This window comes from Ambystoma mexicanum, chromosome 5p (assembly GCF_040938575.1).
Source record: "Ambystoma mexicanum isolate Mex_15411 chromosome 5p, UKY_AmexF1_1, whole genome shotgun sequence".
NCBI classification, from domain to species: domain Eukaryota; kingdom Metazoa; phylum Chordata; class Amphibia; order Caudata; family Ambystomatidae; genus Ambystoma; species Ambystoma mexicanum.
Window position 1 is genome coordinate 1,226,178,376 of NC_090930.1, and position 72,089 is coordinate 1,226,250,464.

Consider the following 72,089-nt stretch of genomic DNA (forward strand, 5'->3'; position numbering starts at 1 on the left):
AAAGTGATGGTTGGTCTTGTTCAAGTGCCTCATATTAAAATTGATCAATTCCCAGAAACATTTAGAGCTGAACTGTTTAGCTGCCTGTGCAAGTTCCTTCCATATAGAGCATGTTAATTCCTCTTTACAACTAGCAATAGTTTTTCTGTATACTGCACATGCTTTTACAATCTTTAATTCAACAGATAACAAGTGATTTCAGAAAACGTAAACATTACCTTTTGGATAGTCTACATTTGTGATTAATCCAGCTGAGCTTAGCATTTGAGTTTATATATGTTACAGTTCTAAAAATGCTAGAGGAAACCAAACCATGTAAGCCCTCAAATGTATTGAGGAGTTCATTGGTATTTAAGTTGGGAAACAATAGATAATATATTACAGAGAAATTGTCACCAATTATCCTCTCTAGAATGGCCTGTTTGTTCGATGGTCCCAATTTATTCTTTTCTTGCAGGCCGATAGTGTAGCTGTAGCTTTACCCGGTAGGCAAAAAGATGATGAGATTGTGCCAAACAAGTTTAGCATGATGCAATGTGCAAGGTTGTCACTAAATAGATCTGAGACTACCTTGAAATCCATTATTAGGTTCCATAGGGTAACAATAACACAATAATATTCAATTATTGGCGACTTTTAAAGGCACATGTACCAGGAATATCAGAAGAAAATCAGCGATTTAAATTGGCCAAAACTCATTCTATTAGCCAGAAATATAATTTCAGCCCTGTAGCACATTTCCTAGGATCCAAAATGTCTGAGGAAGGAATGTCACGAGCATAATCCTCCTCCACATCAAGGAGATGTTCTGGGTGGGCCATTTTCAAGTTTAGAGATAACATCTACCCAATATGATCCTGGGTGAGCAAGTATCCTTGGCAAAGATAAGTTCATCAATCTTAATCTTTAGATCCAACTATCAAAAAGTATCCATTCTGCAGACAGATTCTGTGGACAGACATGACAACACACTCATAAATTGTTGAAAATCAATGATCCTGTGTGTTGCTGTTCAGATTCGCTTATCGCTTGATGTGCTTTGCACTCTGAAGTAAACGGCACTGAGAATGGGCAAGAGTTGGTGTGATGCTGCATACTTGGAACTGCTGTGCTCCCTCCCCATCCTGTTGCCTCACCCTGGCATTGTGCAGTTTGTTGTGGTGCATTGCGGTGCATATGTCCCAGAAACCATGCATTCCAGGGTTTCAGGGATAGTCCTTCTATGGCCAGATTGATGTTTCGCCGATTTCCGGCAACCATCTCAGGTGTGAAGGTGCTTGAATTCGGAGAAAGGGGTGGGGTGTCCAAATGTCATGTAGTCAGTAATGTGTGGATGGTCCTAACAGGTAACTATGCAAATGTGGTGCAGTTTGGGAAACAGTGTAGAATTGTCTTATGAACAACACTTCATTCACCAAGCCACAAACCCACAAACAAATTCAGAGTTTTGCTGAAATCTGGGGAAAACGGTTGGGGTGCTCAAATGTCGAGTAGCCAGTAATGTTAAGAGGGTCCTAACATAGACCAACTAGAACAGTCAACTCCTACTGTCTCCAAATCCCCAGATTCCGCCTACAAAAAACAGGTGGAAACAGCTTCCCAGTAAAAGCAGCTCAGCAATGGAATGCTCTCCCAGTTGAGCTAAGAAGAGAGCAATCATACAATAGCTTTAGGCGCAACACCCGCAAACGGCTATGCCACAAAGACCAAGAGCCACATATGTTAGATCTCTATCTTTCTCAACCTAGAATGATGCACTGACATTATTACCTATTTACATGCACATACCTGTAATTATGCATACTGTATTTTATTACTGTAACTACCTTTGTCCATGTACATACTTGCAACTATGTGAATTGTAACTTTATCCGCCCCTCTATATACGCATCTATGAAAATGTAACCAAGCTATAAGTAACCTTCTCATGTTGTGCGCCCAGCTACCTAAGGGTTTAGGACGCCCTATAAATAATAAACACACAAACAAAATAAACTATGCACGATTTGGTGAATATTGGTGAAACGAAGTGGGATTGTCGTAGGAACACTTGACTAAGACACAAACCCACAAACAAATTCAGAGTTTTGCTTAAAATATGGGAAAAGGGGTGGGAGGTCCAAATGTTGTATAGCCAGTAATGTCCGGAGGGTCCTAACAGGTACCTATGCAAAATGTAATGCTGATTGGTGAAACAGAGTTGAATTGTATAAGGAACAACACTTCCCCAAGCCACAAAACAATTAACACATTTTGGCATGGAAAATGAATCCTACACTAGCTGTTTCTTCCAATGGGTGGAGAGATTCAACTAATTGGGCACATTTATATACAACCTTAAATCGTCAAAACAAGTAGCTTAAGGTGGTTTGCATATGAAGCAGTGTAATGCAAGGCTCTTGCTTGCAGTGGGGAGTATCCATGTGCCGTCACAAGGTTTACAAAGCCAAGACTGTGGGATTAGCTGTTTATGGTGGTGGAACTTGGGCGCAGAAGAGATATGCGTAAATTGCTTGTAGTTGAGAATGTATTTCTGCAAATTGTTTTAAAGTTGGCTACTTCTTTATTATCCATAAGGAAGTCCGACAACTATACAGTGAAGACTGTTTGAAAATAAATCTAATCATGCTAAGGTGTGCTATGGTGTTCAACATGGACACATATGGAAATGTGTGTGATCAGTAACATATTGTTTCATGTAATGACAAGCGACATGGCAAGATGTATACCTTGACTGTCCTATGTAAAGAACGAATTAAGCAAAATAGGCTTGGTTGTTCGATTCACACATCTGGAATTCATTTCAAGAAATTTCAAGAAATAATAAAACTCAATTTGAAACACATATTTTATTCTATAACAGTCCCAAACAGAAGAATTGTGTTTGAACAAATGTACACTATGACGATATTTCCCATTAAAGAATGCACTGGGCACTGCGCCATATCTACACGGGATTAGGCGTACTTTTCACGTGCTCTTTTGACTACATTGAATTTCCGCCTAATGCTTTTAAAAAACCTCCAAAAATGTGGAAACACGGCTCGCCTAAAAGATCATTATTTGAATGCACTTTGGCTGTCCATTAGTGTTATTTTGTCCCTAGTATATTGCTGTTACTTTGGTTTCAAAGAAACAGTTTGAAAATGGAATCAGTTTTATTAGGAGCAAAGAAAATGTGTTCTTAATTTGATGGTGTCTTTTACATATATATTATTTGAAGTGTTTTTTTTTTTTTTAATACAGAATACTAACTTTTATGGCAATCATACATTTTCCAAAATAATATTTTAGTTGTTTTGGTTTGTAAATTAAGGCACTGCTCCACTGCGCTCAGACTGAATGTTAGAAACAATCTCCCCTTCATAAAGGTCAGCATAAATGCATTTCCCCATATCTTCAAGAAAATATGATGCAATGAAATCGACAGTAACAGCTAGGCAGATCCCGAGAACCTTTTTTAAAAAATACGACTAATGGATCTAAGATGGCAGATATTTTTTGCGTGAGATGCCCGGTAAAAATGGCACTGCTGCCATGCCCCCACTTCTCACCCGCTACCCTGAAAAATCAGCTCCCGGCCCAGAACAAACCCTCATGCACACACATTCACACAACACATTCACTTGCTTATTCCATTTGCACGCAGCATTCACATACTTAATCTCACGCGCACCCATACATCTGCCCCCAAGAAGGGCTGCATGAGGTGACCCCCCCACACTCCATTTGGGGTGGGGGGGAGAGGGCCACCAAAAAATGTGGGACAGGCCCCCAATGAATGGGCCAATAGGGTGTGGGCACCCTGAGGGGGCAGATTGGCACACCAATGTGCCCATCTGTGCCAAGGGAAGTTTGGTAAACAAAGGAAAAAATTGAAAAGGGAAGGCTGCGCATTAGGGGGGGCTGAGGGGCACCCTAAACTGCCGGGGAATTTTGTAATGTAAAGTGGGCTGCACCTCTCCATCCCCCAAATGGAGGGGCGGGGCATCTCATGTAGCCCTCCATGAGGGCAGATAGGGGGTGCTGACATGCACTCCTCCCTGGGGTCAGGTGTCACCACATCTTCCCATTAGAAAATTCCCAGTCGGTTTGGGGTTCCCCACAGCCCCCGCCCCTAAAATGCTGTCTACCATTTTCACTTTTTTCCTTTGTTTCCCCAACTGCCCTTGGCGCAGATGGGCACAATAGTGTGCCATTCTGCCCCCGGGTGCCCAAAACCTACTGCCCCACCCATTGGTGGACCTGTCTGACATTTTGTGGTGGCCCTCTCCCTCCTCACCCCAAATGGTTGGGGGGAAACCTCATGCAGGCCTCCCTGGGCCTCCTACGAACACCTGTGTGATGTATACCCCCCTCCATTTGGAGTGAGGGGTGGAGAGGGCCACCAATAAATGTGGCACAAGCCTGCGAGCGGGTGGGGCAGTAAGGTTTGGGCACCCTAGGGGCAGAATGGCAAACTATTGTGCCCATCTGCGTTAAGGGGGGTTGGGTAAACAAAGGAAAACATTGAAAATGGCAGGCTGCAATTTAGGGGGGGAGTTGAGGGTCACCCTAAACCGCCAGGGAATTTTGTAATGTAAAGGGGGTGAACCTCTCCACCCCCCCAAATGGAGTGGTGGGCAATCCCATGAAGCCCTCCTTGGGGGCAGATAAGGGGGAGGGCTGTCATGTACTCCTCCCTGCGGTCAGGTGTTCCTTCCTAGGAGCAGATATCTGCCCCCAGGGAGGGTTGCATGACATGGCCTCACTCCATTGTGGGTGGGGGCGAGGGGGCCACCAACCCTTCTCATTAGAAAATTCCCTGGGGGTTTGGAGTGCCCCACTGCCCCCCTAAAATACTGTCTACCATTTTCACATGATTCCTTTGTTTACCCAACTCCCCTTGATGCTGATGGGCACACTAGTGTGTCATTCTGCCCCCAGGGTGCCCAAAACCTACTGCCCCACCCATTGGGGGGCCTGTCCAACATTGTGTGGCCCTCTCCCCCCCACCCCAATGGTTCAGGGGTAAACTCATACAGGTTTCCCTGGGCCTCCTACAAATGGCTGTGTGAGGTATACCCCCCTCCATTTGAGTAGTAGTAGTAGTTTATTGATACACATATAGCAACAAGGCTTTGTATAACATTTAACAAGAACGTCAAATATAAAATGTATACATCATAAAATATCCACACAATGACTCAAAACTTATACAAGACACTTAAAAATGTCAACAATATTCAAATAAAACTGGACAGTAAAATTAATTAAGTTTGGGTCATTTCTTTGCATAAAAGCCAACCATAAGGAAGGTATATCATTTAAAATGACTGAATTATTGTAGGCTTTACAATATTTCATTCAGAGATTTATCAAACATTCACATTCAATAATTATATGAAAAATTGTTTCATGAACTAAAGTGCCACAAAGATGACAATAAGTTTGTTGGTACAACGAATAATTGCTCCAACGCTTGGGAGATAATACAACTGTAACATTAAATTTGATCAGCAGATAATTGTGAAAGATATAAGGACTAGGGTAAGCAGTTAAGTAAGATGGTTGATATACCCTAGATATTCTCTTGTTACAATAGTCCCGAGTTGTGGCCATGCTTCCAATGTGAACCATATTTGCTATAAATGCTACTTCACATAGTTTCTTCTTAAACCAAAGCTTCATATTGCCCAAAACATACGCATGGCAACCCTCATGGAGCCATTTGTTATGGGGTGGGGGGAGAGGGCCACCAAAAAATGTGGGATAGGCACCCCAGTGGGTGGAGCAGTAAGGTTTGGGCACCCTGGGGGCAGATTGCCGCACCAATGTGCCCATCTGCGCCAAGGCAAGTTTGGTAAACAAAGACAAAAATTGAAATTGGAAGGCTGCACTTTAGGGGGGCTGAGGGGCACCCTAAACTGCCAGGGAATTTTGTAATGTAAAGGGGGTGCACCTCTCCACCATCCCCAAATGGAAGTTCGGGCATCTTATGTAGCCCTCCCTGGTGGCAGATAAGGGGGGGCTGTCATGCACTCCTCCCTGGGGTCAGGTGTCCCTTCATTGGAGCAGATATCTGCCCCCAGGGAGGGCCACATGACATGGCCCCCACTCCATTGTGGGTGGCGGCTGAGGAGTCCACCACCTCTTCCCATTAGAAAATTCCCCGGTGTTAGGCAAAATTACATGCATTACCCCTTGAGAACACTACACACAATTAAGACCACAGGTGTAAGCACAATATCACCTTTGGTACAAGCCTGTACTACACAGTTATGTGGTAGCAGTGGCTGAGCAGCCAGACTTATCTCAAGAGGGCTGTGAGCAGTACAAGATGTTACACAAAGGACTTGCAATCACAGTAGTTCAAACAAACACTTACTCAAGGTTTCTTGGTAAAAGAATATACGTTTATTTACACATTTAGTTAGAAAACATTCCAAAAGCAAGAAGCAGCTCAATATCACACTATAATATACTACAGTAAACAACCAATAGGTTTCTGAACAAGTTAGGCTCCCATGAAGTGGGAGAAAAAAGGCACTTCCGTAACTTTCACAAGGGGTAAAAAGACAAAGGTTATAAGAATCACACACAATTGCTTTCAGAATCTGGGGAAATAATTTCATTTCACTACAAGAGGTGATTCAATTCAATAGGCCTAGGCCAAAATCAATGGTTCAGTGTCTTGCACAGGATAGCACAGTTCTGGTAGTAAACGGTTAAGTCTTTGCCAATGTTCTTTGTCAGAAGTAGTTTGTCAGAAAAAGAGTTATATGTCAGATTAGGAGCAAACAAGACTTTGAAGTTGTGAAAGTTTCACAAACTTTCACTGCGGCAGAAAGGATGTCCGCACCGCGTTTGCACAGTACCTTATTGATGAAGAAAAGCTGTAGCTGAGGCAGTTGTTCCTGGCAGTTCCTGCAGATCTCGCTGTTCCTGAGCTTCAGTCGTGGGGACAAGAAGCCCTCCCTGAGGGTGGATAAGAAGGGGGCCATCTCATGCAGCCCTCCCTGCAGTCAGAAGCCCCTTCCTAGTAGCAGATAACTGCCCCCAGGGAGGGCTGCATAACATGGCCTCCTGTCCATTTCGGGTGGGGGGGAGATACACCCCCTTTACATAAAAACAATTCCCTGGTGGTCTAGTGGGGGGGCACTCCCCCCAAAACCATCATTGAATTTATTTTGTTTTTTTTCACTTTGGACCCATTCCCTAGGGGGAAATGGGGCAGATGGGCACCCATCTGCCCCAGGGCGGACCTAACCTGGAGGTTCCATCCTTTGGGGCGCCTGCCCACATATTCCTGGTGCCCCGACTCAAATTGGATGGGGGCCACCTCATGTACTCCTGCCTGGGGGCAGAAATCTGCCCCCAGGGAGGGCTACAAAGGGTGCCCCCCCTTTCCACTTGATGTGGGAGGGAGAGGGCCACCACCCTTTCAAATCCCTGGTGGCTAGTGGCTCCCCACCCCCACCCAGAACCTGTTTCATTGATTACGGTAGTGGCCATGTAGTTATGGTTAAGTTGCTGTTTGCATAGGAAGAGCACTTTTTGGGCGGCTTATAACTTCGCTCTCCCTGGACGGATCCTCACCAAACTTTGCATAAAAAGTAGTTGGGTCACCCTGAATCTTTTTACAAAGTCTGGTGAGGATTCGTCCAGGGGGGGGAAAGTTATAGGGGGGTCCCAAAACTTTTTTTTTTCCCATAGACTGAATGGGGAAAAACTTTGCGCACGGCTACAGCCCGAACCGCTGGACGGATTTACACCAAATTTGTGGCAGGAGCGGCGGCCTGGTCCCAAAAGCGTGCTTTTGTAAATTTGGTGTAAATCTGTCCAGTAGTTTTTTTTAAAAATGACCAAAATGTAAGGCAAAAAAATTAGTGATATCTGTGTTCGCTTCGCGGACGGACTTCCTTGTTCGCTCTGCGGACAGCACCCCGATTGGATATGGCCTTGCGTCATGTCCGCGGACATGCGACGTGTTCGCTGATTGGACGGCGAGGGGCGTGGAGCGCGTCAGATTTTCTGTGGCGCCCGTCATCTTGTATTCACAGTCGACCGCGTACAGCGCAGTGAAACGTGGATAAAAAATTGTATTTAGTGCCGTGTGTTGGTGTGTAAGAGTGTTTGGGGAGGGTGGGGGAGTATGAGATAGGTTCAATGTTTTGTTTTTTTATGTGCTAGACGTTTTTGTTGCGTTCGATTTGTCCGTGGAGAACACGGCTGTTCTGACATTTTGTAAATAAACTAAATGGTGGGGTGTTTAGAGGACGGAGTATGTGTCATTTTTGTTCGCAAGGAAGGTAAAAATGAGCTATGAACACTCGCGGTGTACTTAATTGTTCGTAAATACACAAACTGGGGGTGTCCTCAGGACGCTGTCCGTATTGTAATCTGTCTAGTTGAATGTGTTCTAAGAACACTTGCAGTGTCCCGAAATGGTTGCAATTACACAAAATGGGGGTGTTCTGAGAACGTTGTTTGTATTGTTCGTTGTCAGGGTGAAAGTGTTTTAAGACCACTCCTTTTGTCCGCTAATAGTACAATTTCCTAGGGGCATCAACCGACTTTTTGTCCACTAAAGAAACGATAAATCCGGCTGGTGTGGCCGACATTATGTGATAATCCTATGACTGGCGCTATTGACCTGGCTGACTTGCTTTTGCGACACTAAATCATATCTCCCGCCCCTAAGCCTGATATTATCAAAGCATTCATATTCCCCGCCTCTCTCCGTGATGTTACAGGGTGCGTAATCAAACACGCCCAGTTCTCTGCAGTCCTAAGTGACTTTACACAGAACCCGGAAGACAACACATATTATGTCACAACACAGCGCGCCACAATTCGGAATATGAAACAGTGATTTAAAAGCAAACAGCAAGATTGTAAATGTTGTAAAGTACATTTATTTGACATCAAATGTTTAGAGAATATTCAGCAATTTGCATTTGTCTTTGTTGTCGATCCGCAAAAGTTCATGTTGAGGCACGCGATGTTCCTTTGCGGTACAGAGGGTGTTAGATCAGCTTACAACTCAGTACGCCACAATTCGGAATATGAAACTGTGGTTTAAAAGTAAACAGCAGGATTGTACATTTGGTAAAGTACATTTATTTCACATGAAATGTTTAGTGAATATTCAGCGATTTGCTATTGTCTCTGCTGTCGATCAGCAAAAGTTTATTTGGAGCCACGCGTTGTTCCTTTGCGGTAGATAGGCTGTTGGTTTATGATAAAAGCAGTAAAAGGTCGCTCTGATAATCGGAAGGTTGCTCTAACAACGAGCCATTAGACCACCCTATTGGTTGGTATGTTGTTTGTAGCCGCTAGTACTGCGTAAGGGCATATTGGTCCTTGGCGATTGTCCCATAAAATGGTGAGGGTCATGAAGTTGCATATTTGGGCCTGCACCTGGCAGTTGAAGACCCCATCCGCTGGAGTCTGTAAATCGTGACATAGGCAAAATGGAGCCACATACCTGTTTTAAAAAACATAAATTAGTCTCACCAGCCGATCTTCATTAAAAATCATCATTTTATTTATTAGGGCGTGAAACTATTTGCTATCGAAGATAGTGCAACAGAGTATGTTAATAATAAAATAATAATATTTTCCCATTCATATACCGCTAAGAACCGTGAGGTATCTAAGCGGTGCTTATTATTAACCACAGTGTGTGGTGCTGATTTATCGACCACGGAATGATGAAAGGCTGAGTTTGGCCTTGCCGGGATTCAAACTTGCGTTAGCAAGCTGTGCACAGATGTCAAAGCGAGCGCTGTACTCGCTGTGCCACTTGACAGGCTACAGTGAAGTGGCACAGCGAGTAGAGCGCTTGACCGCCTATAGACCGGTTACATTATTTCTATTAACCCACCCTGTGTCGTCTGCCTTTTTCAGAGCCCTCTAAATGACAGGGGATCAATTCGGCGGTGATAGTGCGCGGTAGAAAACATTATGCCACTTTCAACGAACAAGTTCAACTTGAGCGGTCTTTAATGCTACGCTATTGTAATTATATTTGGTATAAAATAATCTAAAGGGTTACTTACAGTACAATTGCAATTTCCATTGTCTACGAGTGGTGCAGTCCCAAAATACGACTCTGCGTGTGCCAACGATCTTTGGCATAGTGATATAATATATAAAAGTGGTTTTGTTTCAGAAATTTCATCTTTATCTTCTCTTACGTTTTAGCAACACTCCTTCAAGAGAAGTCTTTCATCACAATCTCTGTCTGTCAAGGTCAAAACACAGTACAACCTTATAGTCCCCTTCGTGAGCCTCTCCGGGGCCCGAGAAAAAAATGGAAGCAGCTGACCTTCACTGTGAACGAGCATAAATTCTTACTTTGCAACATTCTGTGTAAAGCCATCTGTAGAAGTTGTGGAAGCAGCTGACCTTCACTGTGAACGAGCATAAATTCTTACTTTGCAACATTCTGTGTAAAGCCATCTGTAGAAGTTGGTTTTTGCACGCCATGTTTGTATATTGTTTGCGTGATATTAAAAAAAGTTTGTTTAAAGGACGTTATGGTTCTTAGTACAGCCGAAAGACCCCTGAAAATCGCAAGTTATGGTAAGCTATGAAAAATACCCTGGCGCCACCACCGTGCACTGCTAAGACTAACACCCAGGACATCAAAGATGACATCGCAAATGTCATTGATGAAATCACTGATGACATCACATGTGTATGTACTTTTCATGTAATTTGTGTACTAGGGATTTTTATTATAATGTTGCGAAAAAAGTGTCAAGGATATTGCAATAAATATAATACCGTTATTAGTGCTTTGAATGATGCATTGATATAAATAGCATTGTATTATGGGATTCTATCTAGTATACTGAGCTACTAATGGAGAAACATAGCATTGTGTGCAGAGTACAAGATGAAAGTATAATATTTGTATTGTTAATATGTTGAATAATGAAATAATAATTGTCCTGAAATGTTCGAAAATTCACAAAATGGGGTTGTTCTGAGGACGTTATTCTTATTGTGTGATTGCTTAGCTGTATGCAATGAGGGAATGGCACAGAGAGTAAAGTGGACGCCGTCCGTGGACACCGTGGCTGTTCGTGGACAGGGCGTGCTACATCCGGGTTTTTCCAGGAAATCCAACATGGAAAGAAGACTGTACGGATCAGCCAATCAGATGTCGAGGTTGTGGATTTGTGTTGAAAGAGACTGTGTGTGGTGAAGATGGCAGAAGTGGAGAAAGTCAGGGTGTTGGTGCTCGGAGATATGTTTGTGCATGGTTTACAGCAGTACGCTGAATGCAGGCATGTTGCAAAGAACTTTGATGTGAAAGGAGTGGAGGTGGTGTGGAGCAGTGTGCCTGATTGCAATGTACAGGGAATTGTACAAGTTTGTGAAGATATGGCCACGATGAACAGTCCACATGTGGTAGTTTTGCACTATGATGCTTTCCATTTGGGCAACGTCAGTGCCCCTACTTTGTTGGCTGATTTGGAACGCTTGGTTCAAGCAGTAATGAAGATCCTTCCAAATGCAAAAGTATTTTTTTCTGGATTACTACCTAGGGCAATATGGGACAATAGTTCCGTTTTTTGTCCTCAGCAAAATATTGCTAGGTGTGTCATCAACCGAGGCATGTATGCCTTCATGCTTAGAGCTGGTATGTTCTTCTGTAACAATGAGAATATTGATGCCAGTAATGCTGTTAATTTTAAAGAAGATGGCATTTCTTTATCTTTTACGGGAAATGCCTTTCTATTTTGGAATGTAAGGGTTGCTTTGGAGAAGGTTATGTGAAGATTTTAGGAGTAAAGTAAGAAAAAAAAAACAAGAAAAAAAAAAAAAATAACAGGTGTCTGTCAAGCATCTGTAAAAAAAAAAACAACGGCTCTTTTCAGAGCCAACTTCAAAGGGGAAATGGGGCACACTATTTAAATTTACATTCACCACGCTCAGATTTTCGATGTGTCCGCGGACATGGCGGTAGTCCGCGGACATGAAAATCACTACGAGGGGGTTAGTATGTTCTATGTTACATGTATATGAAGTCAGGGATATTATGGTTAAGTTGTGCTACTAAAAACCTATGAAATTCAGTGAAAAAACTTTGTTAAAGGGACGGTTGAGTTGCGCTACTAAAAACCTATGAAATTAAGTGAAAAAACTTTGTTAAAGGGACGTTATGGCTCAAAGTAAAACCGAAAAACCCCTGAAATTTGGCAGTTATGGTAATATAAGCAACCACAACTCGCGCCACCGTGCACTGCTAACACTAACACCCAGGACATCAAAGATGACATCACAAATGTCATTGATGACATCACTGATGACATCACATGGCTGGCTCTCCCTTTTTATCCTTTACTGACATATCGAAGCCACATAGTTTTCTTCAGTAACAGTCAGGAAGTAAAAATTGAAAAGGTACTATATTTGTAGACTTAGGGTCCAGTCACATCATATGAAACATATACATAGCGGAAGATACAGGCTTGAAAGAGAGCAATCCTTTCTGTGCATGAAGATAATCATTATGGTTATCAGCACTTTCTCATAGTTTTATTTTTATTATTCTACCTTCCCTCTATATGCTCATATTTGTATACATTATACTCACGCTCCATAGAGTGAATGGGAAAAAAATTTTGCTCGCGCCTACAGCCCAAACCGCTGGACGGATTTCCACCAAATTTGGACCAGGAGCAGCGGATTGGTCCCGAAAGCATGCTTTTGCAAATTTGGTGAAAATCCGTCCAGTAGTTTTTTTTTAAAATGACCAAAAAGTAGGTAAAAAAAAATTTGTGATATCTGTGTCCGGTTCGCAGACACATTTCCCTGTTCGCTCCGCGGACAGTGTCCTGATTGGCCAATCGTCTTGCGTGATGTTCGCAGACATGCAACGTGTTCGCTGATTGGACGGCGTGGAGCGTGAAGCGTGTCAGATTTTTCGGTATCGCCTGCCATCTTGGATTCGCGGACGTCCCCGGACAGCGCGGTGAAACTTTGTTAAAAATTTGTATTTTGTAGAGTGCGTTGGTGTGTAGGAGTGTTTGGGGAGGGTGGGAGTGTATGAGATAGGATGAAAGTTGTGTTTTTTATGTGTTAGACGTTCTTTTTGTGTTCGATTTGTTTGCGGACATCACGGGTGTTCTGAAATGTTCTAAATAAACTGACTAGGGGGTGTTCTAAGGAGTCAATATGTGTCCGTTTTGTTCGCAAGCAAAGTGAAACTGTTCTAAGAACACTCGCGGTGTCTGGGGAGTGTTCGTAAGGGGTGTCCTGAGGACGCTGTCCGTATTGTTCTCTGTCAAGTTGAATGTGTTCTAAGAACACCCGCGGTGTCCTGAAATGTTTGCAAATAAACAAAATGGGGGTGTTCTGAAGACGCTTCTAAGAACACTCGCGGTGTCCGGGGAGTGTTTGTAGGGGGTGTCCTGAGGACGCTGTCCGTATTGTTCTCTGTTAAGTTGAATGTGTACTAAGAACACTCGCGGTGTACTGAAATGTTCGCAAATAAACAAGATGGTGGTGTTCTGAAGACGCTTCTAAGAACATTCCCGGTGTCCTGGAATGTTCGTAGGGGGTGTCCTGAGGACGCTGTCCGTATTGTTCTCTGTCAAGTTGAATGTGTTCTAAGAACACCTGTGGTGTCCTGAAATGTTCCCAAATAAACAAAATGGGGGTGTTCTGAAGAAGCTTCTAAGAACACTCGCGGTGTCCGGGGAGTGTTCGTAGGGGGTGTCCTGAGGATGCTGTCCGTATTGTTCTCTGTCAAGTTGAATGTTTCCTAAGAACACGCGCGGTGTCCTGAAATGTTCGCAAATAAACAAGATGGTGGTGTTCTGAAGACGCTTCTAAGAATACTCCTGGTGTCCTGGAATGTTCGTTGGGGTTGTCCTGAGGACGCTGTCCGTATTGTTCTCTGTCAAGTTGAATATGTCCTAAGAACACTCGCGGTGTCCTGAAATGTTCGCAAATAAACAAGATGGGGGTGTTCTGAAGACGTTTTTGAGAACACTCCCGGTGTCCTGGAATGTTCGTAGGGGGTGTCCTTAGGACGCTGTCCGTATTGTTCGTTGTTAATTTGAAAGTGTTCTAAGAACACTCACATTGTTCGTGGACATTAAAAGTTTCCCATAGATCATAGTTGAAATGTTTCACTCTATGGATGTGATATGCTGCGGTGGTTGTTGCCGGGGCATAGAGTCTTGGGTGCATGGCCATTTGGCCATGCACCTAAGACTCTATGCCCCGGCAACAACCACCGCAGCATATCACATTCATATTTGCTTATAACTTTGGGTGAAAAACAAATGTATAAGGAACAAAGGTATTAGATACTATGGATGTGATATGCTGCTATGGTTGTCCTTATTATTGTATACTTACTGTTTGGTCTAGTAATGGAGTCTATGTTTTTCTACTTCATTTCTGTGATAAAAGAAAATAGCATGTTAGTATTAGTATTTTGTAATGACTTATTACATTGTATAAGCAATATACTTTTATTTTTTTTCGACCCTCATATTTAGTACAAATCAGAGTACTGTGCAATTTGCTCAGTTTCTGTGTTTGTTGCTAAAATCATTGGGTCTGTGGGAGAAAAAAAAATCCATGTTGGATAAAAAAAAAACCTTTTTCTGTTATGCTACAGTTTATTTGTTTGTTTGTTTTCAGTGTTCACTTGTTGTTTCTGGCTAATGCTTTATACTATGCTTTGTTGTATTTTTTTTGGAGCAGCAACAGATTCTTCATTTGTTTTGATATTATAAAATTTTGGAGCAGTTATATACCAATTGGCGTATTCTAACTATCTATTTTTTTAATATATTTTAGTGGTTTTGATTTATCTATTTGGATATTGTTAAATTTTGGGACAGTTAGATACCAATTGGCGTATTCTAACTGTGTATTTTTTGGCCTAATTTAGTGGTATTCATTTATCTGATTAGTTGTTGTAGATTCTTTGAGCTGTTAGATAGCTTTTGGAGTATTCTAACAGTTTATATTATTTTAACACAAATTTATAATTTTGGGACAGTTAGATACCAATTGGCGTATTCTAACTGTGTATTTTTTGGTCTAATTTAGTGGTATTCATTTATCTGATTAGTTGTTGTAGAATCTTTGAGCAGTTAGATAGCTTTTGGAGTATTCTAACAGTTTATATTTTTTTAACACAAATTTATTTAAAGGTTTAAATACAGTTTATTTATCAAATTTTGGTTTTAAGAACATCAAATAAGCGTTTGTAAGATTTGCTGGTAATCTCTGCTTTAGAGTAATGGTACTATCATTACATTCAAACCATCCACATTTCTTTTTTATATATGCAGTGTAGTGCCCTGAATTGGTTGTGGCTCCTGCGTGGTAGATTATACCTATTGTTGTGAAGGTTTTCTTACCAAGTGATATTTGACCATGTGTGAATCCAGTCAGCTTGCAGTTGTTTTTGGTACCATCTGCATTGTAACGTAGAAGCATTAGTATTACGTATTTACTATGTGTTTGTATTACTAACGTGGAGCGATTATCTGAATTGCATGTAGAGCATAATCTACCATGGTTTGCATTTTGTACAAGTTGCTGAAATGGAATGGATTCACAATTTGGTATTGATATATATATGAAGCGTTCATTGGGGATTTCTTCTTGTGTCACATTGTTGCAGAGAGTGCATGTATGTTTCCACATGTATGAAATCTGAAAGATTTCATTTATAGGTATATTTTTGTTTTCCAGTACTTGTAGTAAGTACATTAGAAATTCTTGTGGATCTTCCTGTGAGTTTATAGTGAATTTCACCATTCCAGCACAGTAGTCCAATTGTCGTCTTATTCCAAAAACACTATATGTGTTGTCAGGATTGTTTGCTGCATTTCTGTGAAGTACTAACATTTGCAAACACGATGGGTCTGTACTGTGTAAGCAAATGTTGTCAACAATTGGTGGTAATTGAAATAGAATATTCATTGCTACATTTGCATAGCAACTTACACCAACTATATTTGAGAATTTAAATGGTCCAGGTAGTTCTGTATCTAACTGCTTTTTTTGGAGTTAGTCTTCCTTCTTTAAAGAAGTACCTGGTTTACTTTCTCTAATTGATTCTTTTTTGTTTGTGGTACTTGATGAAGTATTAGTTTCTTTTACTCTCTTTGGAGGATTTGCAGTGACGTCCTGTTGCATTTCTGTTTGATTTAGTTTTCTTTTACAACGTTTTAGTTTTTGTGGAACAGAATATGTGTTTAGATGGGGAGTGTATAGTGAGCGAAGTCTATTATACTCTAAAATGCAAGGAATATCAGCGTTTACTTTACTTGCATCAAAGTTGATTAGAAATAGACCGTCAACTGTACGTAAGCGTGATAGTGCTACGTAGCTCATGCCTTCTTTAAAGACTGTGTTACCAATATCTATCATTGCTTTGTCTAGGGTAAGACCTTGTGATTTATGAATCATGACTGCGTATGCAAGAGTTAGAGAAAATTGTTCTCTGCGTACATACATATCTTTGAAGAGAAGGAATCTAGCTGTTGAGCGTCCTATCCGTTTTACTTCTGAAAGTTTGTCAAAGAGTATATTGACAAACTGAATTTTGTTGTCACGTGGGTATGTTTGAAAGCCAACAACTGTACCCAGTGCTCCATTAACTAGTCCTTGGTCCACGTCAAGGTTACGTTTAAGCATTACTCTGAAATTTAAGGATAATTTTAACATCTTTTCTAAGTCTGCTGTGTTTGAGATTGATTTTTCTAAATTATTTAGTCTTGTTGTGGCTTGGTCACACATGGGTAGTGTCATACCATGTACATCTAGTTTGTCTGTGGCGCTAATTTCCATTATTGGTTGCATTTCTTTACTTAACATTATTTAATTGCATTTGAGACAGCTTGCAAGAGTTGGCATTAAGGCCATACAATTGACATTTTTGTGGGCTAATTGTTCCATAACATCTGTAGCACATGCATTATCGCCATAAAGTGCATTAATGTGCCGGGTTTTCAATGTTGCTTCTGCTTCTTTAGAAAGTATACCAACTCTCAAACTTTTTAAAATGTTGGCATAAGTGAGATCTGCAGATTGGCGCATGTTTTCTGTTAATTCTCTGTATTGGAAATGTTGCCAAAGGTTGACATTTCCAATGCTGCCAACAGTTTTACGGCAGAGTTTGTGCCCTAATGTTTTAAAAATAGGTTCACCTTTTACTGGTGTTAATTGAAGCAGATCTCCAAAAACAATAATGTGTTTTCCTGCAAAGAGCTCTTCATAATCTGTTTTGAGTACTTCTTGTAATCTGAGGTGAATCAAAGCTAACATCAGGTTGGAGACCATGCTCATTTCATCTATTAGTAGCATTTTCATTTGTTTCAATACTCTGCGTAATTCCATTGCAGCTTCTGCAGAAAGTTTGTAATAGTCTAATTTGTTCTGGTGTTCTATTGGTAATAGTAGTAATCGGTGTAATGTAACACCACCTATGTTGTAGGCAGCTAAACCTGTGGGGGCAGTGACAACAGCTGACAGTTTGTTGTTTGTCAATTGTTGAAGGAACTTACTAATGATTTTGATTAGGAATGTTTTGCCAGAACCAGCTTCACCAGTGACGTACAGTAGTATAGGTTTATAATTATGGCAGGAACATTCTTTATTTTCATGTTTTACACCATGTGCAATGTGTTTTGTTACTTCTTGAAAAATGCTACTTTGCTCATTGTTTAGTTTTGATTGTAGTATAGTTAAGTCTTCCTTATCTTCATATTGACACATGGTGTTTTCTACTTCTATCATAGCTAATTCTGCCTCATTTGTTATTAGTGGTTCTCCCAGTGGTTCTTGGCTTCCTGTTACAGAAGGTTGACTACTGTCAGGAGTATCCTTATCTAGTTGGGCTTGGAGTTCTTATTCATGTTGCTGTTCATTGTGCAACATTGTTTTGTACTGTGTAAAGTTTACATCAGCTATAGTGCTTTCATTTGCTTTGAAAGCATCCTCATACGAGTATTAGTTATCTAGTAATTGTTCTTCCCTTCTCCATGGTTTGAAGAGTTGTAGCAGGCACATGTAATATACTTCTTTATGTTGAGGAGTCTTAAATGACAATTTGATATGATAAATTAAATTTGGTTTAGTGAGTTTAACTAAGCTGCCTTCACAGTCTGTCACTCTATATTTACCTTTTTTTTCATCAGGTTTCATATTATTTTTGTATGTTTAGTTTTGGGCTATTTGGTATAGACACATGTTTTCCAAAGTATTACTTCTGTTTGGGTAGTATGTGTCCAATAAATTGTTTTTTAAAATGCCTTGGCTGTTGGGATCATGTTTGGCTATTGTTTCTATATCTTCATATGATTTTAGAACTCTTTTTCTAGATTTAGCTGGATCAAGACTTAGCCATACTATATTTTCAGATTTACCATACAATGAAGTACCAGTTACACGATCAGCTGCTTCATAAGATCCACATTCTCTATGGGTGAGCATTTTTATGCCCAAGCTGTATAATTTCTGAGATACTGTTTTATCTGATGACAGGTCATTCCAGAGGTCTTGGAGCTCTGTCTTTTCTGCTTTAGTTAAGTATGCTGTGACATATCGTGCAACTGCAGTAGAATTGTCTGCAGTGTACTGCACATCTATGTTTGCATTCCATAAGTGGGCAATGATTGCATTATAATCATTGATATATTTTTCTTCTTCTTTTCTTTTTATGTAATATGTATTTTTAGGTGACTTACCTTTAAAACTATGTCTAACTGAAGACATGAGGTTGTTTACTTGACCTGTATTTGTAACTGGTCTAGGGAAAGCAAATCAGCATTTGGTGTAGTATTTGCCTTTGTTTTTGTATTTGCGACGACAATATTTTCAACATTTGTGTCTTTGAAATTGTAAAATTTGTGCACAAAGATCACTATTTGTGGCTTCTGATGGAATTTCACAAGTGACATATTTTTCAATAAACTGTAAAACAGTAGCATCACTGTCTTGACCAAATTTAGGAGCATCTTTAATCCATAAAAGCATGTGTATATGTGGTGCTCCTCTGGCTTGGTATTCTTTTCTCCAAAAGAAGTGTTGCACTTCTCCAAGGGGAGGAACAGTTTTATTACAAATAAAATGTAGCATAGCAATGAAGCAATGGTGAAAATATCTTGAAACATTAACCGGATCCAAAGAACAAAGTTCTCCAGGTGTTAGAATATCTATGTGTTTGTTTTGTTTTTGATATGCGTATGAAATCATGTAAATCTTCCCATGCATATTCTGCACAACTTAATGTAACAAACCAAGTGGGTGGGACAAGGTTTCTTATCATACAACGTACATCTCCATGACATCGAAACCAGTACTCTTTAGTACCACGCATATTTGCTAATAGATTTGTAATATTTGATTGTAAAACCTCATCCTTTTGTTGCACTTTCTCTAATAATTGTGTAGCTGTCATATTTTGAAAGTGTGATCCTGATTTTAATATGTGTGCAACTCCGTAACATAAAGTTGCTAGTACACTTTCAAAGAGTAGGTGGAATATGTATTCCACATTTTGTCTAAATCTGGGATCTTCAGAATACATCTGTAATGAGCGGTATTCTGAAGCTGATATTTGAATAGGTCTATCATCGTACCTTCCTCCTTTGCCAGTAGGAAAGAGTAGAGGAAAAGCACGTGCTTCTATACTTTTTTCCCATATACTGATTGGCGATCCTTTTGTTTGACACATTTGGTAAGTTTCTAGTACATCTTGTACGGTGTCATTACAGTGCAAAGGATGAATTGTATAATGGTCTAAAGTATTTGATATTGTAGCAGGATCTAGTAGCTCAAATTGACCAGCTTCTTGTGTTTCTTGAATTATTTCAGTTGTATCTTTCAAGTTTTCTTCAATATTAATTTCTTTGTAATATTCATTATTCTCTTTAAGATATTGGAAGGCTTGTCTAACGTTATATAAATCTACCAGCTGTTGCCATATTTTTTTGTCTTTTGTAAGTACTCCATTTACTAGTATAATTAAAGATTGGTGCATTGGACGTTGCACTCCTAGAGTATGCACATTTTCTTTTAGATTTAATGGTAAATAAACTACTTTTCCACGAATGCCTTTTACCAATTCAGAGGGAGGTAATTTTGAAGTTTTTGGTTGAAGGCGTGTTATTGCTTGAAATGGGTGTACTGTTTGAATTATGATGCTCTCATATAAATTAAGTTGTTGTAGAGGTTTTGGTACTGGGTATAATTCCAAATTATTTGTGATAGAACGTGAAGGAGTTTGGTTGTTGTCGAGTTTTGTAGTGCAATAACTGCAAAGTATTAAGGGCTCAGTTATTTCATATTTGTTTTCTGCTAGAAGGTAGAGAGCTAATTCAAACCATTTAGAATCTTCATTGTCTTCTATTTTGTATGATAGGTCCACAGTTTTTGTGTTACTTTTATAAAAAATTCTACGGCAACATACACATACATGGTTTGGTACTTCAGCTGATGTACTTTTAAATGTTACTATTTCTTTTTTGTATGTGTTTAGCAAAAGGTTGCCATGTGTAGAATTGTTGCTTAATTGGTTTAAAGCTATTTCATTCTGTAAATGGCTTTCACTTCCAAAATATTTTTTCTGGATATAGTGAATTTCTTCAAGTAGGTCTTTTGCTGTACCATGTAGAAGGATGTTATTTAACTTTGCTAGTGCTAAAGCAGGACTTTTAGCATAGTACAGTTTATAGACTAGATTTCTTATAGTTGAATGATGTGTTGATATCCTTTTGATATCATGGAAAGTGGTTTTACAAGTAGGTTCTGTAATGCAGGCCAATGAATGTCCTTGTAGTCCTGTGTACTTGCGCACTGGACAGGTATCTATATTTTGCAGTCATTTAATTTTGATTTTGTCTTTGCTTTTTACATATTTATTGAAGAATTGTTGTAAAGATTTGAAACATTGTTTGGGAATGTTACACATTGACGTGCATGGCCATTTGTACACTACACGTTCTGATTCAGTTGAATGGAGGGGTAATTCTAAGTTTTCAGGGCATATTTTTGTAAGGAGTACTTCTTGTTCCATTATGGTATTATTCACTTTTTCATAACCTCGACCACTGCTATTTATGGCAATTGTATTTGTTTGCTTTTGTTTGTACGCTTCTTCATTAAAATATGGTTCTGTGCTCATAGTGTGATTCCATTCACCTCCGCAGATACTTAGGAAGTTCTTTCTCTTGACATTTTGCTTATTGAGAAGTCTTTTTTGTAATTTAGTTATTAGTTTTGTCAGTGGTTTCATTTTGTTTAACAGTAAAATAAATGCATTTCTTTTGAGAAGAATTGCACTGTCCATCAATGCTTCTAAGATTAATTTCCTACAATAGGTTTTAAGCTTTGAACCTGATTTCTCTCCTGTTTTTATAAGATTTTGAAGGACTTTGTGACGGTATATTTTGGCTAAAATACTTTTCTTGGTATGCTTACTTTGCACTATATTAAAATTTGAAGAAGTAGTTTTATCTGTACTGATTGCTGATTTTCTGTTAATTGTTTTTTGGTTTGTTTTACATTTTGATAGAGGAAGCGAAGTTGTTGTACTTGAAACTTCTTGTGTTTCACTAAATGATTGTATTAGCTGTTTTGTTTCAACTTTTTTTTACAAATTCTGCTAGAGATGGATGCTTATGTTGGACACCTTTATTTTCATTTGCTCTACTTTTGCTTTGCTTTCTACAGACTTGTCTTTTGGTAGGCATTCTTTAGGGTCTGTTGAAAAAAATAAAGAAGATATGGGTTGGGGTGTTCTGGAATGTATGTGTGCTATGTGCATGAGTGTTTGAGTAAGATGATAAAGATGTATGTAATGGTGTGTGATTGTGCATTGGTAACTAAAACTAGTAGGGATAGGTATTCTTGAATTTGTGTGTTACTAAACTGGGGTTCAGATGACAAAAAAAAAGTAAGCTAGTGGTGTGGAAAAGTACAAATAGTAAATCTAATGTATACAATTAAAACAGTTGTTTGTTCTATAATATGAAAATTGTAGTGGTTCAGTTGGCTAATTTGTGTGTCCAAAAATAGAAATTTGTGGGCCATTCTGGCTGTAAATCACTGTTTAAGACATGGAAATTTTTGGACAAAATGGTACAAAATCTCTATTTTAAGAAACCAAAATAGCTCGTATTAATGTTATTGTATATTTGATTAATAATACAAATATTATGGTGATATTTTACTTACTTTTTTTTAAAATTAACAGGTAACTTCTTAGTTTTTCTTTCTTCTTCGAATTCGGCTGCTTCTTTTCAGGAAACTGGTCTTCGCTGCAATTGTAAAAGCTTCAAATTAGTAACTTTGTAGCACTGTTTTTAATTTAGATATTGATTTTTTTAATTGAAATCCTCAGTGCCTTTTGTAAAACCATTAAACTAATTTATTTACATAAGATACATTGCATCAGTTCAGTACATATGATATGTTCTTAATGAACAAATTGTATTGAATGACTAACTGTAGCAAAAAAAAAAATCTTTACTATGTCTTGTGAAATTTATAATATATTAGTGAATAACACTATTTCTGTAAGTAAACTGTTCTAGGTAATAGCGCCTCAATGTCATGTCTAATTTAAAGTAATTAAGTAAATAAATAAATAAAAACAAAAAATATGAAATTGTATAAGTATTTTTATAAAGGTTTAAACATAGATTGTGTTTGCATGCAATTTTGTTTGAATATATGTAGTCTATATATTTCATTTAAAAAATGTTAGTTTAACATGATTTGAGTGTGCGTGTATAAAGAAAGTAAAAAGTATAAAGGTTTATAAGTGATAGTTGATTTTAGGAAATTGAAAAAAGTACAGTAAATTCATTTTACAGATTTTACAAGGTAAAAGTCTGTTTGAAAATGTGTTCATCTACTATACAGAAAATATGCATACCTGAAGTTTATGTTCATGCATATGGATATGCATGGAGCTGCAAGTAGAAATCTTGAAGACTTGTACAGTATTTCTGGTAGATGGTGCTTACCAATGATATGACACTTGTACTCAGAGAGATTCAGAGTACATTTGCAGTGCTGATCTATGATGATGTAGTTAGATGTAGAGGTCTTGAATGTGATTGGTGCATGGTCATGTGATTTTTGAGGTACATCCAATGAGGGAATGGCAGAGAGAGTGTAGTGGAAATGGTAGAAGGGCTGTTCATGTTACGATATGTCCGCGGACATGGCGGTAGTTCGCGGACATCGGGAGTTACATCCGGGGATTTTGGGTTCAGAAGTCATGCAAATGAGAATAAGCACTGAAAGGGATTGGTCAGGAAAGTTTGGTGGGTGTGTTGGGCCAGGAGAGATTTTCTCAGATACTCTTTTTGCTGAGAGAACAAAAGATAGCTATGGCTGTGTGTTTCAGAAAACAGATTGTTTGGATTTTAGGAGATTTGTGGATACATTGGTTGAAGGTGCATGCAGAAAGCTGTGGAGTAGCTGTAGATCTTGGATTCCCACATGTGGAAGTACACTGGCATGGAGTACGTGGAATTAAGTGGTTGGACTTGCTACCTCTCTGTGCTACTTTGGAGACAGAGCAACATCCAGACATAATTGTAATTCATTGTGGAGGGAACATTTTAGGACATGTGACTGGAATTTTTTTGCAATTTGCTATGAAAGAAGGACTTAGGAAGGTTATGGACATGTTTCCTAATTCTCAAGTGATAATTTCACGGATTGCGCAGAGACAAATGTGGCTTCGTTCTTCTTCATTTGGTCCACAAATGGAAAAAGCAAGGCGCAATGTTAATAAGGCTGTTTGTGGCTTTCTAAGAGATTTTGGCATGTCTTCTTTTCACAATGAAAATATTATGTTTTGTAGTACATACATTTTTCGCAGAGATGGAGTCCATCTTACTTATGCTGGCAATCAGATTTTTCTGAGAAATGTACAAAATTGCGACCTTTTTGGAATTACAACAACGATTTTGAAGTAGATGTTAAGCATTTACAATTTTTGACTTACAAACACCACCCAAAGGCTCTTTTCAGAGCCACCACTTCTTTCCAGAGAAAATTACAATGTTTGTGATGGAGTAGCAACCCAATTTTTTTAATGTTCGCGAACTGTCCGCGGAGTTCTAAAAAATACAAAGAACCCTGCTTCATTTATTTTCACTTCTATTTTTTAACTGGGAAAGGCGGCTCTGAAAAGAGCCTTATTTTTTTTTGATTTTTGTAATTTTGTATTTTGTTTGGTTTTTCAGACATGACACAGTAGGAGAGGAGGGTAAAGGAGGGTAAAGGGGGGACACCAACCACAGGGATAAGAAAGGGCGAGCTGAGAGAGGAAGATGTAGAGTGGGTTTTATTTGGGTAGTGAGCAGGTCTTCTCGTGCTCTGAGACGATAGTCTCAAAAGCACTCCGAAGTCGCTCCCCCCTGCAGAGTACTGTGTCACAGTACATACATACAACTGTGACCCTCGAAAGGTAAGGGTCATCAGCATTCTGTATGGCCTGTGAGGCAGCTTGAGAAAGACGCTGTCCCACAGAGGTGGTCCTTGTAGTGACAGGATCAGAAACAGAGGATGAAGTAGAGGAAATCAACCTGCTACGTTCTTCGCAAGGTACAACCCTGCGAATAGCCACAGAGTGAAATGACCTCAGGTGTCGCTTTATAGTAGTGGTCCCAAAGCTGTAGTTACCGTGCTTCCCGCGACTGAGTATCATTTTGCACTCATTGCAGGTAACACGGTTCGCACGAGCCTTAGGACCATTCCCATGAATGGTAAATAACCGCCACACCCAAGACTCACGCCTAGTGCGTGTAGTAGGGATTTCCTCTACCTCATTCTCATCATCCTCTTCTTCCTCCTCTGCATCCTCACTCCTGTTCCCCTCTTCAGGCCCTTGGGGAGGTTGTGGTGGTGGAGGGGGCGGGGGTGGTGCTGAAGCAGGTGCAGCACCAAGTGGCAGTTCAGCAGCCAGGGATGCCATCTTGATGATGGTGTAGTCTGCGGGGGGCAGCAAAAATCACTGTGTTCTGAAGAATAGCCAGAAACACAATGGGAATAAGCTCTTGGGCGTGGTCTTTTATAGGGGTGCTTGTGCGCGGTCCGCGGACATGCGCACTGTCTGCGGACAGATCGAACACAAAAAAAGGATCGGAAAGTTTCAAAAGGTATATAGAAACTCACGATTGCTATGTGGGACTTGTGCCATGGTGAGATTTTATTGAAAAATATTATGATTAACTGTACTTTTAAATTGTTCGGGGACACGAACAGTGTCCGCATTTCAGGACACACTATGAGCGTGGGCGCGGTCATATGATCTGTTTGCGAACTAGTCCGCGAAGGAAGCGCCTGTCCGCAGGACACCAAGTGCACGGAGATTGGTTAGCGCATGCGCATTGATGTCCTACGGACACTGTTCGGGTTCTGAAGTAATTAAAAGTGCGTCACACGTGAAACGAACATTTCAGGACACCGCGTGTGTTCTTAGAACAGTTCAAACTTGGTAATGAACAGTAAGGACAGATATAGTGTTCTTCAGGACACGTGTAATTTAGTTTATGTACGAACATTTCAGGACACCAATTGTGTTCTTAGAACAGTTTCAATTGGGTAGCGAACACTACGCACCGGTATAGTGTTCTTCAGGACACCTCCATTTTCGTTTACGTACGAACATTTCAGGACACCAATAGCGTTCTTAGAACAGTTTGAACTTGCTAGCGAACAGTACCGGACAGGTATAGTGGTCTTTAGGACACTTTAATTTTTGTTTGTTTACGAACAATTAAGGACACCGCGTGTGTTCTTAGTACAGTTTCATGTTGCTAGGGAACACTACGAACAGTTGTGCTGTTGTTCAGGACACATCATTTTCGTTTATTTACGAACATTTCAGGACAGCAATTGTGTTCTTAGGACAGTTTTAAGTTCATAGCGAACATTACGGACAGATATAGTGTTCTTTAGAACACTTTAATTTTTGTTTCTTTACGAACATTTCAGGACACCACGTGTGTTCTTAGAACAGTTTCAACTTGCTAGCGAACAGTACGAACAGGTGTGGTGTTCTTCAGGACACCTCCATTTTCGTTTATGTACGAACATTTCAGAACACTTGCACTGTCCGCGGACACTTTTATTGTTTAAAAAAAAAAAACGGAAACTATTCACAATACAATATAAAAATTAAACTTTATTTAACATATATTAATAATTTATGACAGAGAAGGTGAGGCAGAAACAGAAACAAAAACAGGAGAATTTGGGGTTTCAACATGATTGGTATTAGGTGAAGAAGGGATGGAAATCTCATCAAAACGTTTTGGATTATAGAGAGGGTTTGGGGATAATTGACTGGGATATGGTGAGGAGGGACAAGTACATGTGGGGCAATGGTATGACGTTTTTGTTTTAAAATGATCTTCAACAAAAGTTTTCAAATTATTAAAATTGGTCAACAATAAATCAATTTTTTCTTTTATGTTGTCATGCGTGTTTTCCATAACAGCTTCTTCAGAGGTAGTTTCTATTTTGTTATGCTCTGTACAAAAAAAATATATATATGTTAAATGTATACAAAATAATAATATTTAAATGGTTTATATTATAAAGTGTTTACCATTAGTTTCACTATCTTGTGGCATTTCTTCATGTGGGAAATTGTCCTCTAGCCATGCCAGAGTACTAGACATTTCTGTGAGAAAAAAAAAGATCATATATTTTTTAACCTAATACAGAAAGTTTATAACTATATGAGTAAAATGAAGTACACTTACTATTTCTGGTAAGATAAGTCCTATGTATTCAGTGGGTCTGGTCTTGTTCTCAGTTCTGTTGTGTCTGTGAGGTAATTATGTTGGAAGCCAATTTATGTTCTTGTGGTATATTCCATTTCAGAACATATTGTATTTAAATGAATGGTTAGGGTGTTACATATATGGGTTACATTTCTTATGTATTACTATATATAATGTGTTTGTGTGCTGCTTTTTGAATTTGTTAAATGTTCCTATATTATGATATAACAATCAAACATACCCCACCACCCCCCCTATATTATGATATAACAATGAAACATACCCCCCCACCCCCCACAGTTTTTAAGTAGTGGTACTGTTCTCCGAACATGTCCGCGAACATTAAATAAGTTCACGGACATCACGTTCATAAGAAGAGATCTAGTCAGTTCCATATGACATGTATATAAAGTCAAAGTCATTATTGTTAAGTTTTGCTACTAAAAAACTATGAAATTCAGTGAAAAAACTTTGTTAAAGGGACGTTATCGTTAAGTTGCGCTACTAAAAACCTATCAAATTCAGTGAAAAAAACTTTGTTAAAGGGACGTTATGGTTAAGTTGCGCTACTAAAAACCTATGAAATTCAGTGAAAAAACTTTGTTAAAGGGACGTTACGGTTCCAAGTAAAACCGAAAAACCCTTGAAATTCGCCAGTTATGGTAAGCAAAGCAACCATAACTCGCTCCACCACCGTGCACTGCTAAGACTAACACCCAGGACATCAAAGATGACATCACAAATGTCATTGATGACATCACTGATGACATCACATGTGTATGTACTTTTCATGAAATATGTGTACAAGGGATTCTTATTATAATGTTGCGAAACAAGTGTCAAGGATCATTGCAATAAATATCATAAACTAATTAGTGCATTGAACAATGCATTGATATAAATAGCATTCTATTATGGGGTTCTATCTAGTATACTAAGCTACTGATACAGAAACATAACATGGTGTGCAGTGTACAAGATGAAGGTATAATATTCGTAATGTTAATATGTTGAATAATGAAAAGATAATTGTTTTCTTAATATATTTTTGTGTACTGTGAAATATGTAATACGTAGCTAATAAAACATTACTATAGGCAAAACACAAAGACACAAGAACACATACCAATATGGGTATATACAGGGAAAGTGAAGTTAGCAAAAAAGCACAAGTAGTAGCAGAAACAATTCATAATTTAACTGATTATTTTCATGCAAATAAATGATTGCTCTGTTTCAAAGCTGCTATTCACCCTATGTATATGTATCACTTGATGTGATTGGACCCACAGGGAAAGTACAGCCATAAAAAAAAACCAACAGAACTATCAGAAAGTGCTCATAAGTCTATTGATTATCTTTATGCACAAAAAGGATTGCTGTCTTTCAAGCTTGTGTCTTCCCGTATGTATATGTTTCATATGATGTGACTGGACTCTAACAGAATTACTGTAAGAACCTACTTGAAGGATACGTCTACAAATAAAATAAAATGTTTAGTTTCTGACTGTTAATGAAGAAAACCATGTGGCCTAGATATGTCAGCAAAAGAAAAAAGAGTGAGCCAGACATGTGATGTCATCAGTGATGTCATCAATGACATTTGTGATGTCATCTTTGATGTCCTGGGTGTTAGTCTTAGCAGTGCACGGTGGTGGCGCGAGCTATGGTTGCTTAGCTTACCATAACTGGGGAATTTCAAGGGTTTTTCGGTTTTACTTGGAACCATAACGTCCCTTTAACAATGTTTTTTCACTGAATTTCATAGGTTTTTAGTAGCGCAACTTAACCATAACGTCCCTTTAACAAAGTTTTTTCCACTGAATTTCATAGGTTTTTAGTAGCGCAACTTAACCATAACGTCCCTTTAACAAAGTTTTTTCACTGAATATATATATATATATTGAAAGAAAGGAGGAAAAAGGAGAGACCGCACTCTCCGCGGACTCAATAAAATCCATCAATCCATCAATCCAGAAGGAAAAGAAAGCGCAGCTCACAGGAGGTTATTGGAACACCCATTTTAATGAAAAACAGCACAAAATGTGCAAAACAAACGGCTGGGGAGACAGCAAACAAACAGAGGCAGGACGCCTATAGGCACGACCTGCTAACAACGTGTTTCATCCTCAACTGGATAGCGGTAGCGTCCATGTAGTTATGGTTAAGTTGATATTTCCATAGGAAGATCACTTTTTGGGTGGCTTATAACTTCGCTCCCCCTGGACGAATCCTCACCAAACTTTGCAAAAAAAGTATATGGCCCACTCTGAATGCAAAGTTTGGAGAGGTTTGGTCCAGGGGGGGCACAGTTATAGGGGGGGTCCCAAAACTTTTGTTTTTTCCCATAGACTTTATGGGAAAAAACTTTGTGCATGCCTACAGCCCAAACCGCTGGACGGATTTACACCAAATTTGCGGCAGGATTGGGGGCTTGGTCCCGAAAGCGTGCTTTTGCAAATTTGGTGTAAATCCGTCCAGTAGTTTTTTTTAAATGACCAAAATGTAAGGCAAAAAAATTTGTGATATCTCCATTCACTCCGCAGACGGACTTCCCGGTTCGCTCCGCGGACAGTGCCCTGATTGGCCGAGCGGCTTGCGTGATGTCCGCGGACATGCGACGTGTTCGCTCATTGGACAGCGTGGTGCATGAAGCGTGTCAGATTTTCTGTGGCGCCCGCCATCTTGCATTCACGGACGACCGCAGACAGCTCGGTGAAACTTGGATTAAAAATTGTATTTAGTGGAGTGTGATGGTGTGTAAGAGTGTTTGGGGAGGGTACGGGAGTATGAGATAGGTTCAATGTTCTGTTTTTTTAATATACTAGACACTTTTGTTGTGTTCGATTTGTCTGCGGACAACACGGCTGTTCTGAAATGTTCTATATAAACTAAATGGTGGGGTGTTCTGAGGACAGAATATGTGTCCGTTTTGTTCGCAAGCAAGCTAAAATTGACCTAAGAACACTTGCGGTGTCCTTAAATGTTCGTACATAAACAAAATGGGGGTGTCCTGAGGACGCTGGCCGTATTGTACTCTGGCAAGTTGAATGTGTTCTAAGAACACTCGCAGTGTCCTGAAATGCTCTGATTACTTACCGGTAATCTTCACTACTCCTAGTCCTACTCTTCCTCGTCACAGTACTGACGACCCTCCTCACCCTCCCTGCGGGGAAGGTCCCATGCTCCGGCTTGGTAATATGACACTGAGTGATATGGATGTGAGGGAGGAGTTATAGGAATTTAAAGAAATAGAAGAAGGTCCTGTGTCGGAGGCAGGGCCCTCATGAAGTAAGTACTGGGACGAGGAAGAGTGGACGTGGAGATAATGTTTGCAATTAAACAAAATGGGCGTGTTCTGAGAACGCTGTTCGTATTGTTCGTTGTCAGGTTGAAAGTGTTCTAAGAACCCTCCTTATGTCCGTTGACATTACAATTTCCTATGGCCCTTACCCGTCTTTTTGTCCACTAAACAAACGATAAATCAGGCTGCTGTGCGTCGACATTATGTGATAATCCTATCACTTGCCCCATCAACCTGGCTGACCTGCTTTTGCGACACTAAATCATATCTCCCGTCCCTAAGCCTGACATTATCAAAGCATTCATATTCCCTGTCTCTCTCCGTGATGGTACAGGGTACGTAGCCAAACGCGCCCAGTCGTCTCCAGTCCTACGCGACTTTACACAGAACCCGGAAAACAGCACAGATCATCTCACAACACAGCGCACAACAATTTGGAATATGAAACTGTGATTTAAAGGCAAACAGCAAGATTGTACATTTGGTAAAGTACTTTTATTTGACATCAAATGTTTAGAGAATATTCAGCAATTTGCATTTGTCTTTGCTGTCGATCCGCAAAAGTTCATCTTGAGTCACGCGCTGTTCCTTTGCGGTACACAGGGTGTTGGTTTATGATAAAAGAAGCACTATGGTCGCACTGATAATCGGAAGGCTGTTCCAACAACGAGGCATTAGACCACCATAATGGTTGGTATGTTGCTTCTAGCCGCTATTACCGCGTAAGGCCCAGTCGTCTCCAGTCCTACGCGACTTTACACAGAACCCGGAAAACAACACAGATCATCTCACAACACAGCGCACCACAATTCGGAATATTAAACTGTGATTTAAAAGCAAACAGCAAGATTGTACATTTCGTAAAGTACTTTTATTTGGCATCAAATGTTTAGAGAATATTCAGCGATTTGCATTTGTCTTTGCTGTCGATCCGCAAAAGTTCATCTTGAGTCACATGCTGTTCCTTTGCGGTACACAGGGTGTTGGTTTATGATAAAAGAAGCACTATGGTCACACTGATAATCGGAAGGCTGTTCCAACAACGAGGCATTAGACCACCATAATGGTTGGTATTTTGCTTCTAGCCACTAGTCCCGCATAAGGGCGTATTGGTCCTTGGCGATTGTCCCATAAAATGCTGAGGGTCATGAAGTTGTTTAGAAGTAGCTGCACCTGGCAGTTAAAAAATCCGTCGGCCGGGGTCTGAAAATCGTGGCATGGACAGTACAGAAGGACATACCTGTTTTAAAAAACATAAATTAGTCTCACCAGCCGATTTTCATTAAAAATATTCATTTTATTTATTAGGGCGTGAAACTATTTGCTAGCGAGGATAGTGCAACGGAGTATGTTAACTTATTCCCATTAACCCACCCTCTGTCCTCTGCCTTTTTCAGAGCCCTATAAGCGACAAGGGACCAATTCGGCGGTGATAGTGCGCTGTAGAAATTACTATGCCACATTGAACGAACAAGTGCAACTTAACGGGTTTTAACGTCACGCTATTGTTATTATATTCCGGTATAAAATAATCTAAAGGGTTACTTACATTATATTGGCATTTTCCATTGTCTAAGCGTAGTGCAGTCCCAAAAAACGACTCTGTCTGTGCCAACGATCTTTCTCATAGTGATATAATATATAAAAGTGGTTTCGTTTCAGAAATTTCATCCTTATCGTGTCTTACGTTTTTGCAATACTCCTTCAAAAGAAGTCTTTTAGCACGATCCCTGTCTGTCAAGGTCAAAAAGCAATAGAACCTTATAGTGCGAGTCATGGGCCTCTCCGGCACGCAAGCAAAAAAATGGAAGCAGCTGACCTTCACTGTAAACAACCATAAATTCTTAGTTTGCAACATTTTGTGTACAGCCATCTCTGAGAAATTGCTTTTTACACTCCATCTTTGTATATTGTTTGTGTGCTAATAAAAAAACTTTGTTAAAGGGACGTTATGGTTCCAAGTAAAACCGAAAAACCCCTGAAATTCACCAGTTATGGTAAGCTAAGCGACCATAACTCGTGCCACCACCGTGCACTACTAAGACTAACACCCAGGACATCACAAATGTCATTGATGACATCACTGATGACATCAAATGTTTATGTACTTTTCATGAAATATGTGTACAAGGGATTCTTATTATAATGTTGCAAAAAAAGTGTCAAGGATCATTGCAATAAATATCATACCCTAATTAGTGCTTTGAAGGATGCATTGATATAAATAGCATTCTACTATGGGGTTCTATCTAGTATACTTAGCTACTAATGCAGAAACATAGCATTGTGTGCAGCGTACAAGATGAAGGTATAATATTCGTAATGTTAATATGTTGAATAATAAAATGATAATTGTTTTCTTAATAGATTTTTGTGTACTGTGAAATATGTAATAGGTAGCTAATACAACCCATGTATTACATAATTGCATTACTATAGAAAAAACAGAAAGAGACAAGAACACATACCAATATACATATATATAGGGTAAATAGCAGCTTTGAAACAGAGAAATCATCATTTATTTGCTTGAAAATAATGCTCTCTTTAAAGCTCGTGTCTTCCCCTATGTATATGTTTCATATGATGTGACTGGACTCTAAGGGAATTACTATAAGAACCTACTTGTAGGATACGTCTACAAATAAAATCCATTTTTTAGTTTCTGAAAGTTACTGAAGAAAACCATGTGGCCTAGATATGTCAGCAAAAGAAAAAAGAGTGAGCCAGAAGAACACTCACGGTGTCCTGAAATGTTCGTACATAAAGAAAATGTGGGTGTTCTGAGGACGTTGTCCAAATTGTTCGCTGGCAAGTTGCATGTGTTATAAGAACACTTGCGGTGTCCTGAAATGTTCAAAAATAAACAAAATGGGGGTGTTCTGAGGACGTTCTCCGTATTGTGTGACTGCTTAGCTGTATGCAATGGCACAGAGATTGAAGTGGAAATGGTAGAAGGGCTGTCCAAGAGTTACGCGGTCCGCGGATACCGCGGCTGTCCGTGGACAGGGCGTGCTACATCTGGGGTTTTCCAGCAGATCCAGCATGGAAAGAAGACTGTAGGGATCAGCCAATCAGATGTTGAGGTTGTGGATTTGTGTTGAAAGAGACTGTGTATAGCGAAGATGGTAGAAGTGGAGAAAGTCAGGCTGTTGGTGCTCGGAGATATGTTTGTGCATGGTTTAGAACAGTATACTCAATGCAGGCATGTTGCAAAGAATTTTGATGTTAAAGGAGTGGAGGTCATGTGGAGCACTGTGCCTGATTGCAATGTACAGGGAATTGTACAAGTTTGTGAAGATATGGGCAGGATCAACAGTCCCCATGTGGTAGTTTTGCACTATGGTGCTTTCCGTTTGGGCTATGTCAGTGCCCCTACTTTGTTGGCAGATTTGGAACACTTGGTTCAAGCAGTAATGAACATCCTTCCAAATGCCAAAGTATTTTTTTCTGGATTACTACCTAGGGCAATATGGGACAATAGTTCAGTTTTTTGTCTTCAGCAAAACAATGCTAGGTGTGTAATCAACCGAGGCATGTGTGCCTTCATGCTTAGAGCTGGTATGTTCTTCTGTAATAATGAGAATATTGATTCCAGTAATGCTGTTTATTTTAAAGAAGATGGCATTTCCTTATCTTTTATGGGAAATGCCATGCTGTTTTGGAATGTAAGGGTTGCTTTGGAGAAGGTTATGTGAAGATTTTAGGAGTAAAGTAAGAAAAAAAGAAGAAACAAAAAAGAAAATAATAGGTGTCTGTCAAGCATCTGCAAAAAAACCCCAAAAAATGGCTCTTTTCAGAGCCAACCTCAAAGGGGAAATGGGGCACACTATTTAAATTTACATTCACCACGCTCAGATTTTCGATATGTCCGCGGACATGGCAGTAGTCCATGGATATCGAAATCACTAGCTAGGGGTTCAGTATGTTCTATGTTACATGTATTTAAAGTCAGGGAAATTATGGTTAAGTTGTGCTACTAAAAACCTATGAAATTCAGTAAAAAAACTTTGTTAAAGGGACGTTATGGTTAAGTTTCGCTACTAAAAACCTATGAAATTCAGTGAAAAAACTTTGTTAAAGGGACGTTCTGGTTCAAAGTAAAACCGGAAAACCCCTGAAATTCGGCAGTTATGGTAAGATAAGCAACCATAACTCGCGCCACCGTGAACTGCTAACATTAACACCCAGGACATCAAAGATTACATCACATGTGCATTTACTTTTCATAAAAACTCTGTACAAGGGATTCTTATAATGCTGACCAAAAACTGTCAAGGATCATTGGGATAAATACCATGAGCTAATTAGTGCATTAAGCAATGCATTGCTATAAATAGCATTCTATTATGAAGTTCTATCCAGTATACTAAGCTACTTATGGAGAAACATAGGCAGTGTGTGCAGCATACATGATGAAGGTGCCATATTCATAATCTTGCCATGTTGAATAGTGAAATGATAACTGCTTTCTTATTAGAGTTTTGCGTACTGTGAAACATGTAATAAGTAGATAATAAAACCCACTTAATACATAATTAATACAGACAAAACACAAAGAGACAACAACACATACAAATATGAGTATATACAGGGACAGTGAAGTAAACAAAAAAGCAGAAGTAGTAGCAGAAAGAGTTCATAACTTAACTGTCTTTATGCAGAGAAACTATTGCTCTGTTTCAAAGCTGCATCTTACCATATGTATGTGTTTCACATGCTGTGACTGCACCCAAAGGAAAGGGGAGTGAGTATAATGTATACAAATATGAGCATATACAGGGAAGGTAGAGTAATACAAATAAAACTATGAGAAAGTGCTGATAACCCTAATGATTATCTTCATGCTCAGAAAGGATTGCTCTCTTTCAAGCCTGTGTTTTCCGCTATGTATATGTTTCATATGATGTGACTTGACCCTAAGTCTACAAATATAGTACCTTTTCAATGTTTACTTCCTGACTGTTACTGAAGAAAACTATGTGGCCTAGATATGTCAGTAAAGGGAAAAAAGGGAGAGCCAGACATGTGATGTCATCAGTGATGTCATCAATGACATTTGTGTGTTAGCAGTGCACGGTGGCACGAGTTATGGTTGCTTATTTTACCATAACTGCCGAATTTCAGGGGTTTTGGGGTTTTACTTTAAACCATAACGTCCCTTTAACAAAGTTTTTTCACTGAATTTCATAGGTTTTTAGTAGCAAAACTTAACCATAATGTCCCTTTAACAAAGTTTTTTTACTGAATATATATATATTTTTTTTTCATATATGCCCTCCCCTGGGGGCAGATGATCACCCATCTGCCCCCAGGGGTCTCCATACCTGTAGCCCCATGCTTTGGGGTCTCGGGGGGAGGGGTAAATTACCTAGTAAGAAGCCCCCCCCACTTTGAAAACAAATCCCTGGTGGTCCAGTGGCCTTGCTGGCCACTGATCGAGCGCTCTGCACCCAATCCGTGACCAGCAATGCTGTCACATAAGGTGTCGTCGGAAAGGTGAGAATCTCCCCTTTCCAATGACACCTGCCTCGATCTCCGGCTTGAAATACAGCCGTAGATCGAGGCAGAGCAAGGTGGACACTCATCTTGTGTTTTCACTGCGGCAGCCGAAAATGGCTTCCGCGGTGAAAATACTTTCAGTTTCATGTCGGCATGCGTTATGCACGCCGATGTGAAACTGAAGGTAATCTAGTTTTGTGGGATCCATGCTTTTCAGGGATCGCACTAAACAGGTTGCCTAAAAGGATGAGGTATCTCGGCCTTGGCAAAAGGGAGGTAATCCCAAGGATGAGATACCTCACCCATGGCACTTCAGGTGTTAAGGTTATGTTATGTAATGTTACATGGCATTTCTATAGCGCCTTATGTATCATTGGTATGATCTCAAAGCGCTGGTAGGTTGAACGCCTTCGGGAACTGCAGTTCAAGTCAGTCGAGAGAGTTGTAAAGTGCGTTGCCGCACCGGGTGTGTGTGCAGCTGGTGTAGTTGTTGCATGATAGCTGCTTCTTAGTGGTAGGTGTGGTGCTGAGATCATTTAAATGTGTTCAGTCTGGAGGGTGGACACCCAGACTGAGTGTTGGCTGTGTTAGGCCTGAGGAGACACGTAAGCTAGCTGGTGTGTGTTCAGCTAGCTGTTTTTTATTAGGATGATGTGTAGTTTGATGGGTTATGTTAGTATGAGAACAGCTATACCAAAGGTGTCATAGTACTGCTGTGTTCTAGTTGAATGGTGGTGTATAGGAGATAGTAAGCGTAGTAGTGTGATATTCTGGTAATTAGTAAAGTGCATGCGATCAGGCACTCTCAATGATGTTGGGAATACCTTCTAGATTCAACTCTAACACAGTGACGCTATTAGGGCACACATTTTAAGTTCAGCTTTAACACAGTGACGCTATTGGGGCACACTCAATGATGTTGGGGATACCTTCTAGATTCAACTCTAACACAGTGATGCTATTAGGGCACACTTTCTAAGTTCAACTTTAACACAGTGGCGCTATTTGGGCACACTCAATGATGTTGGGAATACCATGTTTAATGAACTCTAACACACTGACGTTATTAGGGCACACTCAATGATGTTGGGAATACTGCTAGATTCAACTCTAACACAGTGATGCTATTAGGGCACACTTTCTAAGTTCAACTTTAGTGACACTATTAGGGCACACTCAATGATGTTAGGAATACCTTCTAGATTCAACTTTGACACAGTGACGCTACTAGGGCACACTCAATGATGTTGGGAATACCTTCTAGATTCAACGCTAACATAGTGATGCTATTAGGGCACACTTTCTAAGTTCAACTCTAACACAGTGACGCTATTACGGCACACTCAATAATGTTGGGAATACCTTCTAGATTCAACTCTAACACAGTGATGCTATTAGGGCACATTCAATAATGTTAGGAATACCTTCTAGATTCAACGCGAACAAAGAGATGCTATTAGGGTACACTTTCTAAATTCAAATTTAATACAGTGATGCTATTAGGGCACACTTTCTAAGTTCAACTCTAACACAGTGACGCTATTAGGGCACACTCAATGATGTTGGGAATACCTTTGAGGTTCAACTTTGACAATGTGACGCTATTAGGGCACACTTTCTAAGTTCAACTCTAACACAGTGATGCGATTAGGGCACACTTTCTAACTTCAACTGTAACACAGTGACGCTATTAGGGCACACACAATGATGTTGTCAACTTTGATACACTGACGCTATTAGGGCACAGTTTCTAAGTTCAACTCTAACACAGTGACGCTATTAGGGCACACTCAATGATGTTGGGAGTACCTTCTAGGTTCAACTTTGACACAGTGACGCAATTAGGGCACACTTTCTAAGTTCAACTTTAACACAGTGACTCAATTAGGGTACACTTTCTAAGTTCAACTTTAACACAGTGGCACTATTTGGGCACACTCAATGATGTTGGGAATACCATGTTAACTGAACTCTAACACATTGATGCTATTAGGGCACACTCAATGATGTTGGGAATACTTCTAGATTCAACTCTAACACAGTGACGCTATTAGGGCACACTTTCTAAGTTCAACTTTAGTGACACTATTAGGGCACACTCAATAATGTTAGGAATACCTTCTAGATTCAACTTTGACACAGTGACGCTATTAGGGCACACTCAATGATGTTGGGAATACCTTCTAGATTCAACGCTAACAAAGAGATGCTATTAGGGCACACTTTCTAAGTTCAACTTTAATACAGTGATGCTATTAGGGCACCTTTTCTACGTTCAACTCTAACACAGTGACGCTATTAGGGCACACTCAATGATGTTGGGAATACCTTTGAGATTCAACTTTGACAATGTGACGCTATTAGGGCACACTTTCTAAGTTCAACTCTAACACAGTGATGCGATTAGGGCACACTTTCTAAATTCAACTGTAACACAGAGATGCTATTGGGGCACACACAATGATGTTGTCAACTTTGATACACTGATGCTATTAGGGCACACTTTCTAAGTTCAACTCTAACACAGTGACGCTTTTAGGGCACACTCAATGATGTTGGGAGTACCTTCTAGATTCAACTTTGACACAGTGACGCTATTAGGGCACACTTTCTAAGTTCAACTTTAACACAGTGACTCTATTAGGGTACACTTTCTAAGTTCAACTCTTACACAGTGACGCTATTAGGGCGACACTCAATGATTTGTATTTGTATTTGTATTTATTAGGTTTATATAGCGCTTTATGCCAAAGCGCTTCACATTATAACAACAGGGTACATTTAACGATAACAAATTAACAGTAACAGTAGAAGCAAATAACAATTTTGAAATTTTGAATCAGACCAACACAACAGTATCTAGAGCAATTAGAGAGAGGGGGGGGGAAGTAGTGGAGTAGTTCAGGGAGGAAGAGGGAGGGATGGGAAGGAGGAGGAGAAGGGGAACGGGAGGAGTGAAGAGGGCGTGGAAGGAGTTGGAGGGGGTGTGGAGGGAGGTGAATAAGGGGAAGAGGGAGAGGGCGGGAGGGAGGGGGTGATAAGGGGAGGGGAATCATGGCAGAGAGTAGAGGAGGAGAGATTTGAGGGAGGTGCAGAATGAGGAAAAGGTAGGAATAGAGAGGATTGAGAGAGGTAAGGAGTTCCAGTGGAGGGGAGCTAGGAGTTGGAAGGAGCAGAAACGAGAGGAAGCACAAGGTGAAGGAGGAACAGTGAGAAGAAAGTGGTCAGCGGAGCGAAGGGAGCGAGAGGGAGTGTAGAAAGAGAGAAGGGAAGAGAGATAAGGGGAGCGAGATCGTGGAGAGATTTGAAGACTAGGCAGAGGAAATGAAATTTAAGTTGGGAGTGAAAGGGAAGCCAACCAACGGAGGATAGGGAAGCAGAGATAGAGTCTCGCGAGGTGAGGTGGCAGAGGGTATGTATGGCAGAATGGTAAAAAGATTTGAGGGGGGCGAGATGCGAAGTGGATAGACCAAAGAAAAAGGAGGACCAGAAGAGGTGAGAGAAGATGAGGGGGGAGATTAAGATTTTAGTGGCATGGAAAGTAAGAGAGGGGAGGACCTTGTGAATATTATAGAGGTGGTAGCGACAAGAGCAAAAGGTGAGACAGATATGGTGGGAAAAAGTGAGAGAGGAGTCAAAGTGAATGCCTAAGTTGCAGGCGTGGGGGGAGAAAGTAAGATTAGAGGGGGGAAAGTGTTGGGAGTACCTTCTAGATTCAACTTTGATACAGTGACGCTATTAGGGCACACTTTCTAAGTTCAACTCTAAGACAGTGACGCTATTAGGGCACACACAATGATGTTGGGAGTACCTTCTAGATTCAACTTTGATACAGTGATGCTATTTGGGCACACTTTGTAAGTTCAACTCTAACACAGTGATGATATTAGGGCACACTTAATGATGTTGGGAATACCTTCTAGATTCTGCTTTGACACAGTGACGCTATTAGGGCACACTTTCTAAGTTCAGCTTTAACACAGTGACGCTATTAGGGCACACTCAATGATGTTGGGAGTACCTTCTAGATTCAACTTCAATACAGTGACACTATTAGGGCACACTTTCTAAGTTCAACTCTAACACAGTGACGCTATTAGGGCACACTTTCTAAGTTCAACTCTAACACAGTTACGCTATTAGGGTACACTTTCTAAGTTCAACTTTAACACAGTGATGCTATTAGGGTGCGGATAATCGTTGGACCTTAATATGTGGCTATATGATGTAACACAGTACGACTTTTGGCTAAGAGTGGTAGGGCTTTCAGGCGTGAAGTGATTGGTTCAATTCCCACCCTTTCCACACTTGCGTTTTAGTTGGTGCTGGTTGACGGAAGGCTACTGGCTTCTTGCTTCTCCTGCGGATACCTGCAGATACAATTTTGAGCCGTCTGGTTGGAGCTGTCCTTTTCCTCAGGGTCCTTAGCCGATGGGGCTGCCGAGCAGAGGGCTGCCCTGTATAGGTCTGCAATGGCCTGGCAACATGGCCTATGGGCCAATCGGGACACGGTGGGTGGGTCGGGAGACCAGGAAGAGGGTGCGGGGAGGAAAACGGACAACAAGGGGTACTTCGGGGGCTGAGAGCCATTTTTTTAAGGCAAAATGGGAAAGAAAAAGCCCAATATGGGTACACTGACTGCACTGGCTCTCTCGATGGAAGGAGAGAAGTTGGTGCACACTGGGTCACTAGACCCTTCCAGCACGGGCCGCAGGCCCAATCAGAGCAGGGGAGGCGGGTACGGAGGCGGGAGGAGGGAGGGAGACCAGGAAGAGGGTGCAGGGAGGAAAAGGGACAACAAGGGGTGCTTTGGGCCATTTTTAAGGCAACATGGGAAAGAAAAAGCCCAATATGGGCACACTCACCACACCAGCTTCCTCGATGGAAGGAGAGAAGCCGGTGCACACTGGGTCACTAGAACCTTCCAACACGGGCTGCAGGCTGTGTGCAGATTTATTGAAGTTGTGAAGCTGTTGTGGTTAGGTTGCCACAGACACAATACTACTCTGCATCAGTTAGAGGGTGGTGACTTGTATGGAATGGGAGTGGAGCACATTTCAGACGCAATAGAGCAGCAGAAGTGAGCTGTCATGCGTGTACGTTTGGTTTCGAAGGTGAGGTCACTGTTAGAACATGGTAAAGTTGTTCATGTGTGGTTGGAGATGGTGCAGTGAAAAGTCATGCAGTGTGGGAACTGGGTACAGTGTTTGCATACTGTCAGTATGGAAGAGGGTATGGGTCTGAGTGGAAGTGAGTAAGACCATACTATGTGAATGAAAGGGCGTAGATGTGCCAGAGACAGTGTAATGTTTGTAGAATATGGTAACTGTTGCATTTAATGCTGTGTAGCTCCATTGCAGTGCACAGGTTGGGTAGGAGTGTTGGTGCCAGTGGTGCGTATGTGCATAGTGGTAGTTGGTGACATGCTGACATGTATGGTTGCATTATGGTGCAGGGAAAGTGTGTGTTGGGGAGAAGTTGGACCCTCACCGGGGCTTCTGGGCTTCCCAGCTATGGGAGGCCCCAACACCTCCCATTTTGCCCAAAGAAATGCAGCCGAGTTCCAAGCAAGCAGCAACATGTTCCAAACTGCGTTTATTTTTGGGCAGCAAAAAAACACACAGAGGGCTTCATGCACAGCGAAAATCCAGGCACCGTCTCCCCCGGGGCTGGCTTGCAAGCCAGCTTAGTAACACACTGCAGGCTGACATCACAAAATTGGACCAGATCCCAAAAACCTATCTCATCCTGAGATTGGCTGCGAAGTGATAGGTAACCTATAGTGCCCTTATAGGATGCCTGATCATTGGACATTTGGACCTTGGTATAAGTGGGCTGGTTTAACTGCTCCTCCCCCATTACCTAATTCTAAAATTGTTGCATTGTGAATTTGTTCCCATTAGTTTTAGCTGAACAGGCTTTTCGCCCCTGGGCCCTCAGCGTTCATTGGCCAGAGCTGAGCCATTCTTGTTACAATTATATTTCAAATGATTTGTGGGCCTTGCGGAAATGTCTTTCATTCCCAGAGAAAAAAACACTGGGCCCTGGGTGTTCTGCTCTGACTTACTCGTATTTGTGAAGAATTAAAAATGCTTGTCTGCCAGTGTTCACTGTCATTCAAAGAAAGGAATCTTATCTTACTGTAAGACCTTGAGCTGCTCCTGGGTTTGCGAGGCGCATTGCTGAAGCCAGCACAAATCCCCACTGAGGCTGGTGTTCATTGAGACAAGTGTACTTGGCTGTAATTTTCCTGAAACATGGCTTTACACTGTGCCATTTCATTAGGTTAATTCATATGAGCATCTGCAAGCCTTTAAACAGGAATTCTTGTGTTTTGTAGATTCTGGTATTGCTGCATTCAGGCTAATGTAGCATGTAGGTTGCAGTGTTGGTGACGTGGGTGTCTTTAAGCATATTTGTCACCCATGGGCGCACTGGGGCCTGTGCGCTCCTTATTCTTCCTGCTGTTCTGTCTGTTGATGTGCCTGGGGTCAGGGGGCAGGAGTTTGATCTTGATTGTACCTCTTCTTGTGCAAGGAGCACTCCCACTGCAGCAATGTAGGTTTGACAGTGCATCAGGTACAGGGTGGTGAGCTTTGTAGAATGGGTGTGGAGCACATTGTAGACGTGCTTCAGTATCACCAGTGATGTTGAAAAGTGTTTATTGTGTGTTCCATGGTTGTGGTGATAGTTGTAACATGCTACAGTATTTGGTGTGCAGCAGGAGATGGTGCAGTGAGAAGTTGTGCAGTGTGGACACAAGGTGCAGTGTTTATGTAATGTGAATATGGAAGAGGGTATGGCTGAAGTGTAGTTAATATGTGCTTGGTTAGTGTGCGGTGTGCAGATTTATTGAAGTTGCCCCAATGTTGTGAAGCTGTTGTGGTTAGGTTGCCAGTGACACAATACTTTGTGGATGGCAGTGGGTAGGGGTGGTACTGGCTGTGGTATGTTTGGGGATTCTGCTAAATGTGACACGTTTGCTGACATGGTGACATGAGTGGTGGAATTACATTACGGTGGGTGTGTTTAAGGCCTAGACTATTGGGTGCATGGCCGAAGGCCGTAGGCCATGAACTGAAGAGCCTAGGGCTTGACCACACCCACTGCATCGATCCATTTGTAACTCTGCATCAGTTTGAGGGTAGTGACTTGTACAGAATGGTTGTGGAGCACATTTCAGATTCAATAGAGCAGCAGATGTGAGCTGCCATGCGTGCACGTTTGGTTTTGCAGGTGAGGTCACTGTTAGAACATGGTCAAGTTTTTCATGTGTGGTTGGAGATGGTGCAGTGAAACGTCACACAGTGTGGGCACTTGGTGCAGTGTTTGCATATTGTCAGTATGGAAGAGGGTATGGTTGAAGTGTAGCTTATATGTGCTTGAATAGTGTGCTGTGTGCAGATTGCTTGGAGTAGGGGCAATGTTGTGAACAGTTTGTGATTAGGTTGGCAGTGACACAATACTTTCTGAATGGAAGTGGGTAATACCATAGTATGTGAATGAAAGGGTTTAGGGGTACCGGAGACAGTGTAATGTTTGTAGAATAGGGTAACTGTTGCATTGAACGCTGTATAGCTCCATTGTGGTGCAGAGGTTGGGTAGGAGTGCTGGTGCAAGTGGTGCGTATGTGCACAGTGGTAGCTGGAGACATGCTGACATGCATCGATGCATTACGGTGCGGGGAATATTTGCAAGGAGCACACCCACTTCAGCAATGCAGGTTTGACAGTGCATGAGGCACCGGGTGGTGATCTTTGGAGAATGGGTGTGGAGCACATTGTAGACGTGCTACAGCAGCACAAAAGAGTTGAAAAGCATTTATTGTGTGTTCAATGGTTGTGGTGATAGTTGTAACATGCTACAGTATTTGGTGTGCAGCAGGAGATGGTGCAGTGAGAAGGTGTGCAGTGTGGCCACAGGGTGCAGTATTTATATAATGTGAGTATGGAAGAGGGTATGGTTGAAGAGCAGCTTATATGTGCTTGGTTAGTGTTCTGTGTGGAGATTTATTGAAGTAGGCCCAATATTGTGAAGCTGTTGTGCTTAGGTTTCCAGTGACACAAGACTTTGTGAATGGTAGTGGGTAGAGGTGGTGTAGGCTGCGGTATGTTTGTGGATCCTGCTAATTGTGACACATTTTTTGTGAATGGATGTTCTATGGTGTGGGGGAGTTGGGTAGAAGTGCCAGTACGTATGTTATGTTTGTGCATAATGTTAGCTGCCCACATGGTTTTATGCATGTATCCATATTGTTGTGGTGGGTGTGGGCAAGGGGTGCACTGTTGTGTGTGTGGCCAAAGGTGTGCTGGGTGCACCGCAGGATCTTTGGTAATGCTGCAATTGTGCATTCATTAGCAGAACTTTCTGGTGGAGGGGTTTTGGAATCAAACGGAACATGCACTGACAGTGTGTAACAGTAAATATGAAATGGTGTACAGAAATGATAATGTGCAATGCAGAGGTTTTGTATGTGATTGCTGCATGTGTGTTTGATAAGTTGACAGCATTCAATGAGGGAAGTATTGTGTCTGCTTTACTGGGCCGTGACCCTCACTGTAGATGGGAAAGCGCATGTGGGACATCATGCCATTATGAGCATGCTGACCATGGAAATGTAATTGTGGGAAATAGGCAAATAGGTGTTTAGGGTGTGGTTGACAGGAAGGGGCGGTACCATATCTTCCCAATACTGTGTTGTGAGGTTCGTGGAGATAGAGAGACGCACAGTGCTTATCGTTGGTGATACCTTTGTGCCCCATCTGCACAGGTGTTGTGTGCAAAGAGGCGTTGCTTGTCATTTCGGGTTGGAAGGAGTGGACAATTTCTGGGGCTGTCAGAGTGACTGCAGTTTCGGCGGGATGGTTCGGCTTTGCAGATATGTGGCCTCCGTCACGAACATAGACTTTGTTGTGGTGCACTATGGAAGTCTACATTTGGGTTACATGTCATGTGAACGTTTAATCTGTCACCTAAAGAAGTTGCTGAATACAGTGATGCAGATTTTTCCTACTGCCAATGTCGTTTTCTTATGCATAACACCAAGAGGAGTATGGGCCCATGCCAGTGCAATTTGTTGTCATGAATCACTGATTCCGACCTTTCTGGACTTCCTGGTCCATGATACACCGCAACATCAGGTCGTGATTCTCCCAACATGGCCGACAGCACGGAAACGCTGCTTTCTAGTGTTTACGCGCAGCGTGCTGCCTCCTAGAAAATAGGCATGCCCCTGTGGCTCTGCGCGTCTCATTGTTTCTGTTCCGAGTTGTTCGGCAGGTGTATAGTATCCTTCTATTAGTGCTATTTTCCAAATTCCACCAACCTCTCCTTCCTGGAACCCCCTTTTTTACCTGCCCTTGCTCCTGCCAGACCATTCCCAATTCCATCCCGGACTCTGTCCCGTGCTCCAGTGCCACAGCTCCCCGGCACCCACTGAATGCTGGACTACCTGTTCCCTTTCCTTCCTTGATTCTGCCAGCGTAACCTTCCTGGACACTGAACGCAGCTCTGCTTAGGCAGTCGGCACTCCTCACACTGGAACCCAAAGACTCATGTCCTTTCCTGTACAAGTCCCGATCAGTCAGGAAGAAGGAAGGAGCTTCCAGGAAGACCGCAATCAAGGACAAACAGGTGAGAAAGAAGGAAGGTGTGACAGATTGAGATGCCAAGAACTTGATATCGGAGGTAGACACGGAGGCTGCAGTCCAAGACCTCATGAGAGGAATGCAAGAATTAACTAAAGAGGTACAAAACCTCAAGGCCGAAAATGCAGCTTTAAAGCAACTTGTCTTGTCCCGAGAGTCCGCGTTCAAAGAAAGTGCCCTGGTAGGGGGTATAGTAGACAAATATGATGGCGCCTCCAAGTCCCTGCGATCCTTCCTTGACTCCTGCCTGGTACATTTCACCTTTAAACCCTACTATTTTTCCACACCCCAGGCTAAGGTAGGGTTTATAATTTCTCACCTCTCTGGCAATGCCTTAACATGGGCAACTCCCTTTGCCAACTCCGGAGACCCACTCCTGGACAATTATGATGGATTTATAGAAGCCTTTAAGGCCATGTTTAACCGACCAGAACTCGTCTACAGCGCCCAGGAAAGACTTCTGGAATTCCAGCAAGGGAGTCAGGATATGCTTACTTACGTGACTCATTTCAAACAACTAGCTAAAGAAGCCGATTGGCCCCAAGATGCTAGTTTCACCCTATTCCGAAGAGGGTTGAATGACGAGGTCAAGGATGAGTTAGCCAGAGTGGCCCGTCGAACCTATGCAGGTGGGTGCCTTCCGCTGACCAATATCTGTGCAAGAAAGGATTCGAATGATCAATACCGGACTTTGCATGTATTGTGCTTCTGATAAACATCTTGTAAGAGAATGCCCAATAGCACCACCCAGGCGTTCAGGAAATGCCAGCTCCCGATCCTAAGCAGAACACAGCTTCGGGAGAAAGATGCCTGCTCCGCATCCATTCCTTCCTTGAATGCGCCAGGCCAAAACACCTTGGTGGTTCTCAAAACGGTCTTGTCACCTACTGAGAAAGACTCATTTCCCATCCTGGCTCTAGTGGACTGCGGTGCCATGGGAGTATTCATAGACCATGACTTGGCCATCAGACACAATATTCGTCGAGAACCCAAAGAAATAATACAACCTGTCGAAGGGAGTGACGGGAGACCATTAATTTCCGGGCCCATTACTCACCAAACCAAGGAACTACTGCTTTTGATAAACAACCACCAGGAAAGGCTTGCTTTTGATATCATAAAGGCTGCTCACTACCCCATGGTTTTAGGCATGCCCTGGGTCCAGAAACACAACCCATACATCAACTGGGCAGCCGGATCCCTATTTCTAGGTTCTGAATTCTGCTTGTCCCATTGTTTGTCTCAAGACTCACTGCATAACCCTCCTGTGAACTCCCGGAATTCCGAGCAATCACCTCTATGTGTGTCCAACATTACCCAAGTGCCTGAGATCTATCAACCGTACTTGGACGTATTCTCAACATCCATTGTTCAAGCTCTTCCACCGCACAGACCTGATGATTGTGCCATTGACAAAGATGCTTCGGCTGTAATTCCATTCAGCAGAATGTTTATACTATCCAAACCTGAAAAAAGAGCCCTACGAGAATACCTGGACACCAACCTGGCTAATGGAACCATTCTTCCTTCAAAATCCCCAGCCGGTGCTCCTCTATTCTTTGTACCTAAGAAAGACACCAAGGAACTCTGACCCTGTTTGGACTACCGCGGTCTCAACCAGTGCACTCTCAAGGATTGTTACCCTCTACCGCTCATTTCTGACATCTTGGAGGCAGTTCGGGGTGCAGTCATCTTCACCAAGCTCGATCTTCGTGGTGCCTATCACCTCATTCGGAAAAAGGAAGGTGACGTTTGGAAGACAGCCTTTAGAACCCCTTTTGGCCATTTTGAAATTCTGGTAATGCCCTTCGGTCTCGCCAACGCACCTGCAGTCTTTCAGCGGTTCATGGACAGTGTTTTCTCAGATATGCAGTTCCTTTTTGTCATTGTATACCTGGATGATATACTGATTTACTCTAACGACCCTCAAGTACATCAGAAGCATGTAAATGCAGTTTTACAACGACTACGAGAAAACGAACTCCTGGCCAAACCAGAAAAATGCCTCTTCCATGTCCCGACCGTTCATTACCTCGGATTTGTGCTGAGTTCCAAGGGAATCGGAATGGATCCTGCCAAAGTTGACTCCATACTCTCTTGGCCAGCTCCTACTACAGTAAAACAAATCCAATCCTTCCTGGGACTTGCAAACTTTTACAGAAAATTAATCCCTACATTCTCTGACATAGTACATGCCATAGCCACACTCTTAAAGAAAGATACACCATTTAATTGGTCTGTTGCTTAAGAGACAGCCTTTCAGGAGCTAAAGCAAAGATTCACCCAAGGTCCCATCCTGGCTCAACCTGACATAAACAGGCCCTTCCTGGTAGAGACAGATGCCTCAGACTACGCCATTGGGGCGGTCTTAAAACAAGAATTTGAAGACAAGGTGGAACAACCTATTGCCTACCTATCTCGCACATTGACTCCCAGCGAGACCCACTACTCTGTCCTGGAAAAGGAACTACTGGCCACCTGACAAGCCTTTACTGACTGGCACCATTTACTCTTGGGTGCCAAACATCCTCTGCAAGTGTGGACCGACCACAGAAACCTGAAAGTTCTACAGTCCCTGGAATGCAGAAATAGCCGTCAAGCCCGTTGGGCCTTCTTTTTTGCCCAGTACCAGTTCCACATTCACCACCTCCCAGGAACCAACAACATTATCGCAGATGCCTTATCCAGGCGTCCTGGCTACGAGCCTGTCTGAGCACGTACTTTCCCGAAGATGTTTCCTGATACCGTGTTTGTGGCCCAGACCAATTTCTTCATGGAAGACGTCCGTACCGAAACACCTTCTTCTGATCTCTGGGAGGAATACATCAAGACTAATCAATGGAGCCTGGTTGCTAAGGAAGGCTATCTGTTTAAGGATAAAGGATTGGTGGTACCCACACAAGAATTGAGAGATAAGGTCATAAGTCTTTGTCATGATACCTTCCATTCGGGGCAGCGGGGCATAACTACAACACTTCACCTTATTCAGAGACAATTTTGGTGGCCGAGGATGATCGATGATGTAAGAGCTTACATCCGAGCCTGCACTGTTTGCAATCAAAACAAGTGTGATAATAGAAAACATGCAGGTCTTCTCCACCAACCCACATTACCAACACGTCCTTGGGAGACAATCACCACAGACTTCATCGTGGAACAGCCCCCATCCAGAGGATATACAACCATAATGGTTACTATCTATCTGTTCACCCATATGGCTCACTTCACCCCCTTGTTCAAGTTACCATCTTCACTTGAATTGGCAGGAATATTCTTAAAACATATATTCAGGATTCATGGACTACCTTCCCAGATCATCTCCGACTGTGGACCTCAGTATATTTCCCAATTCTGGAAATATCTATGTCAAATGTAAGGCATCCAGCGTGCATTGTCTTCGGGATATCATCCTCAGACTAATGGAGCTATAAAACGTGTAAACCAGACCCTGGAGCAATACCTACGCTGTTTTGCAGCCAAGGTCTAAGATGACTGGTCACTTTTGATTCCAGTAGCTGAATTTGCGTATAACAACTCTGACCATTCGGCTATCAAGACCAGTCCCTTTTTTTGCAGTCAAGGTTTTCACCCTTCAGTTCTGCCATTTATCCTACCACATCCTACCCCAGTTCCCTCAGTTGATTCCTGGATTGAAAGACTGGAAAACGTGCATAGGGACGCCAAAGATCACCTGAAGAAGGCAAGGATGGAAGTTAAGAGATTTGCAAATGCCAAGTGGAGACCAGGCCTTCCATATGAAATTGGTGACAAGGTTTGTTTATCCTCGAAACTTTTACTTCGACATCTACGACCAAATAAACTGGCTCCCAAGTATTATGGACCTCTCCCCATTAAGGAAATCATCAATCCAGTGGCCTTTCAACTTCAGCTTCCAGAATTCTGTAAGAAGATACATCCTGCCTTCCACACATCTTTGTTGAAACCGTTTGTACGGTCCACCAGATCGACTCCTAGACCTAGCCCCGTGCTCGTCAATGACCAGATTGAATTCAAGGTCTCCAGGATATGTGATTCTAGATACAAACGGGGTTGACTCCAATACTTAGTGGAATGGAATGGATACCCCCCCAGCGGATGCACCTGGGAACCAGTCTCAAATTTGAATGCCCCCGGTCTAGTACAAAGGTTCCATCGAACCCATCCAGGCAAACCCGGTGCATCAAGATTTAAGAGAGGGCATGCTGTCATGAATCACTGATTCCGACCTTTCAGGACTTCCTGGTCCATGATACACCACAACATCAGGTCGGTGATTCTGCCAACATGGCCGACAGCATGGAAATGCTGATTTCTAGTGTTTACGCGCAGCATGCTGCCTCCTAGAAAATAGGCACGCCCCAGCGGCTCTGCACGTCTCAACGCTTCTGTTCCGAGTTGTTCGGCACGTGTATCGTATCCTTCTATTAGTGCTATTCTTCAAATTCCACCAACCTCTCCTTCCTGGAACCCCCTTTTTTACATGCCCTTGCTCCTGCCAGACCATTCCCAATTCTATCCCGGACTCTGTCCCGTGCTCCAGTGCCGCGGCTCCCTGGCACCCACTGAATGCTGGACTAACTGTTCCCTTTCCTTCCTGGATTCTGCCGCCGTAACCTTCCTGGACACTAAACGCAGCTCTGCTTAGGCAGTCGGCACTCCTCACACTGGAACTCGAAGACTCACGTCCTTTCCTGTACAAGTCCCGATCAGTCAGGAAGAAGGAAGGAGCTTCCAGGAAGACCGCAATCAAGGACAAACAGGTAAGAAAGAGGGAAGGGTGTGACATGTGTCCCCAGCCAGAGGTTGGAAGGTGTGTTATAAACTTAAGCATGTGTGAATGTATGCAGGCTGCTGGCATGTTCTCCACCCACTATGAGATCATGATGTGGCATAATATGCAGTTAGGTGCTCAGGGTGTGTGTCACGGGAAAGCGTACATAGGAAGAAGGACTCCTCCTGCTTCATTGGGGCACAGACCACACGCTTGTTTGGAAAGTGCACATGCCACATTCTGCCCTTCTAAGCATGCTGGCCAATGGGAATGTGACTGTGGTGATTATCCAATTAGCTGCTTAGGTTCAGCTTCACAGGAAGGGGCGGTAACATTTTCTTACATTACATTGTGCACTCAGACTGGCAGAAATGGAAAGACACAGAGTGCTTTTACTGGTGATGCCTTTGTGGTACATTGCACAGGTATGCCCAGGAAAGAGACTTTCATTGCAATTTCGGGTTGCAAGGAGTAGAGGCATTGTGGTGCGCTGCCGATGTCCTCAATTTCAGCATTGTCCTTGAAGTTTGCAAAGAAGTGGTCACTTTCGTGCCTTTTCATGTTGTCATGGTCCAGTACGGAGCTCAGCATTTGGGTTATGCGCCTTGTTCATATGTGTTGCATCAACTCAAGAGATTGATGAAAGCAGTGAAGCGTTTTTTTTCCCACTGCAAAAATTCTATTCTCATCTATACCGCCAAGAAGAGGGTGGGACAGTTCTAATGCAGTTTTTTCACACCCAGAGGGCAGAAGTTGTAACAGCAATGGAAGAATGGCAACTTTTTTGAGCAATTCTGGAATGTTCTTTTGCAACAATGGCATTTCTTTGTCCAACATTGGCAATGGTATTTTGTTGCTCCATGTACAAGATACGTTGAAGAGCTTACTGTAAGAATGTGTGGAGTACAGAAAAAGAAAAATCTGTATAAAAAGCAAAAATAATTTTCTTATCCATACCACTAAGAAGAGTATGTGACTGTTCTAATGCAGTCTGTTCACAGCTAGCGGGCCAAAGGTGTTACATCAATGGAAGCATGTCTACTTTTTTGTACGATACTGCAATGTTCTTCTGCAACAATGACATCATTGATTCTAAAAATGCGGACTTATTCTATGGCAATGGCATGTCTTTGTCCAATATTGGAAATGGTATTGTGTTGTTCCATCTAAAGGATGCGGTGAAGAGCTTACAGTAAGAAGGGGTATAGTGCAGAAAAATCCAAATCTTTATAAATACCACAAAAAGAGTGTTTCCTTAAAAGCATCTAAAAAAACGAAACCACAAATGGCACTTTTTAGAGCCACCACTACATATGAAATCCGCTGTCCTGGTTGAAAAGTATGTGAAAACTCAAATGAGCGGACTGAATGCAACAGTGGTCCTCTTTTTTGTTAGGGGCTCGTGGGGGAGGACAAAATATCAGAAGAGAGAAATAAAATAAGAATATATTTTTTGGTAATTTCCGACCTCCCCATCTCTTTACATCTGTTGATATAGATGTGGTTATAAGCACAAAAAGTTGTCACATAGCTCTGTCACCTCCAGTGCTCACATCCAGAGGTACCTCGTTGGGATCCTCCTTTTCTCTCTTCTGGTTGAAATGTATTCTGCCACACTCGCACACAGCATGAAAAGTATGCAGACAACGCGTTACTTCCAAGATTTCACGTGCCACATCCGGCCCATTTGCAGAATGGCACACATGGAAATGGGTCTATGGAAGCTGAGAGATTGTGCAATAAGACTTCTGGAAGTGATGTGAGCAAGAATTTTTTTGGAAGCGTAACGTTTGCAAAATAATCACCAATTAAATATTATAGCACTGTATATAGTCCTGCTAGCAGGTAATGGCAATAGCTACTGCAAAGGCTCGGCAGGGACTTGGACATGCATTGCGAATGGAAACTGTTGACTGCAACTCGCTCCCAATACCCACTGTGCTCCTTTCTTCTTGCCTGTGAACAAAGGGCCACTCTGCAGGTTGCTATGAACCGTACACTACTACAACAAACTTATATATCCAACATCTGATGTACTAGTCTTAAACATCTTGTGCAGTGGCGCGGCCATATGTCTGAATGTCTCACTACGGGTAATGTGTTCTCGCAGATATTGATCGGCAGCATATTGTATGACATGTATTATGCCACAAAATTGCTATTTGTACAGTCACTTGATGGCCCAACATTAGCCGTATCTGTAGCATTCATGGAGATGAGTACATTTTGCCACACAGGAATGCTTTTCATCAGGAGACACACAGTTTCATTAGGCAGAGCAACAAAACAGTTGTTCAGGCAGTTGCACGCAGCTACAGTACCTTTGCAACCGGCACTCATAATCTTTGAGATCCAAAGATTTTGTTGTTTACTTAGCTGTGCTTACATTTAACTGTCTGCAAGTTAACAAGAAGCAACAGCATTCATATTTTCCAGACTCACTACGGACAGCCATAATTTTTTATGCTCCTGTACAAAACGCAGTGAGCAACTTGCTACGTAACCTCACGGTGCTAAGTGCAGAGATGGTGTGTCAGTTTCACGGGTGATTGATGGGTAAGCAGCTCATCAATCAAAGCAATGGGCCATTTAACATGCCCACTGTACACTGGAGCATCCTGCTCCTTGCTCCCAATGGACCTCAGGCAGCCAGGAGTGACACAGACATAAATCGGTAGCTTTGCAACACAAAATCAGTAGGCGGCAGGTCTGTTTGAAATGCTGTAGCCTGTCGCATAAATTGGTAGGGTTGGCGACAGGAGCGGCATTACTAGGAGAAAGAGGATGACATACGCATACGTATAGCTGTGCAACCAACAGATGTCCGGTGCCACGTCTAATTAAAAGTGAATGAAAATATGCAGACATAAGGCCAGTACTGTAGTCCTATGGACACTTCCATGTGACGATAGGTCAGGGGCAACGTGCTTGCCTTGAAAGCAAACCAACATGCAGCAACACGGGTTCGATCCCCCGGTCTGCACTTAGAAAACTCTGGGTATTAAGCACGTTGTAAATAACCTATCATATCATATCATATCATTGTGATTGGAAATATGACGAGCAGGTGCACTCTCAGAAGGAAACCTCCATTTTGCTTACCTGCAGGCATCTCGGCAGCACTGTGCGCTACAGAGTCACAATGCAATTACAGCACCAAAGCAACAACTACGCACACACTGACAAACAGTTTACATGTACACATTTAATTCGTAATAAACATCGCCAGTATTAGGACAGGGTAGGGGTAGTACTAATTGTTTAGCAATTGTTCAATTTTTACATACAGACTGTCTATGTTGCTTTTTACAGCAATTTTTGTGTGGCTATAAGCTGTTGCGGAAGTGGTGCCGCTTGTGATGCATTCCTTCAATGTAAAGTATATCATGTTACACACAAACATATGTGTGAAGTGTACATAAAGAAATACTTATAACTCAATTACTTTTTAGACTGTGCTGCTTGCCAATGCAGTTACTATTGTTACTCATTTAGTGAAGAGGGATGTTCTCTTCCAGTCATTCTAGTTTCAATACCATAGTTTCCTTTTGTGGTACACTGCAGAAATTCTGCAATCATAGGAGAGACATCAGTGCAGTTAACACATTGCAGTTAAGTTCTGCTCTCAATACTTTGCATTCCTTACTCTGCTATTTGCTTCTTCGTTTCCATGTACAGCGTCAGTGTGGTAATATTGTTGGACGCACACGTCACTTTTTGTACTGGTGCATTGCATTATGGTGCATGCTCTATGCTTTTGGTCTGTTTGTTTCACAAGTACAGAGTTTGCACACTTAACTAACTTAATTCTCCTTGAAATGTACATACATGGTGCTATTTTTACATGTTTATTCACTTTGGTGAATGGTAACTGTATATAACAGAACTCATGCTGTTTCAGCAGTTTGAATGCTAGCCGCTATATGCGTACAGACATACAGTTTGTGGTTACTGTGCTCATCAGTATGGAGACATCGATTTCCTATGCTGCATGGTACATCTACACAAACTAATGGCTTCCTTGTAAAAACCTATGAAATTCAGTGAAAAAACTTTGTTAAAGGGACGTTATGGTTAAAATGTGCTACTAAAAACCTATGAAATTCAATAAAAACACATGTTTAAAGGGATGTTATGGTTACAAGTAAAACCGAAAACCCCCCTGAAATTTGCCAGCTATGGTAAGCTAAGCAACCATAACTTGTGCCACCACTGTGCACGGCTAAGACTAACACCCATGACATGAAAGATGCCATTGAAGTGCCTTCCTCTGGCAGCCTGAGAGAATCATGGGTGTAGCAGTTGGTTACCACTGTTGGGAATTTAGCTACCTATGGAACCATCACCATGTGTCGCCACACCAAATTCATCCACTGCAATGCTTTAGAAAGGTAGTTCCTTTCTTAGCAAGTAGTAGGCTATCTTCTGTCACCTTATCTTCGTCAAATAATAATGTAGCCACACAGCCAACTTCTGTGGGCACACAATACCACCAGCTACCTTGCAAGTGAAAAAAGAGTCTTTTGATCCATATTTTTCGAAGACAACAGTACTCTGCATGTACTGCAAAACACCACTCTGCAGGGGAAGCAATTTTCGACATGCTTTTGAAGCTGTAATCAAGCAGCATGAGAAACACTGCCCCCTAGCTTAGATGTAACACATGTGCAACATCTTCCTCTGTCCACCTAACCCACCATATTTGTGGTTGGTGTCTCTTCCGTCATTTACCTCCCCACCTTAATTTCTGACCTAGCCTGCAAAATAAAATCCAAAAAAAACAAAAAAAGGTTCCTTTAGGAACCACATTTTCAAAGTTAAAACATAGTACTAAAAAGAATAATCGTACAGACTCCATCTATGTTACATTTCTCAGTAAGGTAGTTATACTCAATACGATTCTCCAACATTTCCATTTGCATTTTGTGTTATGCTAATGTGGAAAATTGACAATTGTATACTAGAGAAAAATATAAAAGGACAATACTTTTCTCTAGCATACAATAAGAACCATAATTGATGCACATTTATAACTATCCGCAAACTCCACAGTCCCCTTTCCAGGTGATGGATCATTAAAAGAACCCGGATGGCACGTGCACAATATCGCACAGGGCGTCCCTTCTACCCTTTTTATTTCTATATTTGTAACACTCCCAGAATGCCTGCTTTCAAACAGTCACTTATCCATCCGCCAATTACTTCTAAAAACTGTACATATAACCCTATGACCATATTAAGCTTCCACACACTAACTGCCACTTAACAATCTTCAACACATCATCTGCATCTGCATTTCCCTTACACAGTGCTCCTATAAATGCACATATACATTGTGCAGTGAGAGAAGTGCATAAATATAAGGGCAGTATGGATGGGCAAGTGCTCATGAGAACCCAGGAACAAAATGCCAAGCGATGCCAAGGTGGGATGCCACTTGCTAACTACCGGAGCAGAGGAGTCCGAAGGGTGGGATGTGTTTTAACCGTAACATCCCTTTAACAACGTTTTTTCTGTCAATTGAAGAGGTTTTTCTAAGTGAAAATGTTTCATGGTGTTACATCACTGTATATAAATTGTTGACAATTTGTATTTTCATATATATGAAAGAACTATAGACCTCATTTAAGAAGCAGATGGTTTGCAACACATACTTCTGTCTGTTGTCATCAGCAGCAGATGATGGGACTGCAAATCATTGCTCAATTGCCTATGGCATAAGGCTCAACCATGACGCTAGCCCAACCAAACCTCCCCTATTGTTTACTCCACCTACCCTGCATCCAAGTCCAGTGCCTGCATCATAGACCAGTGTCCACTATACCCTAATAATGTAACCAATGGCCAGTGCTCATGGCTTGCAGCCAAGGCCAGTCTCAAAATGACGGGGCATGGGCTTTGGCCATGCTGCATTCCCTGATAAGCAAACCACAGTACACATTTGTGTTTGCTAAGGGCCAGGCCCACTACCCAGACATCAAATGTATATCACTAGTTTTTCTACTTACATTCTCTCACTTTGAAAAAATAAAACACAAGACATATTTCCCAAAACATGCTTTCAGGCCCTTGCTAATGCTCGTCGCACAAGTTTGTTGTAATCTAGTCCACCACTTAAGGCTGTAACCGCAAGCAGAATATTTTTTTTTCCCATTCAAACCTACTGCTTCGGCCATGCCGCATACCCCATAAAGCAAATTACAGCACACATTTCTCCTTGCTGACGGCCAGGCCCGTTCCCCAGACACCAATGTTATATCACTGTGTTGTGTACTTACATTTTCATACTTTCAAAAAAATAAAATAGAGGACATATTTGCAAAACCATGCTTTGAATTTCTTGCTGACCCTCCTCCTCAACCTGTACTCACAAGCAGATTTTTCCCCATTCAAATCTATCCAATTTCGAAAAACTTTACCACAATGCCCGTCCCTTGTGGGTATGCCCACTTTAAACTCATTGCTGGTCCCATGTGGTCATTGGCAGAAGCCAGATTGTCTGGGGCCATGACCTGGACTATCCGGCCACTGCCCATGGCCACAGGCTATTTTTCAATCACTAAAGCTCTATCATTATTGTTCGAACCTAGATTATGATACTTTTCAAAAAAAAAAAATATGGATACATTTGCAAAACTATGCTTTCAGGTCCTTGCCATTGTTACTTACACGGGTTTGCTGCAAATCCGCTCATGTTTTATTTTTTGAAAATTGTCAAAATGTACATGCAAAAAATAGTCATTTAACTTAGTCCCCACTTGACAAAATTCTTTCAGACTTTGAACAAACATTCATGGTTCGGTATATAGTTATTCTGAAAACCTATGTCCACATTCGTCAAACAACAACAAAGATATTAACCACCTAAAAATGTTGAGACCCCCCTCTAATTGTACCGCCTCTTGACAAAATCCAACCAAAGTCTGCGGAGACATTCATATCTAGGTTTAAAATATTTTTGCAAACATTTGTGCAGATTGGTCAAATGGCACCACATTTATAAGACTTTAAAATATTTTGTAACCACCCCTCTAATTGTGTTCCATCTTGACAAAACAGCACCACTCTTTGCAGCCAGGTCTAGAATGGAATTCCAAAATTTCAAGTAGTGTCAATGAGTGGCATCAAACTTATAAGCCATCCAAAAACTGCTTTTCACCAACCATGTAATGCAGAAATAGGCCTCGATGTCCCCGAACATCTCAGATGTTTGTGAACATCACAGTACTGCATCCAGACTGTTTGCGGACATCGGAGTTAAAAAGCCACCCATTTTTTGGGGCTTTTTAAGGCCATATCCCATCCCAACCTCATCACGCCTCATCGTTCTGATAGATTGTTTCATTAGTTTGATAAGTGGAATGTTGTGTTTTTTTAATATATGTTTACCGCCATGTCCAACATGGCTGGCGTGTCCAAAAATCTGACGCACCTCATGCTTTTCACCATCCAATCAGCGCGGCACATCTGATGTCCGCAGATATTATGCTGTCCTCTGGGCCAAGCGGAGGCCCGTACGCATACTGAACAGGAGAGTGAGTCCGTGGACCGTATCCAGATATCACTTATTCTTTTAGCATACTTTTTGGATGTTTTAAAAAATAAATACTGGTCAGATTTACACAAAATTTACAAAAGCATGCTGTTTGGACCAAACTGCCCCTCCTGCCACACATTTGGTGAAAATCCATCCAGCGGTTTGGGATGTAGATGTGAGAAACATTTTTTTTCCATTGCGTATATGGGAAAAACCACACATTTTGGGACACCCCGGCTCCTATAACTTTGCCCACACTGCACGAAACCTCACCAAACTTCACAGAATCAATCTGATACGGCCATATACTTTCTTTGCAAAGTTTCATGAGGATTCGTCCGGGGGTGGGGGGGCGAAGTTATAAGCCGCCCAAAAAGTGCTCTTTCTATGGGTTGAGCAACTTAATCATAACTACAGGGCCGCTTCCGCTGTCCCTGTAATTCAAGGAAAACACTTTGGTTGCAGGGCCGTTAAGGTGAGAACTTAACAAAACAAAACCCCTGAAATTCAGCTAAGCCCATCTTAACTTTGCACCCCATGTTGCGCAGCCTATGACCACAATGATGGCATGACAGATCACAACAATGTTGACATCACTAATTACTTTACAACAGTAACTGGCATTAAGCATGGCCTTGAGCAATGGTCAGTGTGCATGGCCAAATATATTTTACCACATGAATGGGGTACTAGTCATTGCCTTTAGTCATGGACAGTGGTCACAACCTTCACCCATGTGCACTGTATATTTTAAGAAATCTAACAGGCTACCAACCATAGATTGTGGCCTTTACCAGTTGAGAAAAACAGAAGGTGAGTCTGATTACCCCTCTTTCCGTTGCCCTAATATGTCACAACTAAACACATCCCATCTTGCTACTAAGGGACATCATAAACCCAGTACAGGCACAGACTTTGGAAAAATAAATTAACTTTTTAATATTGTGGATAAGAAAAGGGGTAACAAATATCCTACATACAACATTACACAATTAAACAATACAAAATGTGTTAAGCTTATTTCCATATAACAACCAAGGTGTTAAGATGGATTTCTGAACTCTGTCCTGGGGGGGCAGAGGTTCAGAAGGCAGCCTAGTTTCTTGCAACAGGGTAACCTCTGGACAAGCCAGACCAATCAAGGTAGCGATTGCGGCAGTCAAGACTAGGTCTCAAGAGGGGTGAGGGTGACTGAAAGCCCGCAATGAGCACACAAAGCAAGGACGCTTACAAATTACTCCAAACAGTTGTTATATTAAAAATATAGACACATTTATTACAAGGCATTTGTAATATTGACCATAGTAAAGAATCACGATAAAACTCAAGTAAACCAACACATCACAATCAAATACAATATATATACAATTACCGAAGGGTCTAACGAGTTAGAAGCACGAAATATGCAGACCACCTAGATGGGTAGGAAAACAGGCAGTGCAAGTAATCGTTTAGACCCAGTTCGCCTTCAGAGGCCACCTAACTAGAAGGAAGTCCAAGCCCTACGAAGAGTGGAGCCTTGAGCTCAAAAGTATCTGCACACGCTGGTGCCGATGGACCAAGGGGAGTCTCTTCAAGGAAGTCAGGCAGTTCAGAGTGGTGAACAAAGGAGGGTGAACAGATCTCCGCTACTCAAGCGCGGCCTCCACTTGCGGGCAGAAGCAGAGCGCGAGTGCGAAAAAGGTGTGCTGTTTAACACAGCGAGGAAAAGCTATGGGCTACTGCAGGAGGGCGACCAGCTCCTAGCGTTGCTACTCACCGGTCCCCGATGCAGGCAGACCCAAGCTTCTCCACGTCAGTTTCAGTGCTGGCAGGTTCGGATATGAGCAGGGGACGTCTCAGCGTCGTGTAGATTCCGCGGCAGCAGAAGTTAGAGTTGAGGATGTCCCAAACGCATTGAACCCGCACAGTTTGTTACCACAGCAGGGCAACGAAGCGGCCGTGTGTGTTTCAGCCCAATGTACACTTCTCACTTCAGACCTGGGAATGCCAAGTGTACAAATCATGTGAGAGTGCTAAGGACTCGGAATACAACAGAACCTGACGGCGGTAACAGAGCAAGACTCCTGTGTAGGCTGGTCAGTCCACTGGATGGCCCAGAGACGCTTCCAAAGGCTTACGTGCAGGAGATGATGAAGATGCCAATAATAGTTGTTCCCACTATTCCAAAGGGTCGAAGGACCAGTACAGGCCTTCTCGTTCGATCAGCGGCCGAATGGTTTCACAGGGCGACACCAGTGCAGAGGAGCAGTACTTCAGCGGTTCACCAGCGATTCCTCGGTTCAGCCTCTTGGTTGCAGGATACTTGGCTCCTGTATCCGTCGTTCGTGAGAACTCAGGAGATGGACATGGCGGTGGTGTTTCCAGCCTCCTCTTATCCAGAGTTCCCTTCGCGACAATTCGGAGAGGACCCAATGGGAGATCTGCTCACAAAACACTCACACCATACGTGGACCTATCACGGACCACAGTGGTCCCAGGCATTCAAGACACACTAGACTCTCTGGCACCCAGGATGTGTATTGGGACCAGACATCCCAGGCCACATCCTGGAGGCACACACAAGGCCTGTAGAAGCCCGCGAAAGCATCTGTGTTTCGCGGGAAAGTACATGCCCTAATAAGGAAGGCCCCGGGTCGGCTCGACCTGGGGAAGGTGAAGGGGGCAAGACGGTCAGCGGGCAGGACAAAGAGCCTCGTGGTCTGGCCATTTTGGGAGCCAGGCCACCATTTTGGGCTAAGTGCGAGAAAGGCGCTTAAACAGCCAAAAGGAGCTCAAAACACAAAGAAACAATCGCTGCCACCAGTCCCGTCCGTGATTCACTTGCACTGTTCGTTAACAATCGAAAGAGAGTGTCTAGGGCCTGTAGAGTGACAAGAGACCCAAGAGAGCAGTAAATTAGCTTACAGTGCCCTCTTGTGTCATGTTGCGCGAAAGCTGCAACATGATAAAAGAACTAGGGAAAACAATGTTTCCCGGTACTGACTGTCTTAAGGGCATGTCAGTTTCCCCGTAAGAATGGAGCGAAAGCCCAGAGGAGTGCGGCGGAAGGCTGCGCTTCTCTGGCAAAGTCTAGATGAAGGTGAAAACAACAGCAAAAAGTTTAGGGGTTGCCACATGGAAGGAAAATTACCTACAATTAAGAAATCTTTCTAACACAAGGTACAAATGCACTCATGGAACAAGGGGGTACAAACAACTCAAAATGCTTTGTTTGTATATAAATCCCACAGTTAAATCATGAGGGTATTTCAGATAGATGTCGACATGTTTTGGCCATTTTTTTTGTTTCGGACACTACAAGAAATGTATAAAACACATACCACATATAAGTTACAGGCCTCGTTCATTGCAAGGGTTCAAGAAAATTCAACAAACATTAATAACACATTCCGGAATGTGCGTATCAATGCAATCACAATACCAATATTAAAACCATATTACACAAACAAAACATGAATGTACAGGTGTCACTACAACAAACAATGTAGCATCAAGGCAACGTAAGCGAGCTATTCTAAATGTAGCTCTTTCATTTGATTCAGGGCTCAGTTGTAGCAAAGACTCTACGAATACTTCTCCGATCAAGTGTATTCTGAACAAAGCCAAATTCATTTCTGTTATTATCATAAGAAACTCTCATAAGGTCACATGTATCACATTTTACTTGTGAGAAAGGATAGGCGAGTCGAAACCCTAGGCCTAAAAACCAAAAACACATGGGGTAATGGAGAGGGAAGGTAGGGAAGGGGGGAAACAAGGGAAGGGGGGAACAAGGGAAGGAACATGGAGGGACAACAGCTACATTTCATCAGGCATATCATTATTTCTGCATGTCAAATCATTAACTTGATACATTTGCAGTTTATCTGACACACAGTGTATCACAAGATGGATCTCTGTATTCCCAAATGAAACACCTGTCTGTCACAAACTTAAAAACCTGAGCTTTAACTTTAAATGCACCATCCACATAATATGGCAGCGTGTTTCAACACTTAGCTTTATAATGTAGAGACAAATAACATATTGGTCCGAGGGCTGCCAACTACCACTAGAGACCACGTGTCTTTTGCATTTATTAACACCCGTTTCGAAAAAAGGGGGGGCAATCGCCTCTCACTGGTGTACATGACTCCTGTAAGGAAGAGATGAAATATGTTTCACACAAAGGTTTCTTTGTCGACATACTCATAATCCACATTTTTCTGACAATTTCGAGGGCTGTGCTCTCCGAGGAAAAAAAGAATAGGTAGATAAGAGTAGAGGGGGAACACATATCAAAAAGTTATGCTTACCCCACTCTGATGGCAGGAAACTGCAGTGCAAGATAAGGGATAAATGCCCTGGTTCAAGTAGACAGCTCAGTCACACATTGAGTGTTCACGCTGTCTCCCGTGCTCAGTATCAGGAGACTACAGATCCATTAGAAGTCCTAATGGGGGTCATACAAACACAGCATGTATCCGTTAGAACACTAACGGGGTAAGCAAGACACATAACTATTGCATGCTACCGTGGTTTGTGATAGCTGAGACACAGGCTTACCAGAGAGATGCAGGGTCTTGTCACACAGCCACACTTGCTCTGCTCGAATGCCGAGTACTTCAGTGCGAATGCCGGGATATTTCTTGCTGGCTTGCTCACACCCTGTTTATTTTGTGCTGGCTACCGTTAGCCGGGTCAGGAAACTCTAAAACGAATGAGAATCCTAACGGCATCAAGGGAACATAAAACATCCCTCTATTAGGACAGTAAAACACTGCGGGCAGGCACAAAGCTGTAAAATAGGTTTATAGTGACATTTTCGAATAACATTTTGTCGAAAGTCAAAATGTCGAAAAAATGTCCCCCCCAACCTCCCTTTTTGATTTTTTTTCTTCTGTTTTAATCCATTTTTTTTACAACATTTTGACCTAACACTGTTAAATACTCCTGCGGTTTAAATTCACTGTAGCACAGCCTTAGCAGGTGAACATGCGTCCTCATCCCGGAGCCGCAGAACAGGGAGAGGACAAGCAGCGTTGGGTTGCAATTTATGACTAGCTACCCAAGTCACGTGATAGCTGCGAGCATCTGCTTATGTGAATTACGTGTCACGTGAAATTTCTCCCAAGCATGGAGAAGCTCAAAATTCACGGCTGCATCTCTTTAAGAGGAACCAGGATTTAACACACAGACATGACGAGTTGTTGTATTGCTTTGTATACGAGAAACTCCCCCAACACGCTTTTTTAGAGAAGGCATATTCCACACAGACAAAGCGAGTTGCTGTATTACTTAGTATACACGTGGCTACCCTAACAGACTTTTTTGAAAAAGCCTCTTTCTTGTGTATTGTACACACTATATTGTGCAAATTACACCACAGCCCCAGTCAAGAGCACACATAACAGAAATAAATGTGGCTATGGTTCATTCGGAACGCTGTGCAATCGCATGTTAACAACTGAAAGTTGAGCACTTCAGGTTGTAAAAAATCACCAATTTTTGAAAAAATATGGGTATTAGTCTGTAAAAACAGCACTCGCCAATGAAAGACATAGAATGTCATGTGTGCCAGGAAAGATCCATACTAGATGGCAGAACAGTGCTTCTGATATACGGTTCCCATCAGAGGAGGGTATTCCAGTCTATTGATGAGTTTAAACCCTGTTGTGCTGTTTTCAGGGTATAGATCCAGCGTTGCTCACACAGGGCCAGTTTGGTTTCCCTTTTTCCCCCACTTGGGGTACTTGGGATAGATTCAATAACGAACCAGAAGAAGTCAGTATATTTATGCTTTTTGAGTTCAAAATGAGTGACCAGAGGTTTGTTAGCCACTTTGTTTTTGAGGCACGTTCTGTGTTCACAGATAAGTTGCCTCAATCGCCCGGTCGTCTTAACAACATTTAGTAAAGAGCAATGGCATTTTATCCCTTAGATGACCCAATCTGTAGTACAGTTAGTAAAAGTAAGCAATTGCCACAGTTTCCCATTGAGATCAATGAAGGAGATAGCTCACACACTGAACAGCGGCCATACTTATAGTGGCCTATCACTCGTGGGAGAGCCCAGAGAGTTGACTGCGGTATTGCACATTTTTTGACTTGGTAAGTATGCACCGACAAAAACACCCTGTTGAAATATAACAGTTTTCATCCATTATGTCTTCAAGATAATCTCCCGGTTGGCCGCTGTTCAGTGTGTGAATTTTCTTGAACCCTTGCAATGAACGAGGCCTGTAACATATATGTGATATGTGTTTTATACATTTCTTGTAGAGAGTGGTCATGCTGATCAAATCTGGGGTATAGAGACTTTGTTGACATTTTGAAGGAATCGTGTCCTGAAGATGGCCTAAGAAAAGAGAGATCTAAGACACTAGATATAGTGTCCGAAACAAAAAAATGGCTGAAACATGTCGACATCTATCTGAAATACCCTCATGATTTAACTGTGGGATTTACATACAAAAAAAGCATTTTGAGTTGTTTGTTCCCCCTTGTTCCATGAATGCATGGGTACCTTGGTTGTTATATGGAAATAAGCTTTTTTAACAAATGTTGTATTGTTTAATTGTGTAATGTTGTATGTAGGGCATTTGTCGGCCCTTTTTTTATCCACAATATTAAAAAGTGAATTTATTTTTCCAAAGTCTGTGCCTGTACTGGGTTTATGATGTCCCTTAGTAGCAAGATGGGATGTGTTTAGTTTGTAATTGAGCATCACGGTGACACATTAGGGCAACGGAAAGAGGGGTAATCAGACTCACCTTCTGTTTTTCTCTTTGAATGAATTCCCTTTGAGTTCTGATCCCCCGAGAAAAAAAGCTTGGGAATTTACCTTATTTAGGTAACACTTTACCAGTGGATACAGATTTCAACCGTATCCTCTGTATATTATATACGCTGGTCAGGTACTAGCCATGGACATTAGCCCAATACTAAGCAGTGTCCACAATCTTTGGCTGTGTTCACTATATTTTCAAACATATAAATGGGCCACTAGCCATGGCCTTTGACCATGAGCAGTTTGTACATCTTTTGTCAAATGTCGACTGTATATTTTAAAATAATAAAATGCAATAAGCAATGGACTTCGGCCGTGCCCACTGTATATTATACAACACTAACCAGCCACTAGCTAGGGCCTGCGGCTGTGCCCACTGTATAATATATACACTAACCAGCCACTAGCCATGGTCTTCATCACAATACTAGCCAATGACCATGGCTTTGGCAATGGCGACTGTATATTGTAAGATATTAATGGGCACTAGATATGGCCTTTAGCCATGGCCACTGACTACAGCTTTCAGCGTTGCCCACTGTATATTTTATAACAGTGTCGGGTACTAGGCATGGCTTTTAACCATGCAAATTGGTATTTTTGAACACTAACCGACTACTAGCTATGTCCTCTGGTGCTGGCCAGTTACCCCAGCCTTTGTCATGGCAAAGTTCATGGCCTAAATTGTTATTAAGGTAATCAAAGTGTTCATGAGCTAATTTATAAATGATGATATGTCTAATTCTATTATTGATGTAATCAGTTATATTTAATGTAATTAGTGCTGTCACCAGTGATGGCATCAGTGATGTGATTTGTAATGTCATCAGTGTCCTCATACAACATGTAATTAGTGATGTCATCAGTGATGCAATCTGTGATGTCATCACTGTGGTCATAGGCTGTGGAACGTGAAGTGAAGTTAAGGTGGCTTTAGCTGAATTTCACGAGTTTTGTTGTGTAAGTTCTCACCTTAACATCCCTGCAGCTAAAGATTTTTCCTTGGATTTCAAGGGTTGTGTTTCTCCGAAGATTCTTCGAACGCTTCCAGACCACTAGAATGTTCCTTATCCATGGTCAGTGAGCAAAGAAAAGCCTTTTGCTGTGCCCAATATCCATTATAAAATGCTACCAGACCACTAGCCATGGCCTTCGAATGGTAGGCTTTGAGAACTCACAATGTTTTTGGGCAATGCGCAGTGAGATTAAATGATTTGCCATGGACCACACACTTTGGTTAAGCAGCGTTCTCCAAGCCCCTTGTTTTATTTCAGGTTTCTTAGTGACTTTTGTGATACATCGCACAACACCAACTAACCACATGTAAGCAGCAAGGAAATAGGAAAAAGAATGACCGGCTGCAAGAATAACATATGCTGAGGTACTTTTTGCACCCAAAGCGAAAATCAAAAAACTGTCAACCATGAAAATACGAACAGTACTGCTTAGCTTCAAAGTAAGGAAGAGGCAGGCCCCCCAGGCCATGTTGCTCTAAGGGGTCTTGTAAAGTTGCCTTGCTTATTATGCGCAATGGCCTGAGCAGGGTGGCCTTTTACTCACTTTGAAGCTAAGCGGAGTCTGTCCTGGTTACTGCATGGATGGGAGACCGTCTCACCAGTTATTTTTTACCCCCAAGGTCACTTTAGCTGTAAAAATATCATTTTATTTTAATTATGTTTAAAAGATTGCAGGCTTTTGAGAACTCCCAATGTTTATAATTAAAGCCCTGTGCTATTACGTTATTTGCTGAGGCTCACAAACTTTGTTTAAGCAGCGTGCTACAAGTCCCTTGTTTTATGGCCGCTCTCTTGGTGTCTGTTATTATAATTGGCACACCTCCAACTAATGGCATTTAAACAGCACGTAAAAGGGAAAAAAATGACCCGCTGCAAAAACCTAGTGTTTGGTGAAAGAATAGGTTTCACCATAAAATAAACAAATGAAGACAATGGCCCTCATTCCGAGTTTGGAGGCAGCTATTAGCGCCATGGCTGCCTCCAAAATCGGTCAGACTCCGGTCTGGTGAAGGGAGTAATTACCAGTCCAGTCCGAGGTCGGCGGGACCGGTAATTCCCCATTCACCAGAGCCATTCACCATTCCCGTTTGAGCCCCCATAGGGCTCAATGGGAAGAGGGAAGGCGGCAATAACGGTACCGCAAATTGCGGCACCGTTATTGACCCGGTATCCCTTTGTAGGTCTCATCCATAACGCCTGGTAAAACCAGGCGTTAAGGGAGGACCCGCAAAGGGACCTAGGAATAGGGAGCAAAGGGATTTGCGGCACCGGTGTCATTACCGGTGCCCGGTATCCCTTTGCGCTCAGGTCGTAATGACCCCCACTGCATTTTCTCGTATAGATAACCATACAATAACACACTTCAGCAAAAGAAATCATTTTTAAAGCACACACATTTTCAGATCACCCCAAAAAGCACTTTAACACACAACATACGTGATTATAAAAGCATTGTAAATAAAATCACATTTCTACTACTTTGTGATCATTCTTTTATTTTGAGTGCAGGAAGTATACTTAATGAGTCTATATCATGCACCCCACTGAAATTCATTTTCATCCCTAATAAGCAATTATTCCTACACATTTTCTACATATACAGCAGGACCACTTCATTGGTAATAAATACAGTAAAAAATAACGAAAAAACACAGAGCCCCATTATCAACACATTATCAAATACAAGTTTCAACAAAGCAATGACAAACAACTGATTAATGACAATCATAGTGTGAATTCTGCAGTAGTAGGCAAAATGGAGAGTTTCATACTTTCCAAAATCAAAACTAGAAAAAGAGGACTATATTGTAAGAAAATAAATACAATGGCAGCCACATGTTCACTGCAAACTATCACAAAGAAGTACACATTTACAACATTCAAACCAGCCAAGTAGAAACACCGGAAAACATACAAAACCATGCCCAGCATTACTAGTAGCCACGGATATTCAACACGCCTACAAAGCTTACTTGTAGCAACAGCTACACATACATTTTCTACAAACTAAAAATCAAACTAAGCCAACCTTCAAAGTTTCAAATAAGACAAGACAACACCTAAGCACACAAAATAACACACACAGATAAAATGTTGTGCTACGTCATTCACATAATATGATTATTGCACAGAAAATGTATGTGTAAAGACGTGGCTATAAATATAACCGTGCCTATGGACACAACCAATAAAATGATGAAAAGCGTTGACGCGCCTACGCATGTGCTTTCTATACATGCAATTATACAAAAGTCCTTCATGGACGTTTGCTGTTAACCGTGGCTCGTTGCAAAAACTATTAATTAAAAAATGTATTTCCTCTACCCCAAATTCAAAACAAGTGTCTCTAACACACATACCAGCCCCCCTCCACTCCCCATGGTCCTCCTCTACTCCACTCCTCTCTCCCAATCCCCCCAAAACACTCAACGCATCTATGATGCTGTCCCACCCAAAATGTTGGATAGCAACGACTAACACACGTCCACAAACACAACATTCATTTGCACTAATATAGCCACGGCTGCATAGGGGACCACACCTACCCACAGGTAGCAACACCACGCACTGGATGGCTGCTGGCTAGCTGTGGATAATTACAACAGTAGCATCAACCAATTACAAACTCCAAAACACAAACTTCATACATACCCTGGTCATACAAATTACTAACAATTCAAACTAGGAATCATTTTTCTGGGAACAGAGAAAGACTGCAGATGTCATGACTGGTTTGAAATAGTGTGGCTTATCGGAGACAGTTGGTTATTGTGGTTACTGACTTTTTGTGAGAAATTAAATATTAACACAGACCTTGGTTTGAGAGATTTTAAAATGAAATTGTTTGAATTGCGGGGAACGTATTGTTTCAAAGTTTTTCCAAAATTGTTCAGTCTGAGAAGTACAGGACAGCAAGACGCCATGCTAATTAGATTTGGAGGCAATGATTTGGGAAATGTACAAGATGTGTCTCTTACTTTAATGAGGAAACAAGATGTGGGAAAACTAATGGAGTTGGACCACCAGATGTAAAGGTAAAATTGAGAAATCACAGAAAAATGTTAATAAGGTAGTTTGAGGATTCATGAGAGACCACAACCAATTATGAATTTCGAACAATAACATGGAGTTCTACATGGTCATTTTCTATAGAAATGATGCAGTACACCTAACCAATGAAGGAAATGCAGTGTTCTTTCATAACATCAAAACAGTACTGCAAATGTACACTCAGTGCAATCCAAAACAGTCCTAGACTACTTATCACATATAAATACAAACATACAATAAAATAATAACGAAAAAAACATGTTTTGTATTATACCCGCGGCTACAGTTCATTGACTTTTTCTATAACCTTGGTTATACATTGTAAGTTAAAGGAGGCGGGGGTCAATTCAGGTTTTAAAATACAATAGAAATTAAAAAATCAAAACAGCACAACACAGCTCATGTAATAATGTAAAGTAGCTGAAGTTGAACAAAGCAGAGAATAATATATGACCGTAAACTAAGGAGGGAAACATCACATAGGCACAAGATATAATAGCATAAGTGACAATACACAGACTAAACTATAGTTTATGGGCATCTAAAAATAGAGTAGGGTGGCGCCTTTATGTATTTATTTTTTAAACTATTTTCTTCTGTTTTTCTGAAAACACACAGCCAAAATAGATGAGACTCCCAAATAACTACTGTGTCACTGATCATGGTCTTAGGCCATGGAGAGTGATTTTTCACCCCAACGTCGCTATATCTATAAAAATTACTTTCAAACAGAAACAAAAGACAGACACCCCAAAATATATAGCCGCGGGCACTGAACTACTTTTTACTCATGGGTATATGTAGTCCTTCCTAGCCCCAGATATCGCTGTGAATTTCAAAAAAACGACCAGAGAGAAAAGCGTGTCTGCCCCCCAGGCCCTCACCAAGTGTCTCGCTCATCTATGCCAGCTCCCTCACTCCCCAGATGGCCTCCTCACCTCCCTTGCCCTCTACCTTTCCCCCACAACAAAAGCTGTTTCTGTGACGCAGTTTGCTTTGAGATGTCAGCTTTTCAAGGCTATAGCTGAGGCTACAGAAAGCTCAGTGTTGCCAACTCAGTGCCTAGTCCCCCCTCCAACTCCCAAATTTCACTCAGTGTCCTTTAGCAACCCCCCACCTCTAGCCGAATGGCATTCACATGTTTTCTAACCAGCAAATGTCTTTTTGCCTGTGTTTCATTTTCCTATAGCCTCAGATATAACCATGGAAATATCTCGCATTGAGAGAAAAACAAGATGGCAGTCGTTTTATTTCTAAAAAAATCGGTTTTGGGTAAATCCCCAAGATATAGCTATCTATTTTGAAGAAGGAGCCCCTGCCCCTTATCCATCAAATATTTAAATAACTACTGCACAGAATAACCCCAAACTAGGCATGGATCGGGAGTCAACGTTTTGTTCCCTAGTTGTTTCAGACCTTGTCCAAATCTAACCAGCGGTTTGGGCTGTGTGCTTTGGCAAAGGTTAACCTTGTTTGTCTATTGGAAAATGAATGGGAAGTCGGCTGCACTTTTGGAATTTCTTTTTCTTTGACGCTTAATAACTTTCTTATTTTTTTAATGAATCTTTGTGAAACTGCAGTCTGGTAGCAGGGGGGGTTTAATAACTTTTAGAAATTTCAGTCAAATTCGTTAATCGAATCAAAAGTTATTGATGATAGAATTTTGATGGGTTCCTATGGGAGCCGACTCACCTTAAATATAGGGCAGCTATCACGGCCCTATAATATATATAGACATATTTATAGGTAAATAAAATGTGTTTGCATTGAATGTTCCCAATATTCTATTTCTGATAACTATTTTTACTTACTGAACATATTTATATGACATTTCTAGTAACAAACCCTTGCCCAGGCCACCCTTCAAACGTGAAATGTTTCAGAACATGTGGTTTAAACGTTATTGAGAAAAAAATAAAACACTGATTTTGGCCTATGAAAACTGCTGGACACATTTGCACTATTTAAGAAACAGGTTGAGCACAAAGTAATGAAGATGTGTCTTTGTTGGTTTGGTGTAAGTCTGTCCAGTATTTATTAACACATTTGACAGAGAAGTGGGTTCCCAGTTCCAAAACACCTTTGTATCTCTATCATGGTACATTGCAGCAGAGAGACTTTTCATGAATAGAGAAGACAACTTTGTTTTGTTCAAAATTATATTTTGAGGAGTGAAAGGCGTGATTTCATCTTAGGCTACAGATAGGGAGGGGAAATAGGAGCAAAAATGAATATGGTGAGCAACCGAGGCAGACTCTGCCCACTTACCTTAAACATGTTTGCTATATTGCTCAAGTTTATACACGTGTGTTAGACATCGAAAACATGACAAAATGTTACACACTTCCTTTTATATGACTGCAATGAATTATGGTAATGCTGATTGGTTACTTAAATTCGATCATGATTTTTAATGCACTGTATAGAGATGATCAACACCTGGTCTATAATTCAACCATCCATCCAATCATTCTGAACTACTCTTATTAAAAAAGTGTGGACAATGACTTAGATCTTGAACAGAATTAAATGATCCCTTATATGATGAGAAACACAAGACATATATGAACAGTAATGTCTTCAATTGCCGACACTTTTTTGGCGTAGCGGACCTTGTGCTGTAGATCAGGTCAGTCCAAGTCATTGGTCTCAGTCAATAAAAAAAACATTTTTTGAAAGCCTGGATACCTCTCATCAGGGCAAAAGGTGGTTTGTTCAGATTTCTACAAAGCAAAAGTAAAGTGACTATTGTCACTGATCTGTGAAATAACCTAATTGATGGATTAATCAAAAAGTGCTAGTGTTTCAAGGAAACGGGAGGAGTAAAAGTATACACACATAACTAAAAAAGCAAAAATGGCAAAAGAGTTGAATTCACCCAATATATAATTAACCACACACCCAGTGTAAAAGCTAGAGAAGGGGAGCAGAGAGAAGGGGAGGAGAAAACATACCTCTAAAAAAGTGAACAATAAACACCAGAGACCCACAGTCTTCCTACAATGGCACTAAGCTGACGCAAGAGGCCGAGACTCCACGCTAAGATAACTGAGCTACCCTCTGATACTAGCAGTATTCCCGATAGTGCCACTGATTCATTTTCTGGTGCCATTGCTGCCACAAAATACACAGAAAGCTGCTGTATTCACAACGTCTCCCTCCATTGGAACCCACCTTTTAGGTGAATACAGACTTCAAATCAATTTTGACCATACATTGTACTCTGTCCTGAACTTTGAGAAAAATCTCAAATCTGATTCTTGAAAGTATTTTCAGGCAAACATCACCACTGAGCTTTATAAGTGTGCCAGTCCCTGTGATTTCAGGTCATGGCTGGAATGCGTGGAGAAATCTGTTAAGAGACACAATTTGTTCCAAACATAAAAATGCTGCCAAACAGATCTCCAAGTACTACTGTTGGCACATTTGGTCACTGATAAAAGGGACAGTTTTTGTCAAACAGACTCATTTGTTGTGAATGTTGATAATCATGCACAAACCTCATTGGGTATGTCTGCTTGTCTGAATTGCATTGTAACATCACCAGTGAAGCTTGCTTTTACTGCTGCAGCCATTATAAGAAATGAGTCCCCACAGTCTGCCAATATTGTATCTCCTGCTGCTAAAAAAGTAGAGACGTGTCTGGCTGGTATGATTGTTTCTGTATGTATCAGCCCTAAACTGGCTAATTTACATCTGCGTCTGCGTCT